The sequence below is a fragment of the Microtus pennsylvanicus genome, chromosome 4 (genome assembly GCF_037038515.1).
Source record: "Microtus pennsylvanicus isolate mMicPen1 chromosome 4, mMicPen1.hap1, whole genome shotgun sequence".
In the NCBI taxonomy this organism is placed as follows: Eukaryota; Metazoa; Chordata; class Mammalia; order Rodentia; family Cricetidae; genus Microtus; species Microtus pennsylvanicus.
Genome location: NC_134582.1, coordinates 118,353,259 through 118,425,347, shown reverse-complemented (window position 1 = coordinate 118,425,347; position 72,089 = coordinate 118,353,259).

Below are 72,089 nucleotides of genomic sequence, written 5' to 3'. Positions count from 1 at the left end.
TGTCTTCAAAGTATAGTATGCTATGTTTATATTTACAACACAGTGTTTCCGTCATAAATTAAAGTTGTAAGTCAGATGACCAAATGATAACTGAGATTTTAATGCTCAAGCAGATTAAGCATTACAAATATGGTTGTCTATCCCCATGTTTGACTCAACCCATTGCTTCCATTCTACTACAGCCAACACTGCTAATGACGTTTGGGTTAACTATTATTTTTTTATAGTTACCTTAGACTTGCATTTATCAATAATATACTGTTGTTTTGTAGTTTTATTGTGAAGCATATGAAACATATTCTCACTGTATATTGTCTTCTGAGCTTTGGATATCCTAATAAACAGTATGTCCTACGAATTACCTAGTGGCTGAAGAGATGGCTCAGCAGTTATGAGCACTTGTGGTTCTTGCAGAGAATCGAGTTTTGTTTCCCAGCAGCATTATGGTGGCTAACGTTCTGTGACTCTTGTTTCAGGAGATCTCACCCTCTCTTATGGCCTCCCTGAGCACCAGGAATGCACTTCATACACATACATACATACAGGCAAATCACTCATAAACATAAAATTTTTAAAAAATCAAATAAGACCCAATTACTTATGTGTGATTTTTAACTATGTTCTTTATTGTGTATAACTGACTCATAGAAATATGTGTTTAAGCATATTTATGGGACTTTTAATTATGAATATATACCTACATGTATAATAAGTTATTTATACTGTATATTCATATTTAACATTACAAGATGATGTCAAATTGCTTTGTAAAGCTCTTTTGCTGATTTTCATTCTTATAAAGAATGAGAAAGACCTCCATTTCACCCATTTCCACCAATATTTCACATTATCATATTTCTTAAATATTGTCTAGTCAGTGAGTGTGAAATAGAATTTCTTTTGAACCTCATTTTGTATATTCCCAATTGCTACTTGCTTTGAATCTATTTTTGTATTAATGGATGGAGGTCTAACTTTTTCTTGCAAAAATTATTCATCAATTTTTGTTCATGTATCAATGAAATCTTCTATATATCATCATTGTCTTATACATTATCTTTTGCAACTTATTCACAACACCTTTTCTTAATGAACATGAGTTTACCATTCACTTATTTCGTCAATTAACAAATATCAGCTAACTGAATCCAACATCCCAAGCACTTTTCTAGGTAGTTTAGAAGAAGCTTGTAACAAACCAGTCAAAGCTATGCCCTAAATGGGCTTAGATTCTGTTGGCGTTTATCAACAACCATTACAGATGTACAAGACATACTGTGCTAAAGACCCATGAATGAGAGTGAGGAAACTTCAGTAGAGGAATGTATCTGATGTTTACAGACTGCTGTAAGTTTCTCTAATTCCAGGTAGCAGACAGGGAGAGTTCATCCAACAATAGGATATGTTAGAGAGGTCCTAAAGAAGAGTGAGAATGGTTTAAATGATGATTTTAACATGGAAATTATGCCAAACAGAGGGAAAGAGAGTTTCATGGAAAAATAAGGAGAAGAGGTTTTTATTTTATGACAAAAATGGAAAGTAAAGCTAAAGAGAAGAACAAAGGGATGATAGGCTTAGTTAAATAATAGCAAAATAATGGAGCACAGAGACCTCAATAGGAGCCTACGGAAGTTGTTCTCTATGCAGCATGGAAAACTGCCAAGGGTTTAATGGAGAATTAACAAGGTCCTTTGGATGTTATCTGAGTGGTCAATTACCAAGAGGGAAACAGAGAAAGGAGAAAACAAGAGCTCAGACACTACTGGAGGAGAGTTTATGAAGGAAATGGCCATGCTAAAGTAGTGGGGGAGATTCTGATGGCTTCCAAAATAAGGATTTTAGCTTTTGCTGAAATATACATTGAGTTTACTATAACAAAAATAAATCAATCAGAACTTTAGAATTTTGTCATTATTGGATTTCTGTAGCTGCAAATGTAACAGTCTGAAGCTTTATAGGGAGGGAGATTCAATTCCTTTGTTTACTTTTAATAGATGAAACTCACTTAAGGTGGTTTTGGTTCATGGCATGTTTGATAATTTTTAATTACAACTCATACCTTTTGCTTTGAATCTATGACAATATACTAGGTCTACACCAAAGAAATTTTTCTTCAGTGATGATTTTCAGTTTCTACTGAAAGAGACTGAGTAGACCTGCATTAGTACATTACAAGATTGCTTTAGTACATGTGTAGGCTGCCTACCTTGTATCCTGTATATATACTGTACTGGAGGCATCACCATAGCAAACACTGTTTCCAGTGCCTATGAAAGCCACATCTGGGTTGCATGAGTTGGATCTGAGGTTCTAAGTCTAAAGTTCTTTATTATGCATTCATGTTTAATGTGAGAATAAAAGAGATCTAACATTAGACAAAACAACTCTTGACAACAAGAAACAGGATCCAATAGACAAATTCAATTCTCTATTTTTTTGGAACAAATTTGTGAGCCACAATTTATTTGTTAATGATTTATTTGTTTATTTGTCACTTGATTAAATTTTCATCTCCAGTATGATGACATTTTTAATAATGTAATTTGCATTGCATTTATCATTATGAGAAATTCGTTCTTTTTTTTTTTTTTACTACATACATTCAAACTTTTGTCTCAGGCTCTGCTTTCTGCAAGTTTGTCTTACAGTTTCCTAGATTTAGTGCAAGAAGACAGACTCAATTCTTCCACTCATGCTCTCTTCGTCATATTTATAATGTTGCCAGCTACTTCCCGAGCAGATCCTCTAACAGGATTGATGGCAACTGTCTGCTCTTTATTCTAGATTCTAGCTTTGCTTCTTCATGCATTTTTGAAAGGCAAGTTGTTGGGGTTAGACCTCAGGATATTAGAGGTGGTGAAGAGCTACCCCTTTGTAAGTCAAACAACTCACTGACAGACTCTATATCATTAGGGAAGGATTGTTATGTTCATGCATGTATGTGAAGGGTCTGTCCTAAATTTTCTGTATCAATAGTTGTGTGTCTTTGGTAAGTGATTGAAGTTTTTGGTTGTATTTCCTTAATGAATATGATATAGTGATTCTCATCCCTTTGAGTTATTTTGAGAATCAAGTGTGTTTGTATCTGTGGAATGCTTAAAACAGTGTTCTTAACAGTAAAAGATGAATAAGTCCTAGCTGTCCTTGCTATTGTTTTTGGTATTTAATGTGATAGACTCTCTTTAGATATGTCCATTAATCTGTCACTGGGACAATTCCAACAATATGATGAACTTGCTTCATAGTGATCATTCCCAAAGTACACTGAAATAGAGAAGAAACAAATGAGGGGTTTCTATTGAATTTTCTAAAATTTTAATTTTTGCTTTAGGTAATCTGATAGTATTTAATATTTAATTTCTCCTGCTCTCTCATCTCTTTCACTTATCTGGGTTATCATTGAACAAACAAAACCATTCATTTTCTTTGTCCTAATTCTATCGGGTTATTTGAAAAAAAATCATTCTAAGCTAATTAAAGGATCAGAGAAAATCAAGTTTATCTTATTTAGCTTTGCTTTTCATATATGAAGTGATTTTTTTTAGCTTTTAAAGATTTTTTTGGATTCTGTAAATTGTGTGTCTGTGTGTGTCTCTGTGTGTGTAAGAGTAGGTGCACATGAATGCACAGCCCACAGAGCCAAAATTGAAACTGGGTTAACAGTCAGGTGGTACAGGCATATAGCTGTAAACTATCTGATGTAAGTGCTGGCAACCAAACTCAGATCCTCTGGAAGAGCAGAAATTTCTCTTAACCACTGAGCTATTTCCTCCAGTCCATAAAAGGATGCCTTAAACAGAGCTCTGAAATGTTACCATTCAAATTCTCACAACTCAGGGATGTAGATTATAATCTACATCAAATCAAATCAGGAAAGTCACTGGATTGAACCAACCCAAGATGTTTGGGTTTTCTCTTTCTTTCTTTCTTTCTTTCTTTCTTTCTTTCTTTCTTTCTTTCTTCCTTCCTTCCTTCCTTCCTTTCTTTCTTTCTTTCTTTCTTTCGTTTATTTTTTATTTTGAAACTGTGGTGATTTGAGTGAGAATACCCTCTCATAGGACGTTATATTTAATGTTTGGTCCCAAGTTAGTGGAACACTGCTTGGAAATGATTAGGAAATGTCGTATTACTGGAGTAGAATTTGATTTGCTGGAGGCAACTGTATCACTGGGTCTATGCCTTGAGGTTTCAAAATCTTCCACTGGTCCCAGTCTCTCTCTCTCTCTCTCTCTCTCTCTCTCTCTCTCTCTCTCTCTCTCTCTTACCCCCTGTGGTTCAGGATGTAAACCTCTCAGCTGGCTCAACCTTGCTGCTGCTTCCCACATATCACCATGCCTGACCTTCCACCATAATGAAACTAATAACCCTCTAAAACTGTAAGCAATCCTCCTATTACATGCTTTCTTTGTAAAAAAAAAAAACAAAAAACAAAAAAAAAAAACAAAACAACAAAAAAACCCCTTTTTTGGTCATGGTGTCTCTTCATAGCCATAGAATACTACAGCAGTACCTATTGTCATCAAAAACAAAGCTTGTGGAAAATATAAAATCAAATGTTTCAAAATTTACACACCCCAAATAACTATTCTGATAATTTATGTTTTCACAAAATTGTTTGGTAGTATCCAGATACGGCTTTGGTTTGGGCATAATGGAACTTAACATGACCTTTAGCATTTAACCACATTAGAGCAAGCCTGTAATCAAAAGCCTCTAAACTGCTAACAGGTTAATTCCTATAACATAATCAGATAAAATTTATGGCCACAACTTTTTGTTTACTATACCATTGTAATGCTTTATATTAATTTTATGAACCTTAAGAATTTTATTGGAAATTATTTTTTCATTAAGATTAGCAAGTTATTAATTTATTAAAACTTACTTTGAAAGAATGGACACTCAACAAAAGTAGAGTGTCATTTAAACCATGTACTTTAAAACATATTTGAGAATATTCAAATAAGATCTATTTGAGTTTCAGGTTCAAATTTACTTTAGAATTTAAGTGTTTCTCATTAATAATTAATATCAGTAATTACACATGTCACCATTCCAAAAATTAAATTAATAACCTTCAAGATATATAAAGCAGGCTGGAAAGCACACTTCTGTCTGAAATGAAGCATAAAATAATACTTAAGTTGATTTTACCAAATCCCTATGCTTATAGGTACCACTTCTGGTATGAATACAAGAATATTCTTTTTTCTGAAAATTATGCTTTCATTATTATTCTTACTTAGAAAAGTAAGACAGATTTAAGTTAGAAGTAGAGAAAATCATGCTTTGTTAAGCTACTTATTAATTTACTATTTAATTGTTAATACACATTCATATACAGTTATATAGCATTTGCCTTGGTATTAATAATGAAATTTTATTTACTGCTTTACTGAAATATTGAATACTTTATGTGTAGAAATCATGTAACTTTTTTTGTTTTGTTTTGAGGAAGGATCAAGGCACTCCCTACTTTTATTTTTTAAAAAATTTTAAAAAAGCTATCTTTTTCATTTTACATACCAATCCCAGTTCCCACTCCCTCTCCTCCTACCATTTCCTCCACCTTTCCCCACCCCACCCCCCATCTGTTCCTAAGAGAGGGTAAAGCACATTGAAAGGACCAAGGCCCTCCATACTATATATAGGCTGAGCAAGGTAACCATCCAAAGAGAATAGGTTCCAAAAAGCCAGTACAAGCAGTAGGAGTAAATTCTGGTGCCATTGCCTATGGCCCCACAGTCTGCCCCAGTTATTCAACTGTCACCCACATTCAGAAGGTCAAGTTTGGTCCTATGCTGGTTACTTCCCTGTTTGACTGGAGTTGGTGAGCTCCCATTAGTGCAGGTTGTTGCGGGAGGTCCTCCCACTCCTCCAGCCTATCGCCGCTGAGATACCAGCCCCTTGGGGCGTGGTCTCTCTCCCTTTAAAAAAGCGGCCACTTCCCTCTCCTCTCTCTCTTCACTTCCTGCTCCGCCGGTAAACTCTGGATTTGGTTATGGGACAGGTCCAGATATAGCAGATTGTGAAGCTTGGCAATGTCTGAAGGAATACAGGACAGGGAATTGTCACTCAGATGCAAAGCTGTCAAGTGAGTTAGTGACCACAAAGATGAGCTTAAGCTTCTTACTTTTCCACTTATTTCAAGCTCTGCCCAATGTGATTTCTTTCCATTTGCTGCTTCCTCAGAGGACATAATTGAGTACATCCTCCGAGGGTCAGGGGGCTCGTATTTTTCTTTGGGCATGCCTCTCGAGCCGCGCCGCCTTCCTCCGCCGCTGCCGCCGCCTCCTCCTCCCGGTGAGTGCAGCGGGGTCTGCCCTGTGAAACCACCATACCAGTCCCGAGAGAATGTTGAGCACCAAAGACACTCCACCTGGAGCATTTCTTTTTGGCAGAACTGGCCTTGGGGCAAAGAAATGCCCATACCTCAACCACTGACAAAGATACAGAGCATGCATCAATGGATAAAACAGGGCTGTCTTATCCTGCCAAGACAGGGTAAGATAGTTTTGAAAAGTTGCTTGCCTTTGAAAATGGTGTGTCAGTTATGTTAGGCCTTAGCCAAAGTTGGTTGCTTCAACGCTGCTAATGTGACTTTGGGTGATTGCCTAGGTAGCTAGTTGTCTCTGTGATTTGTTGCATGTTTTGGAAGTTGTTTTACTGAACTTCCTAATTACCCAGGTAACATTATTTCCCTTCTCAGATCTTTGATGGGGTTGAAGACTATATAAATGTAGTTACTTTCTCTCATGACTTGGCCAAGTTATTTATTATACAAGATCTAAGCTAGTTAGAATAGGATATTTGTACTTATTGTATATAATTTCATAGTAGGTTTAGAACTCTCTTATTTAAACAGAAGGGGGAGGTGTTGCGGGAGGTCCTCCCACTCCTCCAGCCTATCACCGCTGAGATACCAGCCCCTTGGGGCGTGGTCTCTCTCCCTTTAAAAAAGCGGCCACTTCCCTCTCCTCCCCCACCTTCAGTTCATAGGAACATGCCTCTGTAGCTTTTATTTTGGAGGGTAGAGGGTTGACATGGGGCTTCACAGTGTAGCATAGGTCAACCTGAAACTCACTTTGTAGACCAGGCTGACTTCAGCTTGCAGAGACCCTCCTGCCTCTGCCTCCCAAATCCTTGGCATAGAGGCATGACTCCTTTGTAGCTTGTTCCACCACCAGCTGACTTTCCTTTACAGAATTTCTAACTGAAAAATAAACATGAAAAAGTAGAATACAGACCCCTGTATAACCAAGGTACGGTTTCCAGAACCATCGCCTGTTTGTGTTTGTTTGTTTGTTGACAGGGACTCTCTAGGCCTAGCTGTCCTGGAACTCACTATAGTTGGTCTTGAACTCACGGAGTAGAATCATCAACATTGGGCACTGTAGTTCCATCTGTATGTTAGGGGAGTGAGGGATTTTTGAGACAGGGTCTCACGTAGCCCAGTCAAGTCACAAATTGGTCTTGTTTTATTTGATTTTTATTTGTGTGTATGGGGGAGTGCACATGAGTGCAGGTGATTTCGGTGGCCAGAAGAGGGCACTGGATCCCCTGGAGGTGGAATTACAGGCAGTCTATTACAGTAAGCTACCTGTGGTAGTTTGAATGTCACTGGGCCCCAGAATCTCACAAGGAGTGCCACTATTAGGTGTGGCTTTGTTGGTGTAGTGTTGGAGGAAATGCATCACTGTTGGGGCAGGCTTTAAGGTTTCCTAGGCTCAGGATACTGCCCGGTGTGTCAGTTGACTTCCTGAGGCCTGCATATCAAGATGTAGCCAGCACCATGTCTACCTACACATTGCCATGCTCCCCGCCATGATGGTAATGGACTGAACCTCTGAAGCTGTAAGCAAGCCCCCTCCAATTAAATGTTTTCTTTATAAAAGTTGCTGTGGTCTGAAGGCGTAAGTCACAAACAATGCCACACCAATTTGGGGTTATGATTAATAGGGTGATATTTATTTAAAGGGGAAAAACTTACAGATCACTGTCCCAGGCAACAGCCCTCTACGCGACCAGGAGTCTAGTTGCCGGCGGAGCAGGAAGTGAAGAGAGAGAGGAGAGGGAAGTGGCCGCTTTTTTAAAGGGAGAGAGACCATGCCCCAAGGGGCTGGTATCTCAGCGGCGATAGGCTGGAGGAGTGGGAGGACCTCCCGCAACAGCAGGTAAGCTGTTTCATTGGGTATCCCCATCATGGTCTTGACCTCTTTGCTCATATTTTCATTCACCCCACTCTTCAACTGGACTTTAGGAACCCAGCCCAATGCTCGGCTGTGGGTCTTTGCCCCTGTATCCATCAGTTGCTGGGTGAAGGTTCTATGTGACGTTTAAGATAATCATCAATTTTACTACAGGTTGAGACCAATTTGGACATACTCTCCACTATTTCTTAGGGTCTTAGATGGGATCATCCTTGTGTATTCCTGGGAATTTCTCTAGTGCCAGGTTTCTTACTAGCCCCATAATGGCTCCCTCAATCAAGAAATCTCTTTCTGCTCTCCATCTCTGTTCGTCCCCTATCTAGACTATCCTGATCACCCAAGTTCTCCTCTCCCCTCCCCTTTTCTCCTCCTCCTTTCCTTCCACCCTCCCATCTCTCCCCCCCACTTCCATGCTCCCAGTGATCTCAGGAAATCTTGTCTATTTCCCCTTCTCAGGGGATCAATGTATGTTTCTCTTAGGGTTCTCCTTGTCACTTAGAAATTCAATAACTTTAAGTAGTTCATTTAAATGAGGTGGTAATATTTAATATTACAGTAAACAAACATCGCTGATGTTTCTATCTTTATATTTATATTATAGTTAATGCTTATTTTTCTAGATAATCTTTAATTTGGAAATTTGACTGTTAAACTATCTCTGTGTTTGCAGGTTACAGGATTAAATTTGATCACACAGCAGTCACAACTTACATTAAATTTTTCTTTGCAGATGTTCAGTTATTTATTGTCAACCAAGGTAGAAATATTAGATGAAAAATGCTGGAAATAAATAGCACGACTTTTGCATGATACTTGACCATAAACTCTTCAATACTGTGCAGTTAATTTATAGAACCTAAATGTCTTCGAAAATGATGATCAGGAGGGTAGTACATGCAGGGAGAGTACAATCGGTGGAAGGGTGATTCAAATCCTGGGCAGAATAGATGGGGTGGCATGAGATTCCATTATCCTTTCAGAATGCTTTCCCAGGAATGGATGGAGAAGGCCAGTAGTAGCTTAATGCTATTGGACATCAGTCATTTACTCCCCTCCCTCCAACTTTAATGGGAAATACACCCCAGGAAGACATTTTAGAAAGAAAGACCATATCTATAAAACTTTTGCAGTAGTATATAATTCTTATAATTAATTAAAATTATTTTTATTTCAGGGTGTGTGTATTAGAGAGTGTGTCCATGTGTTTGGGTGAGAACATGTTGCAAGGATGACTGCTTGCTGGTTCCCAGCTCCCCAGCTAGGACCTGAAATAGTCACACAGAAACCATATTATTTAAAAATAATCACTGGTTGGACCATTATCTCTAGCTTTTTATTGGCTAACTCTTACATATTAATTTAACCAATCTCTATTAATCTGTGAATTGCAATGTGGCAATGGCTTATTAGCAAAGTTTTGGCAAGTCTGACTTTGTTGGGTCCATGGCTTCTCTCTCTCTCTCGGCCTTTTTCCTTCCATGCTATAGCTTGGCTATAGGCTAAGCCAGTTCTTTATTCATTAACCAATAAAAGAAACACATAGATAGAAGGACCTCTGCCACCAGGAACATGGAAAACTTCAAGAAATCGTTTCTTTCTTTCCAGGGATTGAATTTAGGCTCCTTTTTTTTCCCAATAGAACAATCTTACATTTCTATAGTATATGTTTTGAACCTTTTATTTTATAGTTATTACTATTATGTTATTATGCCTAGCCTCATAGCATTTATTTTGAAGCTAGGCATAATAACAATATATATATATATATATATATATATATATATATATATATATATATTAGATGGATAGATAGATAGATAGATAGATAGATAGATAGATAGATAGAAAAATAGACAGACAGACAGATAGACAGGATAGACACTGTCTAGACATTCTGATAAACTCTGGTTATCTTGAAATGTATTCCCAGATACAAGAGACTACTATAAAGTTCACAGAGAAATGTCTTATTTTAGCCATAGATTCTCCTTATTTTTGGAAACCCTTTAATTTCTATTTAACAACTGAAATGTATGAAATATCATGAATGTGATCTTATGACTGGGATTTAAGTGAGTAATTCCTACAATCTGATCAGGCAGGCTGACAAGTTAATATGTAACAGTTGTGTCATGAAACGCTGTTATGAGCAGTGGCTTCAAGTTCTTTCAATCAGTGAACCTTGCTGCATCTGTCAACAGAGGTTTCATAGACCCACATAGATTATTCATCCTCAGGCTGCTTTCCCCTGAGACAGCGTTTTGTTTTTACTCAGAGGTGCATATGACACACAGTTTTATTCCTCTTAATACGTACATTTTTCTTTAAACTTTTTCTCTTTAAACATTTCAGACACTGTATTTTTAAAACTTTGATTGAAAGCCTCTTTGTGTGAAGAAATGGACTAGAACTCAATATTAAATTACAGTCAGATAATTCCAAATTCTCAAAGACATTACAGAGTAATGGAGAAATAAGCACATTTATTCAGCTATAATTTAAATTCAGGATATTACATACTGATTGGATCGTTTTCTGTGGAAACCGGTGGTTTGTTCGCTTGAGGTGGATGTGATCCACAGGAGAACAGGTTATGAATGACTGGAAAGTCTCCATGGTAAAGAAAAATTCATTGATTTTTATTAAGTGGGAAAAGTGACAAATCTATCCAGGAAAGGGCAGTCCTGGCTTATATAAGACCTTGAATATTTACACTCATTTTTCAGCAAACTTGGCATGTATCACAGATTTTCCACAATACAATAGTGAATTTTACCAAATGTTAAGATGCAAAGACCAATAATGATATTACTAATTTATCTCCATATTATTGTGGTAGTAAATAGGCTGGGTGTAATTATGGATATTGGGGCTAGGTCAATAATTATGAGGCAATCTTATGTAGAGGACCTTAAAGATTTTTTGAGTCAACAAACAACTAAAAATACAGTTTTAGAGAGAGATTTACATTTAATATTCTCTTTTCTGAGTCACACACAATACCACGGGAGAAGAGATGCCACAAATGAAGACATGAAAAGAAATGAATACTACTAATAGAAAACACAAACTGTCCATTTCAGAGCACTCTGACAGGAAATAATTTTATGCCTCAAATTTCAGACAAAGGCAAGTCTTCATATTTATGTATTTTATTATTTAACAGATCATATTACAGTGACAAATGTAGATGGAAGACTATAGAACATCATTGTAGTGCAGGTGTAGAGAAGTTCTTTGAAAAAGCAGGGAAAGCACAAAACCCTCTTCTCTGTTGCTGTTTCATTCTTCATATAAGGATAAGAGTTATCACTGGGGGAACATGTAGACCTGAATGTACAGTTAAAGAGACAGAATTAGCCTGGACAAAGTAAAACCACACAAAACCAAAGAAACAAACAACAACAAAAACTTCTATCTTCTTAGAATGAAAAAGATGAAGTTCATTCTGACCGTAGGATGCACTAACAGTACTGATACAGATTGGATCCCAAGTGTCCTTCTAAGGCTTACTTGGTAAATGTTCTCCCTTCTGTGCTTCTGTTCTTTTTTTATCTCTTCTCATAGATTTCAAAGCTTTACAAAAAGTGTTTTGCTGCTTCCATTTTAGTTGCTGTGGTAAAATATACTGGCAAAAGCAACTTTAAGAGAGAAAGGGTTTATTCAGTTTACAACACCAAACTGTAGATTATCATCATAGTATAGTCAGGGCAGGAATTTAAGGAGACTTATCACATCCACAGTTAACAACAGAGAGTGAATACGTACACTCGTGCCTAAGATTCAGCTCACTGTCTCCAGTCTCACACAATTCCAGTCTATGGAATGATGCCTCCCATATTTAGGGTGGGGCTTCTTACCTCAATAAAGAAAAAAAAAATTCTCACAGGCATGCTCACAGACCAACTAGGAAACCTTTGAGATTTTCCTCCCAGGTGCTTCCAAATTATTTCAAATCAGCAATTAAAACTAAACATCACAACAGATATTTGTATGCACACATACGTACATGCAAATATACATTATATTTGGTTGAGAGATTATGTAAAGAATCATAGATTTTTGACTTTAGAAAATGTTGAACAGAGCTAACACAATTCAAATATGGTGGTTGCTATAGTAAAGTAAACCAAAGTTCCAGTGACTTTGATTTATAGTTTATGTGTTGTAGTATGAGCAGCGGGGCTCCACTCTGTTGAAGGAGCTGCGGTGGGCTGCGTTCCTGCCCAGCTCTGCACGGCTAGCTTTACCTGAAATAATTACACGGAAACTGTATTCTTTTAAACACTGCCTGGCCCATTAGTTTCAGTTTCTTACTGGCTAGCTCTTACATTTTGATCTAACCCGTTTCTAATAATCTGTGTAGCTCCACGAGCTGGCTTACCAAGAAAGATCTTAACCTGCATCTGTCTGGAGTGGGAGAATCATGGCGACTCCTTGACTCAGCTTCTTTCTCCCAGCATTCTGTTCTGTTTACTCCGCCTACCTAATTTTATGTCCTATTAAAGGGCCAAGGCAGTCTCTTTATTTAACCAATGAAATTAACACAAAACAGAAGACTCTCCCCCATCATTTATGCACGTGATAAGTCTTCTCAATCATTTGTGTATTAAAGGCTTTTGTGAGCAGAGATTATACGGTTGAGATGTACCCAGGCTCTCCTTGTTTCTAAGCCTTTTAGCCTATGAGCTGCTCTTGAACTTCCTCCAGATGTGTCTGCTTTTTTTGGAGTACTAGGTTATAAAATGCTGATGCTCTTAGATACTAACCTCCCAACATCTCACAGTCTCTGAATGAGTCTTTGAGTATAGTCTCATATATATCATATATAAGTATTTTAAAATACACTATATATATACACACACACACGCACACACAGTCATACATCTCACAGTCTCTGAATGAGTCTTTGAGCATAGTACTCATATATATCATATATAAGTACTTGAAAGTACATTATATATGCACATACACGCATACACAGTCATGTATATATATGACTTGTGTGCGTGTGTGTGCATGTATGAGGCAGCATTCATGTCACAAGTGGAAGTCAAAGGACAACTGGTAGGACTTGGCTCTGTGCTGCAGGAGCAGAGGAGAACTCATCTGCACCCAAGTCCCAGCCTTAGTGTTAACACTAGCTTATACTCTCACAAGTAGTAAATAAGGTCCCCACCCTCCTCCTTATCAATTGTCGTTTTCTTCATTATCCATTCTGATGAGAGTGAGACGAAATAGCAAAGTCATTTTAGCATTTTTCTGATTACTAAAAATATTGAACTTGTTAAAAGAATGTCTATTGGCCATTTCCATTTTCAACATATGGTATTGATTTAATATCTCAATGACAAAGTTTTAAAAACACTTGTTTATTTGTGTGTTATTTATTTGTATGCATAAATATGTATATGGGAAAATGCTGAGAACAAAAAAGAACTTCTGGGACTAGGCTCTCTCCTTCCATATGTGGGTTCTGGGGATTGAACTTGAACATGAGGGTCCAAAGCCTATATGGGTTGAGTCATCTCACTGCCTTGGTAAAGTGTTTTATCTCAAACCACTTTCTATCACAAAAGCTCATTGTTCCTACATGTAATAGCACTCGACACCAAAATGCAGCAGGAATAATATTTTGGTCACTATTTCATCCGGATACCATGCTGCCAAAAGCTAATTCATCTGAACTTGCAAAATTATTAACATTTTTATTAATGCTTCAGGACCATCAGTAGCAGTTTTGAAAATAAAACAACAATGTTCACAAGTCCTGCGCATGCACCATGCTACTGTGGAGGCACCTTTGTAGGATCATCATTAATTAAGATAATCACATTTTCTTTTTATCTCTACTCCATGGTTTCTAAGCCATGTTGTCAGGCATACATTACCCATTCCTTATTATGACAAACTTATTTCTTATGAACTTCAAACAACGCCTTCCTTATCTTCAATAGCACATAGCCTATTAGGCAACAGATACCATTTTCCACACTGAATAAGGATAATTCAGAAGGACATTTCTAAATAATGCCGCTTCTGGCTTTATATTCTATCCTATTTCAATGCTTCATTTGCCTGGCATCTACAAAGTGATATAATTCATCTTTAAAGTTAGAATAATTTTCCTCTTCTCTGGAAAAAAACCTCTTTAGATAGATATGTTCTTTTCTGAAAGTCACTTAGCATTTTTTAAAAACCACAGTGTTATTTAAATATACATATATAAATATTGTTCTTCCATTGTATTAGCAATAGTGAAAGTAAGTAGTTAAAATTCAAAAGCATAAAATTATCACAAGACTACCATATTTCAAACTCTTATATTATTATTTTCTCATCTATTACATCCCAGATAAAGTTTCCCCTCCCTCCCCTCCCCCAGTTTCTTCCCCCATCTCCTGCTTTCCAAGATCCACAGCTCCTCCATCTCCCCACAAAAAAGAACAAGTCTCCCAGAGACATCAACCAAAGACAGCATACTATGCTACCAGTTATATACCACACATGAAGGCCCGATGAGGCAACCCAGTAGGAAGGCCTGATGAGGCAACCCAGTAGGAAGAAAAGGGTCCTGTAAGTAGTCAAAATAATCTGTGACCATCCCAATTCCAACTGTTAGGAATTCCACAAGAACACCAAGCTACTCAGGGGACCTAGGTCAGACCCCTACAAGGTTCCCTGATGTCTATGAGCCCCCTTGAGTCCTTGTCGTTGATTCTGTAGACCATATTATCCTGTTGTTCCTGAGTTCGGTCTATTCTTTCTCCTCATCCTACACAGGATTCCAGACTCTGTCTAGTGTTTGGCTGTAGGACTCTGCTCCCATTGCATTAGGTTTCTACCTCTCCCCCCAAATACCATGAATTACAGTCGTTTCTCCCAGTATTTTCACTTTCCCCTAGTTGATCCCTCCTGTTTGCACCCCTACCCCCACTCCCTAGTCCACCAACAAAATCTATGTTCATAAACAGCTTTATTCATAATAGCTAGAAACTGAGTACAATCTAGATGTCCCTCAACCAAACACTGGATAAAGAAAATGTGTTACATTTACACAATGGAGTATTACTCAGATGTAAAAAAAAACAAACCAATGATATTTTGAAATCTGCAGGCAAATGGATGAAACTAGAAAAAAAAATCAGACTGAGTGAGGTAATCCAGACCCAGAAAGACAAACATGGTATGTGGTCACTTGTAAGTCAATATTAGCTATAAAGTTAAAGATAAGCATACTATAATCCACAAATCCAAAGAGGTTAAGTAACAAGGAGGGCAAAGGGGGTACACAAGGCTCTCCCTGGGAATGGGGAAATAGAATACCATATATCAATCTTAATCATAAATTAGTTATACAATTTAAAACTTCATAAAGAACCCATCTAATTCATGCATTCATATTCTCTCTCTTTGTGTCCTCCCCTCTCTCTTCTTTATGTGGGGTTTTGCTGTCTCCTTTACTTTTGTTTTAGTAAGACAAAGCCTCTCATGTAACTGTGACTGGCCCAGAACTCATAATGTAATCCAGGCTCACCTTTAACTTGGAAAAGACTTTCATGCCTCTCTTCCCTAAATTCTGGAATCACAGACATGAACTACCATGTCTGCCCAGCTAGAACCATCTGAGTTTAGATGGTTTAATATCATGGCATGACTCTTAATCTGCAGAACATTCCTCATAACTTGTAATACAAAGAAGAATAGCACCCACCAGGCTGTGGGAGCGTACTGTAATCTAGACAGATACTTAAAAATGATTAGTATCCTTTAAGCTATGAAGTGTGCACTTGCCATATCCCACATGGGAAACTCTTCACTTTAAGTTTCTGGAAAGTATGTGTTTGATGGGTTGGGTCTTGTACAATCATAGAGCTTATTGACAGGGAAACTTTTTGAACAAGGAAAATCCTGTCATCTCTGGAGCTTAGAACTCTTTCATTAACAGACAGAAATATTCCTTGTAGTTTGCTTACTAGATTTATCACTCTAAAAATGATTTATTCTACTATTTAATATTTTTAAAGATTTATTTTATTTTTATTCATGTAATGCATGTGTATGTGTGCATGTATGCACATGACTGAAGAAAATGGCAGATCCTCTGAAACTGGACCTATAGACAGTTGTGAACTACCTTATGGGTTCTGGTAACTGAACTCATTTTCTTTGCAAGAACAGAAAGCTCTCTTAGCCATTTCTTTATTTATTTACATCTCTCTTTCCCCTCCACATGTGTGTGAGAACTCATTTGTGCGTGTGTGTGTGTGTGTTTGTCCATTAGGTGCCCCCAGATGGGTGTCAGATTCCCTGGAACTGGAGTTATAGGTGGTTGTGAGCCACTTGATATGACAGCTAGGAATTGTCATAGAGTCTTCTACAAGGGCAGCATTCACTCTTAGCAGCCATCTCTCCATGCCCAGAATTGACCTTCATGAACTTGAGATTTGTCAAAGGCTTATTACCTATTTGGACTTTTGTTTTTGTTGGCAATACAGTTTCTCCCAAATTTAGAAAACCTCGGATCTATTTAAATCTAGTCAATATCCCATACTAAAGATCATTTAGAATATGATTTTTGATCATGTTTTACTTCTTAGCCTTCAGCGCCAGTGATGTTATCTTTACATATCTTTACATTATTTCAAACATCATGTAGGAAAACTACAGCCTTAACTAAGATCTAGTACTTTTGTTCTTTTGAGCAATTTTCTTGGATATCTGGTGCTTCGCATTTTTGTAATGTCAGGTTTCTGGTGACTTTCGTCTCCTTTGACATACTAGCTAGCTATTGCTCAGAATACTTTTTAATTATACATTGAAAGAGAAACCAAAAAATAACCAATATATAAGAACTCTGGCTGTTTCTCACTACAGGCTTATGATTCCAGGCTCCAAGGTGTTTTATTTTTTCTAGTTTATGAAGGGGGTAGTATTACTGAATGTCTCACTATGGTATATATACCTTGCTCGAGAATTAGATCTTTGACAGTCTGCTGCCATGTTTTTTTCGTTGACAACCTTTATCCTAATACAACTTTAAATATTAAAGTAATGATTAATATATTCATAGAGAAATATGCAAATCCAAAGAAATCCAAGTACTTAAATTTAAATTTTCCTTCAACAGAATTTGAAAACTAAAGCTGTAGTGTGTGATTGACAGTCGGCTCGGATGCCATTAGACGCTGTGTTCCTGCCATCTTGCTAAGCAGTTCCAGGGCTGCTGTGCATGGCCATCAATTAGGTAAAGCTTTAAGGGAGAAATTTATTTTCAGCTCTGACTAAGCGCAGTTGTCATCTCCATTTGACTACAAGGATTGAGAACATGTTGATAGCCACATGGGATTCAGGTGATAGAGAAAGAGAGTCTCTGAGGAAAATTAACTCTGTTACTACAGAAGTCTTTCTCCGGAAGCACTGGGAATATTTTCCCAAATAAAATACAATCACACTTAGAAGAAGCAGAAAGGCATATATGGATTGCCGCTCCAATGTCTGTCCCACCGGAAATTGGGGTGTGAGCACGCCCATTCCTAATATTATGATGTTATCTGGAAATGGGGAAAAATGATTCAGTCATGAGTATAGCACACTGCTGAAAGAGATAAATTCTATAATGGTAGGGACACAAGGGACCCCATTCACCATTCTTCTACCATGTAATACATGCTAAAAGTCTAAGAGAGTCTCCAGCAAGGAGAGCCGCTACCCACCCCTTAAGCACAGTCTTGCAATTCCCACAATTGATTCTGTTAAGTCTTACTCAGTGTGAGAAATTCTGTTACAGCAAACCAAACTGACTAACACAGATTTGCTTAACTTATTTTGTTTTGTTTTCATTTTTTGTTGTCTTAGGTCCATCAAAGTTTCTTAATATTAAATTTAGTTAATGCATTTGCACATTATTTTAATGAGAGAATTCCCATTTTTTTTTTAAAATTTTAAGATCTTATGTACAATATAATAATGGGGCTCAAAAGGTAAAGGTAGTTGCCACCGATTTGATGACATGAGTTCAATCGCTGGAACTTACATGATAGAAGAAGAACTACTTCCCCTCTCACTTCCACATGACACGCCTCTGCAAAGTTGTAATTTAAAAATTAGTTAGTCCTAACTTTAGTTGTAAGTGGGTATTAATTGGATAAATAAATGCTAAGCCTTTATAGCCATGTCCAGTATACAATACATGCTCAATAAATTTTAGTTACTATAATGATCAAAATGTTGGTACCTCAGTATTAAAGATTTTTGTATTGTACATGAGGAAAGAAATCAAAGGTGGAAGGTTCCTGTTACAGAGAGAAACTAGAAGAGAAAGGACAGATGCTGGAGAGATATTAAAATGCTGTGCAATTAGGAGTCCTTCGTCTAAATATATTTGCAGCATTATGAAGTTAGTCTTTTTATAGCAACATTTTTCAAGCAATTTGCATAACATTGACTATAATTATCACTGCTATTACTATTACAATTACTATTATAGTTTGGTTTCTTCCCAAGCTGAATTAGTATCTGCTAAAGTGGGAGACTGACAGTTCCCATTACCAAACCTGCAGCATGTCAGCAAAGGCTTTTAGGGATTGTTGACACCCATATCGATTGGGGCCTCTAGGTGTGCCATGTGTTACTTTTTCTATTATTAATACAGCAAAGTTTTTTTATGCATAGTGTAATAATAAAACCTGGAATGAAATTCTGTCGAAAAGAGCCTTCTTCAATAACGTTGGTACATTACCCCTGCTCTTCTGCTATGACAATATTTGATGGAGGAAGGTCATTGGCTAAGTAATAAAGAAACTACTTCGCCTCATAGGTTAAAACATAGGTGGGAGGAGTAAACAGAACAGAATGCTGGGAGGAAGAGGAAGTGACGTAAGACGCCTCCGACAGATGCCATAGCTCAGCTCTCGGGGGCACACGCCATGAAGCAAGCTGCCAAGTCAGACATGCTGGATATTTCCCGGTAAGACTGATGCTACACAGATTATAAGAGATGGGTTGATCGGGATATGAGAATTAGCCTGTAAGGGCTAGAGTTAATGGGCCAAGCAGTGTTTAAAAGAATACAGTGTCCATGTAATTATTTCGGGGCATAAGCTAGCAGGCGGCCGGGGTGCTGGGGACACAGCCCTGCCGCTCCTATCACTAAAAATATTGTAGTGATTTCTCATTGCTGTGTTAAAAGTCCCCTGACAGAAGCCACTAAAAGAGGTGGCGTCAGTTCCAGAGGGGTATAGTCCACCATGGCCACAGAGACATGGTGGCAGGCAGGGAAACAAGAAACTCTCTGTCATTTTATAGCCATATTCAGGATATACAAAGAGTAATATAAAGTGGTGCCAGGTTAGAAAATTTCAGGGCTCTGAGACCCACCTTCTCCCACAAGGCTCTTTTCCCAATAGCTTCTACAACTCACCGAATAGGACCAAAGAACTGATTTTTTTAAAGTTATGTTTGATGTGAATTTTTTCGTTAGTTTCAAATTGGCACAAGTGACTTATGAATATAGTATGTGACAATTACATGAGCAAACCATGTTTCATGAAATCTACATTAAGGAGGATCATGAGAGGATTTCTTCTGAGCGACAAGTTAACTTGAATGAGTAGTGCGGCAAGTAGCTACGGTGCAAAAACAATCACCTGTCAGTGTTCAGCTGCCCACAGCGAAGCGTGCTTCGTGTAAATCTGTTATTTCTTCTTTTAACACTTTTTCACAATATCATGTCTCTTCTACTACATTTTCCCCTATGTATACATTGAGAAAAATGGGCCAAATTTGTTAATTAGGGGATTTGGGAAGGTAGCTCAGTGGGAGAATCCATGCTTAGTACCCACAAAGGTTTAATACTCATCATTACATTTTTTTTGTTATTGAAAATGCGTCATTTAATTTACAATTCAATAGCATTTAGGAATATGTTATTTTACTAACCTGAAGATTTATTTGTAATTTGAGAGACTCAAAGCATCAAAAAATCAAATTGACAAACTAGTTTTGTCTCTGAGTGGTATCTTTTCTATTCTAAATGTTGCCAATCAGTTGTATATTAAAATGCCTTCCTTATTTCAGTCAGGTTTACTTTTTTTCTTGTCTGAAGATCTTTTTGTCCTCATTCTTTTTCGTTTTGTTTTGTTTGTTTGTTTGTTTTTGTTTTTGTTTTTCGGGACAGAGTTTCTCTGTAGCTTTGGAGCCTGTCCTGGAACTATCTCTTGTAGACCAGACTGGCCTCGAACTCACAAAGTTCTGCCTACCTCTGCCTCCCGAGTGCTGGGATTAAAGGCATCCGCCACCACTGCCAGGCTTTTGTCCTCATTCAAACCACATTCCTAACTCTACTGACTTAGGAAAAATTGCATTCGGTTCTATCTAAATAGATTTTATCAGAATTTTAGGTAGTTGTTTTGGTCTCACAACCTAACATCTCATAGATTTTTGTTCATTTATGAGGAAAAAATAGCTTTGAGGAAGTTCAAATCTAGACTATTGAATGTGATGGAGACAATAAGCCTATGTGTAGATTTGAGCAGGGAAAGGTCTAAGCATATGGTGTACTTCATATGTGTAGGTGGAAGTGTGTTATCTATTGTGTGAGAGTTTGTCTAGGATTTGAAATTATTCTAAGAGCAATGGGCAGCCTATGACATAAGATAGGAATAGGGATCTTACCTTTGGGCTTTCATTTGTGTCCAATGGGTTGAATCACGAACTGAGCCCGTTCAACTTGCAGAGATTTCTACGTGAATCACAAAGCTGTCACTTAATCTTCAGGGACTCAAGAAATAAGAAGCAGACAAGCAGAAGACTCTGGAGAGAAAGCTGCTGGCTATGCAGAAATGAAGTCATGAAACTGTTGGTTTGGTGATGCCTGCGCTATGCAGAAAGGAAATGATGTCACGAGACAGCTTCTGTGGAGGTCTGAGACTCACTATAAAGGGTTTACATATTTGTGAAACACATTCATGAACTACCTCTCATGTGGATATGCTCATGAGACATTTTGAAATTTGCATGTTACAAGCAAACAGTATCACAAGGAAAATTAGTATTAGTTGAGGGGAGGTCTCTTTTTTACATAATGATTCCATTCATACTTAGAATGAGCTAGTAAATGGTATATCAAAAATGATTTGGTTTCCCTATTAGAAAAATTAAAACTTCAGAGCCTTGTTCCTCTGGTTCAAATCTTTGCAGTCTTTTCTTGTCTTTCTCTTGCCCTTGAGAGAACTGCAATTGCAACAGCATCAACTCTTCTAGGAAATTGGCTCTTCTTTGATTTCACACTCTCCTGGCTTACTCTCCAGTTAGTGTGATAGCTGGTTAAATGTTTCCTCCTATCCCAGCTTTTTGTTTCCTAATTCCCATTTGCGCAGAATTGTAAAAGTAAAGCAGCCTCAGCAATATTTGGAAATCTTTTATAATAAGCACTATTAATGCAATGAAAGTGAAAACTGAAATGTTCTTATTTCAAGTGGGTATTTATACTTTTTTTTGTTATTTGGTACAAGACGCTGATGCCAGAATGCAGACAATAAAATTACAAAGAAGTTGTTATTATGACTCATTGAATATTTAATGAGTTATAGAAATGAAACTGTCAAGCACTAGAGCTGGGATGAGAAGTTGTTTGGAGGAAAATGATAAAGCTGGGAACGTGAAAGATGGACATTCTGTGGAACTTGGAAGAGGTTCCCAGAATGCCCTGAGGTGCTGAGTGTTCGCAGTCTTATAAGGGAGTGCTGCAATCCCTTGGGTTTCTTCAGTTGTGGGAATTGACCTCATAGGAAAAGATAAGAAATTCTTATCTCTTCAGTCTTTTATTTAATTTTTTATTTGTGGTACTGATGATTGGGTATAGGAAATTTTATGTGAAGACGGACACTCAGCTAATGAGCTATACCTCCAGCCTCTCCTTTTTGTTGTTTTTTTTTAACTTGGTGATAAGGTCTTGAGGCAGGCAAACATATGGAATAGATTAGTTGCTGGGTTCTGGCTTTGTGGGAGCCTAGCCAGTTTGGATGTTCACCTTCCTAGACATGGACGGAGGGGGGAGGACCTTGGACTTTCCACAGGGCAGGGAACCCTGACTGCTCTTTGGACTGGAGAGGGAGGGGGAGAGGAGTTGGGGGAGGGAGAGAAGGGTGGGAGGAGGGGGAGGGAAATGGGAGGCTGGGGGGAGGCAGAAACTTTTTTCTTTTTTTTTTCCTTTTCTCAATAATAATATAAAAAAACACCTCCTCTCATGTAATAGTGTACTTGGTAGCCTGGCTCCTTCACCTACATGTACTACATGTACCTACATGTACTATGGACATAAACTCTTCTCCAAACAGTGCACCTCTCAACCTCTGAAGCTAGCCACACCCTCATCTGTATCGGGCTACACATAAACCTTTCTCAGAACAACAGTAGAAGCTTCTCTGCCAAATGAAAATCAACTTAGGCAGTTCCTACCCAAGTCCATTTCCAATGTATCCATGTATGAAGAATAGAAAGGCCAATCCACCCTGGATTGCATTTGGCTTCATGGGCACTTAGTTAAAACTATGGTCTCAGGTAAACTTTTAGGGAAAATTTTTTCTAAATGCCATCTTATGCCAATACATGATTTGGTGTAGACTTAAGATGATATGTATTGTGAAAAGGAACATGAACAGCACAGAAATGATTTTATGGTCTCATCTGTGAACCAAATAGAGAACTGCTCATGTTATACTACTTAGCAAGCCAATGCCTCCTCTTGAACTCCACTGAAGAAAGCATCTGGGCCCCTTAGGGCTTTCTCATCCCTGTGGCTGGTGCTTCCTTAAGGTGTGTTTGTCACTGATTTGTGCCGTTTGCTTTACTTTTGTTTTGTTTTGTTTGTTTTTCAAGACAGGGTTTCTCTGTGGCTTTGGAGCCTGTCCTGGAACTAGCTCTGTAGACCAGGCTTGTCTCGAACTCACAGAGATCCGCCTGCCTCTGCCTCCCGAGTGCTGGGATTAAAGGCGATAAGACTTGTTTCCTACTTCTGAAAGTCGGTGTGTGAGCCCTCATTTGTGTTTTAGAGCTGAGAACTGAATCCAGAGCCTTACATGTGCTGGCTTTTCAGACAAGTGTTCTACCACTGAGCTAAATCCCCAACCCTGTGAGGCTTCACTTTTAGTTCTTTGAATAAGAGGTCTAGCAGGCAGCAGTATTAGCCGCACACCAACCACCGTACCAAGTTCACTATTCTGCTCCAGCTGATTCGAATCCATTTGCAATTAGGTTGAGTCAGGCTTTGAATTTGCATTCTTCTTCATGGTCAGATGAATTTGCAAGGTTCTTCAGCAGCTGAAGTAACAACAAACTTCCCCCATCCTGTGCAGTTCCTTACAACTTCCCTTGACTTATTTGTGGGTTTGGGTTTAGGGCTATACTTGAGTCAAGTTTCCCACTTGTGAATCAAATTCCCCACTGAGTATGCCATCAAGAAGACAAGAGGAACTATGGGAACCAGTGAGCATGCTAAAGAGCTTCTCTTCCTTTCAGAATCTAGTGTCTTCCACATGAGACAGCAGAGAAGAACTCACCTTCCCTTTTCATGCCTGCAGAGGACGTCAGAAATGAGCTGGTGTTTCCAGGAGGGAAGAGGGAGAGAGCTTACATGTGCTTTAAAGGATCCTAGAGTACTAATACAGGACCCGTGTCTTACTGAAAGGTTACAAAGAAGCCAAGTGCTTGACCTAAGATGTATTCATCAACCAGGAAGGAAGGAAGAAGGAAGCCCAAAACTCATTTGCAAGCAAGTGATATCCTGGTTCTGCCTGTGTCCCAAGGACTTTAATTTCTTAAGACATACCTTGTCTCAGATTAGCTCAAATTTTGATGTGTTTGCATTTCAACCTTCAGAGCTTAATAGTTTAAATATTTAAACTTTATTTACCAACCATATTGCAATTTCAAGGCACATCAGTTAAAGTTTTGCCTTTTTGGCAATTTTCACAAGCCAAGTTAAATCTTCACAAAGATAATAAAATTCCCACCCACCATGTGTATTTGTGTGTGTGCCTCTGTGTGTGTTCCTGTGCATGCGCCTGTGTGTGTGCCTCTGTGTGTGTTCCTGTGCATGCGCCTGTGTGTGTGCCTCTGTGTGTGTTCCTGTGCATGCGCCTGTGTGTGTGCCTCTGTGTGTGTTCCTGTGCATGCGCCTGTGTGTGTGCCTCTGTGTGTGTGCCTATGCATGCGCCTATGTGTGTGCCTCTGTGTGTGTTCCTGTGCATGCGCCTATGTGTGTGCCTTTGTGTGTATTCCTCCCAGTGTATACCTGTGTTATGTGTGTGTATGTGTGCCTGTTAGTGTATACCTGTGTGTGCTTCTGTGTGTGTGCCTGTGCATGCGCCTGTGTGTGTGCCTCTGTGTGTGTGCCTATGCATGCGCCTGTGTGTGTGCCTTTGTGTGTATTCCTCTTAGTGTATACCTGTGTTGTGTGTGTGTATGTGTGCCTGTTTAGTGTATACCTGTGTGTGCCTCTGTGTGTGTGCCTTTGTGTGTATTCCTCCTAGTATATACCTGTGTTGTGTGTGTGTATGTGTGACTGTTAGTGTATACCTGTGTGTGCTTCTGTGTGTGTGCCTTTGTGTGTATTCCTCTTAGTGTATACCTGTGTTGTGTGTGTGTATGTGTGCCTGTTTAGTGTATACCTGTGTGTGCCTCTGTGTGTGTGCCTTTGTGTGTATTCCTCCTAGTATATACCTGTGTTGTGTGTGTGTATGTGTGACTGTTAGTGTATACCTGTGTGTGCTTCTGTGTGTGTGCCTTTGTGTGTATTCCTCCTAGTATATACCTGTGTTGTGTGTGTGTATGTGTGACTGTTAGTGTATACCTGTGTGTGCTTCTGTGTGTGTGCCTTTGTGTGTATTCCTCCTAGTATATACCTGTGTTGTGTGTGTGTATGTGTGACTGTTAGTGTATACCTGTGTGTGCTTCTGTGTGTGTGCCTTTGTGTGTATTCCTCCTAGTATATACCTGTGTTGTGTGTGTGTATGTGTGACTGTTAGTGTATACCTGTGTGTGCTTCTGTGTGTGTGCCTTTGTGTGTATTCCTCCTAGTATATACCTGTGTTGTGTGTGTGTATGTGTGACTGTTAGTGTATACCTGTGTGTGCTTCTGTGTGTGTGCATGTGCATGCATGTGCCTGTGTGTGTACCTGTGCATTTGCTTCTCTCTCTCTCTCTCTCTCTCTCTCTCTCTCTCTCTCTCTCTCTCTCTGTGTGTGTGTGTGTGTGTGTTGGTCAGAGAACTACTGGTGGGAATCAATTTGTCAATTTTCTCCCCAAAATCCAACTCAGGCTTTTATGTTTGTGGCAAGCATCTTTACCTACTGAGCTTTTTTTTTCCTTGCCCAGAATTGATAGATTTTTGGGGGCTTCAAGCTGGCAACTGGATGCTTAATACCCCAAACAACAAATGACTTCATCTATACACAATCCGTTAGCTAAGACTGGTCACATGGCACTTACCAACCAGAAAAAAAAAACTGTTACGAGACATAACAAAGTCTCTTTTCGGGCAAGCAGAACTGTCTAGATTCTTGATGAATGTTATTAGCAAGAATATAGACATGCATACATTCATGGTTCTGTCCAAAATAATAATAATAATACCAGGTCATCTTGACGATTTTAGTAAAGGTCTGACCAAAGAGGAGTTCCAGCAATTTGTCCTTGGTACAGTGTAAGGTGATAGAGGAAGGAAGGGTAGATATTTGTAATATTAATAATGTAAAGGTATTTGAGATTGTATTTCATTAGAGGGAGAAAGCCTGCTTTGGGATCAGTTTTATCATGAAGAACATCACTCAGTGCATTGTGGGGATATGAAGAAGAGACTCACTGCACTGTATCCTTTGGTGAAATGATATGAGGTAAGATGACAGATCAGTTTGCTATTTCTCATGAAAAAAGATTAAGTCTATGATCTATTCCTGTTGGATTATCAAAAAATGTGATATTCTCAAAAATTATGTCTTTGTGATGGAAGCATTACTTCCAAAGAAATGTAACCCAGGACCAAGCAGAACTTATGATAAAGAACTCTTCTTTTTGGAAGAGCATGCATGGCTTAGAGGTATATACATGTGTGCGTGCAGTGTTCCCGCTGGGTACTTGTCCCCTGTGCCCTCAGAGACTCTGTAGTTCTGCAAGTTCTCTGCAGCTCCATTTTAAAATCACTGGATTCTTTTTAAAATACAAGATAAAACTGATGCCAAGAAATATTACGTAATTTTCTCAAGGCCAGACAGATAATTAGTAGCTGATCTAGGACTATTGATTTCCAGCCCAGGGATATACCCCCTTCCAAATATTTATAGTGAAGAAAGGAGTTGCTCCTTTATTTTCTATTATTATCACACTCAAGCAAAACCTTGTTTTTCTCTCCGCTCCTTTACAGTTAAGTAGGGATTTGCAGTTAAACTTCAAGTCTTGCAAAAAATCCAAACCTTTAGTAGTTTCTTGACCTTCATCGGACATTCTCTTAAGCAGATATTGGTGTTTTCAAACTTCATCAGCTCTCCTCCATCTGCTGCTTTGATGGAGTTGGAGAGGGAATGGCTTTGCACATTTTCTGACAGTCTTTTCTTTTACCATTTGTGGTACATTCTGCTCCTCTAATCATATGCCTCCCTATTGGCACACACCTTCTTGTCTTACCAAGTCAAAGGTATTTCTCAATCAAAGTTATTACACTCATCTTGTTTATTTCTATTTGGGGACCCTTTTGTGATTAGAGCACTTATCTTCTGCCCATAGTACCTCCTGTTTCATGCATTATCTAAAGTTCTAGGTGGACATAGTAGTGGACCCCATTATGTTCTGCAGATCATAATTCTTTACCCTTCCAAGAGTTTATTTTCAACTTTTGTCCTCCACTAAAAATTTTAAAACATTTACAATACAGAGTCATCATTGATCTTCTCCAAAAAATATTCTTTTACAGATTTCTTTAACTTTTGAAATGAGCTTTAACTATTTAATTGGTTGTCCATGAACTGACTCCACCAGCAGCACTTGAGAGGCTGAAAAATACTCTGAACTTGAGGGATGAGAATTTATGGTCTATAACTGTAAATTTTGTTTTCCTGATTGCAATCCTGATCTGTGTCTTCTTTTATGAGATTTTGATTTCTCAGGCATAAGGTAGCATAACCTCACAAATGGCAGAATGACTGAAGATTGTTCATAGTGTTTGAGAACAAGTTAGAATCTAGACTAGGAAGCCATTGTTCTTGCTGCAGAAGAGCTAAATTACTTTGATTTGGTGACTCACTAGAGGTCAGTTCTAAATCACTGTACACTGTGGTATGGAAAATCCTTGCAGTCTCAGTGGTGAATGAAAACTACAATGGGAAGCATCTTTAATCACCTTTGAGATCTCCAAGGACTTTTCATTTGTTTCTCTGAAAGAATTGCTGAGTCATTCTCAAATGTACATATAAACACATAATATATTTCTGCAATGGTGGAGCATGAAAAGACACTAGATGGCAGACCACCTACTAACCTCAATGGTTGTTAAGAATTTATCACCCCTGTAAAGGATTCACAATGTTCTTGGCTAATAGAAGACCTAAGAGTCAGGGGTACTCATGTATTTTCAATATCAGATTGATCTATGAATTGCAGTAAATATTTAATCAACTTTTATACACTCTTCTACTTGGTATTCATCTGTACATGCAGGTTAAGTTAAAAATGATTCGGGATAACTTAACTAATTTATTTTATAAATCTTAATTTTTAATAAATTCAATATTGTATTCAAAATGAATTATCCAGCTTGGTATCTTAATATGTACATGTGAATGGAAAATTCCTTTTTATTGATCTTGTTGAGCTATACATTTTTCTCAACTCCCCTCCCCTTCAACCTTCTCCCATAGTCCCCATGATCCCAATTTACTCAGGAGATCTTGGTTTTTTTTTCTACTTCCCATGTATGACTCTCTTAGTCTCCTCATTGTTGTATAGGTACGTTCTCTAGGATTGTAAATTGTAGGCTGGTTTTCTTTGCTTTATGTCTAAAAGTCACTTATGAGTGAGTACATATGATATTCATCTTTCTGGGTCTGGGTTACCTCACTCAATATGATGTTTTCTAGATCTGTCCATTTGCCTGAAAATTCCAAGTTGTCATTATTTTTTTTCCACTGCATAAATGTGCCACATTTTTCTATCCATTCTTCAGTTGAGGATCATTTAGGTTGCTTCCAGGTTCTGGCTATGACAAGTAGTGCTCCTATGAACATAGTTGAGCATACACGTCCTTGTGATATGACTGATGAACCTTTGAGTATATATACAAAAGTGGTATTGCTGGGTCTTGAGGTAGGTTGTTTCCTAATTTTTTGAGAAATCGCCACACTGACATCCAAAGGGGTTGTACCAGTTTGCACTCTGACCATCAATGCAGGAGTGTTTCTTTTACCCCACATCTTTCCAGCATAAGCTGTCTCCAGTGTTTCTGATCTTGGCCATTCTTATAGGTATAAGATGGAATCTCAGAGTTGATTTGATTTGCATTCCTCTGATGGCTAAGGATGTTAAACATTTTCTTAAATGTCTTTCATCCATTTTAGATTCCTCTGTTAAGAGTTCTCTGTTTAGGTCTATACCCAATTTTTAATGAATTATTTGTTCTTTTGATAAATAATTTTTTGGGTCATTGTATATTTTGGAGATCAGCCCTCTGTCTGATGTGGGGTTGGTGAAGATCTTTTCCCATTCTGTAGGCTGACATTTTGTCTTGTTCACAGTGCTCTTTGCTTTACAGAAACTTTTCAGTTTCAGGAGGTCCCATTTATTAATGGTTTCTCTCAGTGTCTGTGCTACTGGGATCATATTTAGGTAGTGGTCTCCTGTGCCAATGCATTCATGTGTACTTCTCACTTTCTCTTCTATACGGTTCAGTGTGGTTGGCTTTATGTTGAGGTCTTTAATCCATTTGGGCTTATGTTTTGTTCATAGGGATAGATATGGATCTAATTTCATTCTTCTACATGTTGATAACCAGCTATGCAAAACATTTATTGAAGATGGTTTCCTTTTTCCATTTTATATTTTTTCCTTCTTTGTCAAAAATCAAATGTTTGTAGTTGTTTGGATTAATATCTGCATCTTTGATTTGGTTCCATTGGTTCTCCTGTCTTTTATGCCAATGTCAGACTGTTTTCAGTACTCTAGATCTGCAGTAGAATTTAAAGTCAGGGACTGATATACCACCAGAAGTTCCTTTATTATATAATATTGTTTTGGCTATCCTGTTTTTTTTCTTTTCCATATGACATTGAGTACTGTTTAAAGTCTGTGAAGAATTTTGCTGGGCATTGCATTGAATCTGTAGATTGCTTTTGGTAAGACTGCCATTTTTACTATGTTAAATCTATCTACCAAAGTGTGTGGGAGATCTTTCCATTTTGGGGTGTCTTATTCAATTTCTTTCTTCAAAGATTTAAAGTTTGTGTCACATAGGTCTTCCACTTGTTTGGTGAATGAAAATTCTTAGCCATCCATGTTTCTCCCTAGATTCTTTATTTAAGGGATTGGGAAAGCATCACATTTATTTATTTTCAAATAAAAAGTCATTGGTAGGTGGGGACATGATTTAGTCACTGAAGTGCTTGCTGTTCAAACTTGAGTGTGCAAGGCAGAGGTTTATAACCCTATAGTCAGGGGAAGTTTGTATGAACACAGGTGGATGCCTGGAGTTTGCTGATCCAGTCAAACTGCTGAAATCCGAGTTCATTGAGAATTTCCATCACAAAAGGAAAATAAAAAAATAAGGGGAAGGGGGTGCTGTGGAACAATCTTTTTGTACACTGTACATATTCATTGTTCTAATTGGTTTAATAAAGGGATAAAAGGCCAATATATAGGCAGGTAGATGTTAGGTAGGATGTGTGGACAAAAAGAGAGCATGGGGATGAAGGGGTGCTAGAGTCACAAGGAGACACAGAGGAAGCAGAAGATGAGTATGCCACGCTAATGAGAGGTACCATCACAAGGTAGAACATATATAAGAAGTATAGTTTAATTTAAGTTGTAAGAAATAGTTAGCAACAATCCTAAACTCTTGGATGAGCATTTGTGATTAGTAAAAATTCTCTCCGCAGTTATTTGGGAGCTGACTGACAGGACAGAGAAAATCCATCTACAAATGGCATCCAACATGAGGCCATGTATATCCACATAAAACCTGAGAAAACTTAAGAAAAGGTTCCAAACACACAAAATGGAGATAAATGTGTCTTCCTTGTCTCTTAGTCTCATGCAAGCCACAGTACAGAGGCAGGTCTCATGGTAGCTGCCATCTGTCAATCACCTTCTGCTAGTACTATGAACCAAACTGTGCCATACCAGCAGCTAACATAGCAGTTTAAAATTTGTATTGTGTGATCAGAGAACAATGCATATGGCCAACAAACACAGATGCAGATGGAGAAAAGAGAAAGGATATTGAGAATCATAGGGAAAAAGTAGCTTAAAAATAATAGTCTTTAAAGAAAGAATAAAGTAATATAAATGGGAAAGCTATGAGAAGATGAAAAATACATGGGGAGTCTGGATCCTGTATGTTATTGTGTTGTCCTTGAACTTTTTGAGTGCTGATGGAAAAAGGATAGCTGCTGAGAGACAGTGAAAGTTGCTGGATTAAATCATCCTATATATTTTTAAAATGCCTTGACTTCAAAAATGGAAATCAAAAGGTGTGTCGCTTTGGGGAAGAGGTTATGTTTTGTTCCCACAGGAAATGATAGGTTACAGATTTGCTCAGGGTTGAAAAGATCAGGTTCTCTGCTTCTCAGAAATGTCTCTCAGATATACTAGGCCTATAGGCCAAAGATGGATGCCCCAACTTTACAAACAACTTTGAGTGATTATTTGGGCAGCCAGATGTCCCTGCCATTAGGTAATATTAGATCCTTCCGTGGTCTTTCATGGAATTAAAGACCAAAGAGTTAGACTTACAGTTTTATTTAGGTATAATGAAAAGTAAATTAGATATAAAACTTACACTCACAAAAATTAGATAGATAACAGAGATTTTTTTCCTCTAAATTCAACAAATACAAATAGAATGGATATTTAACTGCAATTCTTACTTGATAACTTTTTTATTGTATATAATCCTATTATGTTAACACTAAAACTTTCCTTTTTAATTAGATAAAAAAGGGGAAATTCTGTGGAACAACCTTTTTATAGACTGATTATTTACTGCTTTAATAAATGGCTAAATTTTAGGCCAATAGTTAAGCAGGTAGAGGTTCAGTGGGGCTTATGGACAAAAAAAAGAGAGTGTGGGGAAGAATGGAGGGCAGAGTCACCAGGAGATGCAGAGGAAGCAGGAGATGAACTTGCAGTACTAAAAAGGATGCAGCCACGTGTTAGAGTGTAGATAAGAAATATGTATTAATTTAAGTTGTAAGAGCTAGTTAGTAACAAGCTTATTAACTGATTATTTATAATTAGTAAAAAACCATAACAAAATCAACTTAAGAAAGATTTGTTTTATAATCTATTATTCATAGAAGTCAGCACAGAAGTCAAGTGAGGAACATGAAATCAGGAACTAAAGCAGAGTTCATAGAGAAATACTGTTTGTTTTTCCCAATGATTTGCTATGGCTTCTTTCTTCCTTCCTTCCTTTCTTTTTGTTTTGTTTTTGTTTTTTGAGAGATGGTTTCTCTATTGCTTTGGAGAAACTAGATTTTATATGTCAGGGTGGCCTCAAACTCACAGAGATGAAACTGCTACTCCTTCGGGACTACTGGAATTAAAGGCATGTGCCACCACCACTCACAAGGCTCCTTTCTTATGTATCCCAGGATTAGCTGCCTAAAAGTCATCCACCCACAATAGACTGGATCCTCTCAGATAAACCACTAATTAAGAAAATGTACTATATACTTTCTAACAAATCTTATGAAGTCATTTTCTCAACTGAAAGTCCCTCTTCATAGATGACTCTAACCTTTGTCAAATTAGTGTTAAACTAGGCAGCACAACTGTTGATAATTTTTCTCAGCAGTCTACGATGGATCTTCTGGCACCATGAAGGTTAGCCACTTAGTGGAAGCTTCCAGTTAAGCTCCAGTGTAATTTATCTGTGTGCTTTGAGTAAATTATGTGTTGTCTTAGGCAATAGGGTCTTACCATCACATTCCTGTTGGTCATGAAGAACAATAGGAACACCCTATACTATTTGGGTGCCTACTGACATCTCTCCCTGAGGGTCTATTAACAATTATCAGTTGTTAGGGGAGGTTTTCCTGTGATTTTCTTCAGAAATATAGCCACTGATTAACTAATATTGCTCCAGTGAATAACTTCCCACTCATGTCTGTAATAGAACCCTAATCAAACTCAATGGACCGAATAAAAAGAAGACATGAAAAAACAAGGGGGTCTTGCTTAGATAAGAAATTCCAGCACGAGACAGAGCATGAAAACAGAGCTGAATGGGGTTGGTAAAAATAACAGAATTTCATAACACAAATGTAGGAAACCGACAAATAATCTTAAAAATTTAAAATATTCATAATATGACACACCATACTTAAGTATCTTGTTTTTCAAACGGAGAAAGGAGATGGATCAATTGAGAAAGTACCCACTACATTATCATAAGGAGGAGAGTTCAATTTCTACACACATAAAAATAAAAGTTGGATATGCCCACTAATAAAACCAGGGCTGGATTCTCTCTCTCTCTCTCTCTCTCTCTCTCTCTCTCTCTCTCTCTCTCTCTCTCTCTCTCGTTCTTTCTCTCTCCCCCTTTCCTCTGAATGCTAAGTAGTGTCACAATGCCCTTGTTTTCTGTAGGCAAAATTATTGAATATTTGCATAGTACCAACAATATGTCAGTTACTGTTCTAGGAGCTGGAAAAATAGTATCAAATAAGATGGCCATCTCCAACTACCCAACACTTAGAATTTGCTGTATCTTGTAAAGCTACAGAAAAAATTCTGGTTAAAACATCATAATTAGCAGAGAGCAATGCACAGCTTTCAATGGTAAGAATATAATTGTCTTGTGTTATATAAGAAAGTAGAATCCTCATTCGTTGAAGTTAATAAATATTTGAACAGTTTATCCATAATATTATTCACAGTTTTTCTATAAAATTATCTACCAATCTATCATTAAAAATTTTTTTTACATGGAAATAAATCAGTTTTACTGAATTAGGTTTACTTCCATTACACACTGCAAAATGAATATTCACTAAGTGTGCTTAGACAAGTTACCAGATAATTACAAGTTTAACTTTTCTAATTATAAGAGACAGGCAAAAAATATAATTTTTAGAAGTTAATAATAAAAAAATATGAAACATCCTAGTGCCTATTCAAGCAGATAGTATGCACCTAATCAATGGCAATATTTACTGGTGAGGCTAACAAAATTGGGAAAATGCTTTGAATCAATGGATTTAAAAGGCTATTGATTGATTTATGAAGGATTCGTCATATCTGATTGACATTATAGACTGCTGAGAGCCCCTCAATTATGTCATTATAATTATTTTAATCGCATTCCTAAATTGACCTAAAGATGTTGATGATGATAATAAAATCACTTGATTTCTCCACCTTCCTTGATGTACCCACAGTTGACTGCTGACTAAGGGAACCCACCGTTTTTATTTTTCCCATTCTTTAGTTTGTCAGTAAATTCCACCACAACTCCGGATTCTTAATTTCTTCCAAGATGGCATGATTTTTCACACTGAAAAGTTATAAACTCAGAGGAATAAATCTGAAAACAGTAACTTCATTTCTGGAATCCAACACTTTCTTTTTTTTTTATTAATTTATTTATTTATTAAAGATTTCTGTCTCTTCCCCGCCACCGCCTCCCATTTCCCTCCCCCTCCCCCAATTAAGTCTCCCCCCAGCCCGAAAAGCAATCAGGGTTCCCTGTCCTGTGGGAAGTCCAAGGAACCCCCACCTCCATCCAGGTCTAGTAAGTTGAGCATCCAAACTGCCTAGGCTCCCACAAAGCCAGTGCGTGCAGTAGGATCAGAAACCCATTGGCATTGTTCTTGAGTTCTCTCCTCATTGTCCGCTATGTTCAGAGAGTCCGGATTTATCCCAGGCTTTTCCAGACCCAGGCCAGCTGGCCTTGGTGAGTTCCCAATAGAACATCCCCATTGTCTCAGTGTGTGGGTGCACCCCTCGCGGTCCTAAGTTCCATGCTCGTGCTCTCTCTCCTTCTGCTCCTGATTTGGACCTTGAGATTTCAGTCCTGTGCTCCAATTTGGGTCTCTGTCTCTGTCTCCTTTCATCGCTTGCTGAAGGTTAATATTGAGGAGGATGCCTATATGTTTTTCTTTGGGTACTCCTTATTTAGCTTCTCTAGGATCACTTTCTAAAAGTTTAGTATCTCCTTAGAATTCTGTCATGATTTTTAGAATCTTCTTGTAGATAAATATGAAGAATTATCGATCATCTATTTGCCTAGCAATCATCTATCACTACCTACCTATCTACAATTCATCTTTCTGACTTTGTATCAATTATCTACCTTTATCAGCCATCTAGCTCTCTGTTGTGTATTACAAATATATCTCTGTATAATCTATCTATCTATCTATCTATCTATCTATCTATCTATCTATCTATCTATCATCAATCTATCAATTTATATTATGTGTCTATTAATCACATATCTGTCTTTTATCCTCTGTATATTTGTAGACATCACACACTTAGAGCCACCTCTCTGTTAGTGAGCTTTTAAAATTATGAGTTAACTCAGATAATTCATCTTATTCCACACTATAGATATTATAGAAAGACTCTTCTCCTCTTTTATCTCTTCTCACAGAGTGTGATGTTTATTTTATAATGCAAAATTTTGATTATTATAAGCCCAACATTGTAGTACATGCCTTTAATCCCAACCTTTGAGAAACAGGCAGATTTAAATCTGTGAATTTAAGACCAACCTGCTCTACATAGTGAGATCTTGTAAAGCTCAATTATGAAGTTGATCGACAGGAATGTTAGGTTATTAGCTTTAAAACATTAATTATATCCAGCAGCACATATTATTTGTAAAAACTCAGTTTCTTTTAGTGTTCTTTTCACACATGTACTGAATTTGCATACAACACCTTCACTCCCATTGCCCTGTATTGTCCTCACTTACTTTCACTGGTACCAAATAGTTACTTTCCAATTTCCTGTTTTTTTTTTAAAATCTATAACCAAATATTTATAAAATGTACCATGTTTGTCTTCCATTGTCTGTCTTATTTCACAAATATTATGATTTCTATTTCCATCCACATAATGCAATTGTATTTTTTCTTAAGGGCTGACTAATACTTTACTGGCTATAAAACCATTTTTTCCTTATTCAGTTATCTCTATGCATCTGACTTGATCACACTAACTGGTCACAATAAATAGTGCTGCAATGAACATGGATGTGTAGTTGTCGCTATTGTTTGCTGACTCTGATTCCAGAAAGCTGACTAGCCACATGTAGAAATATAAAACTAGATCTCATTCTCCCACTTTGTACAAAAGACAGTTAAAACTGATCCTAAATCTTAATGGAGACCTGAAACTTTGAAACTACTAGAGGAAAACACAGAGAATATGTTTCTGGACAAAGACATGCAATGACTTCTTGAATAAGACCCTTAGATCTTATGATAAAAAGTCAGAATTGAGAAATTGGAATTGTGTTGTGTAATGTAACTATGTAACTATGTGTTGCATTTGTTTATGCAGCAGAATATTACTTTTCCTGTGTAAAGGTGTGGTACATTTGTTTATGCTGCATTTGTTTAATGATATAAAGATGTGTTCTTTGCTCGTCTAAGGCACTTGATTGAATTAATAAAAGGCTGAATGTCCAATAGCTAAGCTGCAGAGGGATAGGCAGAACTGGTAGGCAAAGATACTAAGTAAAAGGAGGGTTCTAGGCTAGGGGCAGAGAATGAGAGAAAGAGAGGTAGATTCCTGGAGTCAGCTAGCTTTCCAGATGGAGAAGTAATGAAAGTAGGACATATAGAATTAAAGAAAGGTAAAAAAAAAAAAAAAAAAAAAAAAAAAAAAACAACTCCCAAGGCAAATGTAGATTTAAAAAAAAAACAGGTTAAAGCGAATTATAAGAGCTAGTGGGACAAGCATAAGATAAAACCACGAATTCATAATCAATAATAAGTCTCCATGTCATGATTTTGGAGCTGGATGGTAGCACAGAAAAAGCCTGCTACAGGATTGCACATGTTTTTAAAGCTCTTTTACAGCAAAGGAAACAATTACCAAAGAGAAGACACCATATACAAAATGGCAGAAAATGTTGACCAGCTATTCTTCTGACAAGACCTTAATATCCAGAATATACAGGAGCCCAAGGCGATATCCCCAGTTAGTTCCTTGGGCAGCTGAGGATAGGGAACCTGAAATGACCCTATCCTAGAGCAATACTGACGAATATCTTGCATATCACCATAGAACCTTCATCTGGTGATGGATGGAGATAGAGACAGAGACCCACACTGGAGCACTGGACTGAGCTCCCAAGGTCCCAATGAGGAGCAGAAGGAGGGAGAACATGAGCAAGGAAGTCAGGACCACGAGGGGTGCACCCACCCACTGAGACAGTGGGGCTGATCTATTGGGAGCTCACCAAAGCCAGCTGGACTGTAACTGAAAAAGCATGGGATAAAACCGGACTCTCTGAACATGGCGAACAATGAGGGCTGATGAGAAGCCAAGGACAATGGCATGGGGTTTTGATCCTACTTCATGTTCTGGCTTTGTGTTAACCTAGCCAGTTTGGATGTTCACCTTCCTAGACATGGACGGAGGGGGGAGGACCTTGGACTTTCCACAGGGCAGGGAACCCTGATTGCTCTTTGGACTGGAGAGGGAGAGGGAGAGGAGTGGGCAGAGGGGGAGAAGGATGGGGGGAGGGGGAGAACGTTGGGAGGAGGGGGAGGGAAATCGGAGGCTGGGAGGAGGCGGAAACTTTTTTTTCTTTTTCTCAAGAAAAAATTAAAAAAAAATATCCAGAATATATAAAATCTGAAAAAAAATAAGCAATATTAAAATGGAGACTAGATAAATAGAAAGACAATGGTTAAATAAATGAAACAATTCTCAGAAGTGGAAGTGATCAATACATTCATGAAAATGCTCAATCTCCTTTGTCATTGGCAAAATGTAAATGAGAGTCTAACTCATCCCAGCATGAATCCTACTATCAGGAAAGCAAATAACCTCAAGGGGGTACCGAATCAAACAATCTCCATTTAATGTGCATTCACATCTGTCCTGAACTGTCTTCATCACTTAATGCTTCTGTGCAGTTGATGTATTGCCTTGGAATGGCCAGGTGTGTTATTTGTGTGTCTCCCGGCCCAAGGTGAAGACATGCTTATCACAACATATTACTCAATGCTTGTCATATTCTCAAGTATCAAAGCCCCAACTCTGAAGGCTACTAGAGACTCTTGCCAAACATTTTCTGGAACTCTGAATTCTCAGTCACTTTTAAGAAAAGAATAACTCCAAATTTTAAACATGCAAGAAGCAGCAATATGAAGTCTGGAGGACATGAGTGAGGTTGCTTTAAAAATATAAAAATTTGGACTAGCCTCTAGGAAAATTTTAAATTATGTATTTTTATTCTAGAGTACAAAAAAGCTTATGGAAGGTGAATATTTCTTAGTCTGAATGTCACAATGATGTAACAGATTAAAACAATCTTTTTGAAGAATTAGAAATTTTGGGGGCGGCGGAACGCGGCCGGAACATCGGGCGGCGGAACGCGGCCGGAGGACGCCCAGCGCAGCCGGCGGCGACCTACTGGGACCAGAGCGGCAGCAGAGGACACAGGCTGCTGGCGGCGGGAACCGTCCCAGCAGGAGAAGCAGGCTGCAGGGACCGCGCGCAACACCAAGAACAGATCGCCCCACTACAATTAAACCAAAGAGGTAGGCCTTCGGTTTGGGAGGTCCCTGGCAAAGGAGGAGCCGGGTCCTATTCCTGAAGACCTTTCTGAAGGGTGAGAGGGATCTTGGCCCCCGGCAGGAACCAGGAAACAGAGCAAGGGCATTTTGTAAGAGGAGCCCCTGGCCAGCAGGGGAACCTGAACCAGTTTTAAAAGACCCCTTAGATAGCATCGATAGGAGGAGATGGGCAGGCGCCAAGGAAAGAATTCACCCAATAATCTGAAAAACAACATGAAAACACCAGAACCCAACGATCTTACAACAGAAGGTCTCCAACACCATAACACAGAAGAAGTGGAAAAAATTGACTTTATGAAAGCTGTAGAGTCCCTTAAACAACATGTGAAAAAGGCCCTTATAGAAATGGATGAGAAGTATAACCAAAAATTTGAAGAAATGAGTAAATACGTACACAATACCCTGGGAAACCAAGAAAGAACAATCAAACAGGTAATGGAAACAGTTCAAGAATTGAAAACTGAAATGGAAGCAAGGAAGAAAACACAAACTGAGGACCAGCTGGATATGGAAAATCTAGGTCAACGAGCAGAGCCTACAGAAACAAGCATAATCAATAGAATACAAGAAATAGAAGAAAGAATCTCAGATTCTGAGGACAACATAGAGAAAATAAACGCTCTGATCAAAGAAAACTGCAAAGCCAACAAATTCTCATCACAAAACATTCAGGAAATATGGGACACAATAAAAAGACCAAATCTAAGAATAATAGGAATAGAAGAAGGAGAAGAGTCACAGCTCAAAGGCCCAGAAAATATTTTGAACAAAATTATGGAAGAAAACTTTCCCAACATAAAGAAAGATATTCCTTTGAATATTCAAGAAGCATATAGAACACCAAACAGACTGGATCAAAGGAAAACATCCCCTCGCCATATAATAATCAAAACACAAAATATACAGGTTAAAGAAAGAATACTAAGAGCTGCAAAGGAAAAAGGCCAAGTAACTTATAAAGGTAAACCGATCAGACTTACACCTGATTTCTCTATGGAAACAATGAAAGCCAGAAGGTCCTGGATAGAAGTACTGCAGAAGCTAAGAGACCATGGATGCAAGCCCAGACTACTATACCCAGCCAAGCTTTCGTTCACTATAAATGGAGAAATCAAGACATTCCAGGATAAAAACAAATTTAAACAATATGTGGCCACGAATCCAGCCCTACAGAAAGTAATAGAAGGAAAATCGCAACCCAAGGAATCCAACATTGCCAACACTGCTTACAATAACTCAGGCATCTAGCGACCCTTCACTAGCACAACTCAAAGAAGGGAGACACACAAATTCTACTTCCAAAAACAATAAGAATATCTGGCGTAAACAACCACTGGTCATTAATATCACTTAATATTAATGGTCTCAATTCACCTATAAAAAGGCACAGGCTAAGAGATTGGATACGAAAACAGGATCCAACATTCTGCTGTTTGCAAGAAACACATCTCAACCACAAAGACAGGCATCTACTCAGAGTAAAGGGCTGGGAAAAGATCTTTCAAGCGAATGGTCATAAGAAAAAAACAGGTGTGGCCATATTAATTTCTAACAAAACTGACTTCAAACTAAAATCAATCCGAAGAGATCGAGATGGACACTTTATACACATAACAGGAACAATTTGTCAGGATGAAGTCTCAATCCTGAATATTTACGCCCCTAATATAAAAGCACCCACGTATGTAAAAGAAATATTACTAAAACTCAAGGCAGACATCAAACCACACACACTAGTAGTAGGAGACTTCAATACACCTCTCTCAGCAATGGACAGGTCAATCAGACAGAAACCTAATAGAGAAGTAAGAGAACTACTGGAGGTAATGAAGCAAATGGACTTAACAGACATCTATAGAACATTCCACCCAAATAGGAAAGAATATACCTTCTTCTCTGCAGCCCATGGAACCTTCTCGAAAATTGACCACATACTCGGAAACAAAGGAAACCTCCACAGATACAAAAAGATATCAGTGTCCACCTGTGTCTTATCAGATCACCACGGATTAAAGTTAGAATTCAACAACAATCCTACCTCCAGAAAGCCAACAAACTCATGGAAACTGAACAGTCAACTACTGAACCACACCTGGGTCAAAGAAGAAATCAAGAAAGAAATTAAAGTCTTCCTTGAATTTAATGAAAATAAAAGGACAACATACTCAAACCTATGGGACACTATGAAAGCAGTGCTAAGAGGAAAGTTCATAGCACTAAGTGCCCACTTAAAGAAAACAGAGAAAGCATACATCGGAGACTTAACAGCACACCTGAAAGCTTTAGAAAAAAAAGAAGCAGATGTGCCCAGGAGGAGTAGAAGACTGGAAATAATCAAACTGAGGGCGGAAATCAACAAAATAGAAACGCAGAAAACAGTCCAAAGAATCAATGAAACAAAAAGTTGGTTCTTGGAGAAAATCAACAAGATCGACAAACCCCTATCCAAACTAATTAAACGACAGAGAGAGAACACACAAATAAATAAGATCAGAAATGAAAAGGGGGACATAACCACAGACACAGAGGAAATTCAGAGACTCATTAGATCTTACTACAAAAGCCTGTATGCCACAAAACTAGAAAATGCAAAAGAAATGGACATTTTTTTAGATAAGTACCACATACCAAAGCTAAACCAAGACCAGGTGAACGATCTAAATAGACCTGTTAGTCGCGAAGAGCTAGAAACCGTTATCAAAAATCTACCTTCCAAAAAAAGCCCAGGACCAGATGGTTTCAATGCAGAATTCTACCAGAACTTCCAAGAAGAGCTAATACCTATACTCCTTAATGTATTTCACAATATAGAAACAGAAGAGTCATTGCCAAATTCCTTTTATGAAGCTACAGTTACCCTGATACCAAAACCACACAAAGACCCAACCAAGAAAGAAAATTACAGGCCGATCTCACTCATGAATATCGATGCAAAAATTCTCAATAAAATACTGGCAAACCGAATCCAAGAACACATTAGAAAAATTATCCATTATGATCAAGTAGGCTTCATCCCAGAGATGCAGGGCTGGTTCAACATACGCAAATCTATCAATGTAATCCACCATATAAATAAACTGAAAGAAAAAAACCATATGATCATTTCATTAGATGCTGAAAAAGCATTTGACAAAATTCAACACCCCTTTATGATAAAAGTCTTGGAGAGATTAGGGATACAAGGATCATACCTAAATATAATAAAAGCTATTTACAGCAAGCCGTCAGCTAACATTAAATTAAATGGAGAAAAACTCAAAGCCATCCCACTAAAATCAGGAACACGACAAGGCTGTCCACTCTCTCCATACCTCTTCAATATAGTGCTTGAAGTTCTAGCAATAGCAATAAGACAACATAAAGGGATCAAGGGGATTCGTATCGGAAAAGAAGAAGTTAAGCTCTCGTTATTTGCAGATGATATGATAGTATACATAAGCGACCCCAAAAACTCTACCAAAGAACTCCTACAGCTGATAAACACCTTTAGTAATGTGGCAGGATACAAGATCAACTCCAAAAAATCAGTGGCCTTCCTATACACTAAGGATAAGGAAACAGAGAGGGAAATTAGAGAAGCATCACCTTTCACGATAGTCACAAATAGCATAAAATATCTTGGGGTAACTCTGACCAAGGATGTGAAAGATCTATTTGACAAGAACTTTAAGTCTTTGAAGAAAGAAATTGAAGAGGACACCAGAAAATGGAAAGATCTTCCTTGCTCCTGGATTGGGAGGATCAACATAGTAAAAATGGCAATTCTACCAAAAGCAATCTATAGATTCAATGCAATCCCCATCAAAATCCCATCAAAATTCTTCACAGATCTGGAGAAGACAATAATCAACTTTATATGGAAAAACAAAAAACCCAGGATAGCCAAAACAATCTTATACAACAAAGGATCATCTGGAGGCATTACCATCCCTGACTTCAAACTCTACTACAGAGCTACAGTATTGAAAACAGCTTGGTATTGGCATAAAAACAGAGAAGTCGACCAATGGAATCGAATAGAAGACCCTGACATTAACCCACAAACCTATGAACACCTGATTTTCGATAAAGGAGCTAAAAGTATACAATGGAAAAAAGAGAGCATCTTCAACAAATTGTGCTGGCAAAACTGGATGTCAACCTGTAGAAGAATGAAAATAGATCCATATCTATCACCATGCACAAAACTCAAGTCCAAATGGATTAAAGACCTCAATATCAGTTTGAACACAGTGAACCTGATAGAAGAGAAAGTGGGAAGTACTCTACAACACATGGGCACAGGAGACCACTTCTTACGTATAACCCCAGCAGCACAGACATTAAGGACCTCATTGAATAAATGGGACCTCCTGAGATTGAGAAGCTTCTGTAAAGCAAAGGACACTGTCACTAAGACACAAAGGCAACCCACCAACTGGGAGAAGATCTTCACCAACCCCGCAACTGACAAAGGTCTGATCTCCAAAATATATAAAGAACTCAAGAAACTAGACCATAAAAGGCTAATCAACCCAATTATAAAATGGGGCATTGAGCTGAACAGAGAATTCTCAACAGAAGAACTTCAAATGGCCAAAAGACACTTAAGGTCATGCTCAACTTCCTTAGCGATCAGGGAAATGCAAATCAAGACAACTTTAAGATACCATCTTACACCTGTCAGAATGGCTAAAATCAAAAATACCAATGATAGCCTTTGTTGGAGAGGTTGTGGAGAAAGGGGTACACTCATCCATTGCTGGTGGGAATGCAAACTTGTGCAACCACTTTGGAAGGCAGTATGGCGGTTTCTCAGGAAATTCGGGATCAACTTACCCCTGGACCCAGCAATACCACTCTTGGGAATATACCCAAGAGAGGCCTTATCATACAACAAAAGTATATGCTCTACAATGTTCATAGCAGCATTGTTTGTGATAGCCAGAACCTGGAAACAACCTAGATGCCCTTCAATGGAAGAATGGATGAAGAAAGTATGGAATTTATACATATTAGAGTACTACTCAGCAATAAAAAACAAGGACTTCATGAATTTTGCATACAAATGGATGGAAATAGAAAACACTATCCTGAGTGAGGTAAGCCAGACCCAAAAAGAGGAACATGGGATGTACTCACTCATATTTGGTTTCTAGCCATAAACCAAGGACATTGAGCTTATAATTAGTGATCCTAGAGAAGCTAAATAAGGAGAACCCAAAGAAAAACATATAGGCATCCTCCTCAATATTAACCTTCAGCAAGCGATGAAAGGAGACAGAGACAGAGACCCAAATTGGAACACAGGACTGAAATCTCAAGGTCCAAATCAGGAGCAGAAAGAGAGAGGGCACGAGCATGGAACTCAGGACCGCGAGGGGTGCACCCACACATTGAGACAATGGGGATGTTCTATTGGGAACTCACCAAGGCCAGCTGGCCTGGGTCTGAAAAAGCCTGGGATAAAACCGGACTCTCTGAACATAGCGGACAATGAGGACTACTGAGAACTCAAGAACAATGGCAATGGGTTTCTGATCCTACTGCACGCACTGGCTTTGTGGGAGCCTAGGCAGTTTGGATGCTCAACTTACTAGACCTGGATGGAGGTGGGGGTTCCTTGGACTTCCCACAGGACAGGGAACCCTGATTGCTTTTCGGGCTGGGGGGAGACTTAATTGGGGGAGGGGGAGGGAAATGGGAGGCAGTGGCGGGGAAGAGACAGAAATCTTTAATAAATAAATAAATTTAAAAAAAAAAGAAATTTTGAAAAACCATTTAAAACACTTTTATATTCAAAACCAATCCTAAAATGGCTGAGTTCCTTCTGTAATATAAGAGAGTAGAAAATTATAGCCCTAACAATCTTTTTAATGAAGGACATCCTTGAAAGTCATTGTACATTTTAGGGAACTCTGTCTCTCTATATTGATAAAACAAAATCATTTGCAATGAGCTTTATATAAAGGATATAAGTGATTTTGTCCATAGTCCTGTGTGTTTGTATGTATATGTATGTATAAATTTACATATCTACATGCACAAATATGAAGAACTAAGTTTTTGTGGGATATCATTCTCTTCAATTCACCACAGAGTCTTGAGGCAGAGTTTCCCATTGATACTGAATCTCACTAATTGGCTAGATTGGCTGGCCAATGAACACTGGGGACCTGCCTTTTATCCTCCTAGTATTAGGATGACAGGATCCATTCTTATACCTGGCTGTGTACATGGGTCCTGAGGGCCTAAACTTATGCCCCCAAGCAGGTTTAAAAAAAAAAAACTTTTCCAACAGAGCAATCTGCCCCATTCAAGACTGTTTTCCCCTGAACTCTAATTCAAGCTTCCTTTCTAATGATTAAAAATTATATATATATATATGGGTTCTTTATTTATGTCACTGCACCATATGCATGCCTGGTACTTCTAGATGACAGAGAAAAGCATTAAATCCTTGGAACTAGAGTTAAAGACAGTGTGGGCCACCATATGGTGCGGGAAATAGGATCTGGGTCCTATGGGAGAGCAGCATGTACTCCTAACCACTGAAATCACCTCTTCAGCCCCCTTTGTTAGGATTTTTGATTGACCTATAATGTCAGAGATAATTCTGATTGATTTCTGGTTATTTCAGCTTCCCTGTACTGAGGCCCAGCTCTTCAGACAAAGACTGCACCTCGTAGAATCGAGTGTCAGAAAGTCATCCTTTATGACTGAGGAGGAGGAAGGGTGGAGGAAGAACTGGTTTCCCAGACCTCTGTAGTTACAGAAATTATTTATCATATCTGCTACCAGTCATTTTTTTTCTTTTTGGTTCTTTGTTCAATATCAAATAAAACCTTACTGCTAGAGATGGCTCGCTCCATTTAGAGGATTTTTCAGTATACTAAAGGGAAATGTGGTGGCTTTCACTACTAAGTTATATGTGATCCTTTCTCCTTACTTCTCCTCTAGATATGAAATAAAATTAGAGTAATGGACATAATTAACTGAGTCTCATCTGAGAAGCATAATTTATTACCAGGTTGAAACCCCTTGAACTAGAATGCTAAGCGATTTGTGGAGATTATTACACAGCACTTTCCACATTTCTGCTGACCTAGTTTCTGTCTAAAAAGAAGGGAAGGAACTAAATGAAATAAAAATGAGCCATACTTATTTCCCTGATCAAATTGGCTTTATCAGGATTATTTTCAGACCATCTTAAAATGATCATATCCCAAGCTCATCAGCTATGTCAAAGTAATGGAGATGTTACTACTCTTGGACCTTCAGAGATTGTTAAGAAAGCTGCAGATCAGATGCCTCTACTAGTTGTATGCTTGGCCAGATAGTTAGTTTAGTAGTATAGCTAGTATTTTGTTTTGTTTTGTTTTCAAGGAGGTTTTATTTAGATTGAGAAGTGAAATCAAGAAAAATATTATCAATTACAATAACTTTATAGAACATAACATCCATACCTTTCTCTCTACTGAAATAAACTTAAGTAAAAATGGTTGCAATTGTTAAGTGATAAGAAACATTACTCTGTGTGTGTATGTGTGTGTTATATGTGTGTGCATGTATGGAGGTGAGTTGTCAATGTCAAGTGTTTCCATCAATTTTCTCAATTTTATTTTTAAACAGAGTTTCTTACTGGACCATCGCCTTGCTATGTAGTCAAAACTGGGTGGTAAGCAAGCCCCAGGAAGACTGCTATCTCCACCTTCCTTAATGAGGGGTTACAAATATGTATAGTAGCACATGGCTTTGACGTGGTTGTCAGTGATCAGAACTCGGATCTTCATGCTTATGCAGCAAGCACTTTAGCAACTGACCTTTGGGTAACGACAATTATTTAAGTGACATATATGGAGGAAATGGATGGTGATAATCTAAAAGTGTACTCTAGCCACACTGATTTCAGAAAATAAATGTCATATGAGAAGGACATGGGGAAGGATGATGGATGTTTCATTCTAATGTCGCACTTTATGTCTCTGTGTAGTCCTGACTGGAAATATGTGAGACTGAATGTGACATTTGCTGAAGTTTTTGGTCATATGGATGATTTCATAAATTCTGAATTGAGAATGTTCTTTTTCTATTCTAGATATGTTATGCCTGCTAATTTCGGTTCATGTGAGAAATAGACAAGCATGTTTATTTTAATTCACACAGAGAATTATTTGTATTCCATCTCAACTATTACATGGAAACGTCTGAAATTAAAATCTGAAAGTTGAAGTCTCTCCTTCACTGTTAGCATAATTTGTTCTAACCATATCACTAACTTGAATGCATTGGCAAACATTCCTGTGTTTTCTTCAGAGGAGGGCTATGACAGGAAAAGGCCACAGTGATAATTCCTTGGGATATCTTTAAATGTATTTTTCAATCACTACTGATATTTACTCTTCTTGAAAAAGAAAAGAGTAAATAATTTAACAAATGTAGCTTTTATTTATTGTTCATCACAGAATGTAATGTCCTGATGTTAGTCAGAGGGAAATGAGAGAAATAGATTCACCACATGTCTGAGTGTCTAAATGTGCTCACAATTCTATTTCTTCCAGCTTTGACCTACTTTGGAAGTGAAGATAATTCTTTGCTTAACTCTCCTCATTCAGATCAATAGTAAACTGATAAGCAGATGGCTGAGAGGCCCTAAATATGCGCCTGGCTGCTGACAATTTAAGATCTCCTTCGTGACTGGCTGCATCAAACCATGCTAGGAATCTGATAGTCTCTGGCATATTGCATCTTAAGAACCAAAGGGAAATATTTATTTTGAATCACATGGAGAGCACATTGCAGATGGAGCATCCTAATAAACCATTTATGGGGATTATTATTATTATTTTCAAATGTTTTGCAGAAAAAATCACCACAGCCTTGCCATGACCCCTTCCTTTTCTGCAGGATGCAGGAGTGATGTGTAAATGAGATAGATGTTATTTAATGACAGAACTTTAAAGTTATCTTCTTCAGTCATTCTTTGAAGGATCTATTTATCTAGAGAATTCCACTTGCTATTTGTGACTTTTGTGTTAAGAATGACCAAAGGACAGTCTTCTGCCTGTGCAGTGAGATTATATTTTAATTTTTAAATTTTTTTCTAATATATATATTTATTTATTTTATTTATGTGCAGGAGTGCTTCTGAAACATGTATGTAAGTGCACAATGCATATGTGTTGCTAGTAGAGGCCAATAGAGTACATGAGATTTCCTGGGACATGTTTTATATATATTTGTAAACCACCTTGTGCCTTCTGGGAACTGAACCTCAGTCCTCTGAAAGAGCAGCAAACGCTCTGAGTCTATGAGTTGTCTATCCAAGCTCATATTTTTCTTAGTCTGTCCCTTAGATAACATTCCATTTACCAAATATTCACAGAAACATACATTCTTTATGCCTTGTTTGACGTACCTTGTCAAAATTGAACTATTGTCTTATTCTACTGGTCTAGGCTTTAAAGACTTGTTACATTGTAATGAAAAAGCTAACAACTTTGTTTTCTAGATAGTTCCAGGAAGAAATAAACTGCATTTATATCTTAGATTACCTATATGGATATTTGACGTTAGCCACGAATTTAAAGTATTTTCTTAGATAAAACTGTATTTGTTTCATGTTTTCGTTACTTTGTAACTTCTGTGAAATAAACATGGGGATAGCAGTTTAAGAACGGAAGGGAAGATTTGGGTACACACTATGAGAATATAGTCTACAAGGGTAGAGAAAGGGTGGGGCCAGCAAGGGCTTGAAGCACCTGACTGCACTAGGTCCACAGTCTTTTTCCTCTCTGTTCTCTCTCCCTCTCTCTCTCTCTCCCTTTCCCTCCCCCTCTCCCTATCCCTCCCCCTCTCCCCTCTCCCCTCTCTCCCTCTCTCCTCTTTAATTGTAGTTTGGAACCCAAGCCTATGTGTTTATGTCTCCCAGATTCAGGGTGGGTCTCTCCTTCTCAGTTAGAACTTTCTGGAAATTCCCTCACAGACACACTTAGAGGTGATTTTCTTATGTCCTTCTAATCTAATCTTGTTGATAATGAAAATTAGCCATGACTGTTGTTCAACTATTAGCAACCTACTTTGATGGTTTGATCCTCACAACTTTCATTTAATGACCAATTTGAAAAGATCCTGATAGCAACTGTTCTTTACTTACATATGTTATTATTCTCTTCCTAAGTATCTTCATAAGTGAGAATAATGTGGCCCAGAAACAGCAAATGGTTTGCTATTCCTGACATGTTTTTAGTTGTGTGTGTAAAAGAGGAGCTGAGGTGCAACTAGAAAAACTACTCCCCTCAAAAAAATGATTTTTAGACTTTTCTTTTGTAATACTTTATTCTGGGCCCACCTCTAAGCTTGAACGGTAGTTTAGTTGTTTTTGTGTGATTTTACACATACACCCACCCACCCACCCACCACCATCACTAAACATAATTCTCAAGTTGTTTGTTTGTATGTTTGTTTTGTTGTTATTGCAGTTCAAAGCCTAATCGAAAGACTTATTTATGATTTTTGTATATTTTGATCATATTCTTTTCTCCTCCCCAACTCCTACTACATTCTTTCCACATCTCTACCTATCCAACTTCATGCTCTTTCTCTCTCCAAAACTTTTATTTTATACTAAAATAAAAAAGAGTAAAATGAGTATGAATTCCTGAGAGAAATTTTACCCATGGATCTTGAAATTCATGCACATATTATTGTCTTTTATTTCAGTGGGAACTAAAAGTTTCAGTTACTAAATAGATTTTAAAATTGTTTTTCTGTAATATCATCATTATTTTTCCCTATTGTATGTGATAGACCCCATAGAAACGTTTAGTTTCCACTGGAAACTTTCCCCTATAGTCTGACCAGGACACACTACTTCTTTTTTAAAACTTTTGATTCTTATCCCATTATTGGTGGAAAGGACATAGTCTATTATATTCACTAGGAATACTGACTAGTTAAAGGTAGTGTAATAATCTGTCTTCCCTCATAGAAGTTGTCAAATAAGGGGTATCTTTGTTGTTATTTTATCATTGGTTAATGATATGTGAGCTTCTCCCTTAAGAATTGATACAACAATGTGAGCAAATTCCACTTAAAGCCTTCATTAGTCAACAGAAAACTCACTAGTCCGACAAAGCAATATGCCATGAGAAGGAAAATGGGCTTTGGTGAATTAGTCTTATTACATAAGAGCTACTGTAACAACAAAAGAATTGGTTCATATCAGAATAAAAACCATAATACTACATAAAAATAAGATGGAACGATTCTTTCTCAGAAACGAATTTCAAGTTAAACCTCCAGGCTGTGTAATTTAACATATGACATAACTGTGACCAAACTGTTCTTCATTGGTGACATATCCTTTCTTTTCATGGGCTTCTCGGAATTTTTTCTAATAATCAGAAATCTTTACATGAAGATTGCAGCAATTATAGTTGATTATATTCTTTCTATTTTAGAATATTTCTTATTCAAAATAATTAGAGATTTTATTTCCTTGAACTGGACATAACAAAGAAAAATTACTGACTTTGATTTTCAGAATTTGGGTCATATACTAGAGCGTAAAAGGTTTGTTCAAACAATATCAATCTAGTGTGTTTGAATATTAGTACATGTGAGTAAGGAGGAGGGGACACACTCTAAATCCACAAACCTTCCTTTGCATTTCCTGTTATATACAGAAGAAATGCATTTCATAGAGTGGTTTCTTTTCTTTTCTCTCCAGACAGGTCTAGGCCAGCATCATACTCATTGAAGCCAAGAATAAACACAAACTTCTCATTTCTTCCTACTTTCTCTATAATACTGATATTACAGGAGTGTACTACCACATGTGGTTTAGGCAGTGCTGGGATCAAAATCAGGACCTTGTGTATGCTAGGTAAGCACTGTACCAAAAGAGATATGTCCTCGGACATGGTTTTACTTTTTATTCCATTCAAATTCAGATAATATTTTCCTCTAGAGGTCAGCATGCTCTTTTGGGCCAGCCTGTTATACACTGTACACTGTAGTCAAAGTAATCTTGGGTGTAAAGTCACTCTTTAAAAGTGGGTAACATCTCTCCTTTCTTCTTTCCCCGTGTTTTAACATTTGGTCAACAAATGCTTTTAGAATGAGTATATGTATGTATATGTGTATAAACATGTACATGTATATATGCTTGTGTGCTTTATATGTATAGTTGTATATATATGTATGTATCTCTATGTGAATATAGTAAGATATCAAGTATAAACTGTTATAAGGTTATCTTCTTTTCTAGATGTCAAAATAAATTCTCTTGACTGATTTTATATGATTCTTTGAAAACAGAACCAGGTGAGGGTATGGATAGAAATGATGCACTTACAGGTACACTTTAAAAGTCAGAAAATCAAAATTAAGAAAACTGATTCTCCTCTCAGCACCCACCAATTGCTAATAGCTCCTCCCCTAGGGATTGGACTTAGATCCCACCTCTGCAGTGAGTAGAGTGATTCAGAAGCCGGAGAATCAGGAGTCTGGGGTGGGGTTGCCTTTAATCAAAGCACATTGTATACATGTACAAAATTCTCAAACAATAAACAAAAACATAATTATAATGTTACAGTTATTTCCTGTGTGAATCTGATAGTCTGTTTAATCATTCTATTCTCCTTTCCCTGTCAGTTAAACGTCATAAAACAAGTAAGCCACAAATCAGTGCCACTGTGCAGATTGACTGTGTAAATGTAGCGTGCTGTGATTATTTCATCCTCTTTACCCTGCTCCTTCAACAGAACTGGAAATTTAAAGTCTGTCACACGTGCGGCTTCGGCACCATCCCACATTCCCATTGATGAGGACAATGTTCTTACTTCTTAACATTCTTCATGAACCTGTCTCCATCCCTGCATAGCAGAGTTCAACAATGCTAAGAGCTAAGGCTGGTTCTAAGGATGTTTATCTGTCCAGTTCCACTTGAAGTTATGATAAAAAAGATGCAAATAAAATGAATTATCCTGTATGTAATATCATACATCCTGTATGTAATATACAACACAATGAACACCACATGGGCGTGCGCGCACACACACACATACACACTCACACACCACACACACCACTACTACCACCACCAGTTATAATAAAATCAATGTTTTATGTATTACTAAATGAGTCTTTAATGCTCTGTGTTCTTCCACTTGTAAGTCAAATCAGTTTCAATTTAATTATTCATTTCTTCAGTTAATGGGAATTTTAAAGAATCTGAAAGAGAATGAAAAGTCTCCCCCTGCTATGCTGTGTTGAATTTCGGGCATATTTCTGAAACTGACTATTCTTAAAAGACCCTGCTCTTTTGTTCCTTTGACCTTCAAATGCCCCTCTTATCATTCTAATTCGTCTTAAAAATACTTTTTTAAGTATTACTTTTAAATTAATACCTTTTCCATGCCTGTCCCCCCAAATGCCTGTTTTTGTGGTTCAATAGCAAATAATGACCTCTCAAAGATCACTTTTAGTCAGAATTCCACTGTTTTCTTTTGTTCTTTAAAAATGATAATTTTTCATAAGATCTATACCTTAAAAACATAACGTCACACCAAACCCTCGTCGATGTTACTTCCTTCTGTCTATGTTGCCATGCATGCGTAGTTAATGAGGACAATTAATCTTTGCATTAGTGTAATCTTTTCAAGGAGGTTTGCAAAATTGCACGGAGCTACCACCTATAAAACAATTAAGCACAATGGCCTTTCTCCCTCTCCCACTGTGTAGAAAATATTAAGAAATGTTAAGAGAGAATTAGCCCTTGAGCTCCTTTACCTCCTCAGAGAGGACAAATTTACAGGACAAAAATATTGTCACTGAAAAGTGTCTCAATACAAAAACATTCCCATCTTCTACACGGTGTCTCCTCTTATCACTTCTGAACAGACCTTGGGATTTGAAAGGGTTTAGAAATTTGCTTAACTTCCCATTTCCTGACATAATGAGGAAATCAATGGGTCTTGCCTTTTGAATTGCTTGTGAGTCCAGAATAATTCAAGAGGGGTGTGCAATGATAAGTAGAAAGGAAACTTCAGGGATTCGTTTATCAATCCTCTATCAGTGATCATTGATGGATAAGGCCTTACTAATGTGTTATGGGGGGGATCCATATTCTGCATCTATTGGAACAGACTGTAGCCTTTTGTTAGAGTTCATTTTTTAACTGTGAGTGATATTCCAGAGAACACAGAAGTTCCGCCCCCATTTAACAAGGACTATGTGAGCGTGAGGGGAACTCGATTTGTTACAGTAAAACACTCAGGCTCATCAACGTTTAAATCATCAATTACTTACGTAAATACTCTAAGGAGACAAGCCGCCTGTTGGGAAATCAATGGGTCTGTTAGTATAATTACCACAGGTGCACTCTTGAGTAAAGGTCCCTGCTTCATGGGTTGCATGAGTCCTGTCCGTCTATGATATTCTTCCAGGATTACTATAGCACAAATATCAATAGGCTTTGGGTTTCTTAACCCCCAGAGCATGTTTCAGTGTAACATGAAGCAGAATAAACGCAATTCAATGAGACTAACTTATCATTGACTTTTTAAAATGTTTATGTGCAGTTACACCTGCCCTTTGTGTTGGTTTTAAAAATGCATGGCAAGTTACTTAGATGACTTCTTACCATATTGCCTAATTATGTTTGGACGGCATAGTACTCAAACCATGATATTTTAGATAGCATGGTATAACTTTAAAAAAAAAAGTAATTCTCCTGTTACCTTTGCCATGGAGGAGGTGGTGATCAAAGATACAGGCAAAGCATGGGAAAGGTATATCAAAATAAAAAGTGAAAGTTAAGAATGTGTGTGTCTCTGCCATCCCACTGCCAAATACCATTCTTTCTAGCTTCTAGTATTTCCCATATTTACTGTCTACCATCTCTAAGTGCACAACATAGACATTGCCTTTCTAATATTTATTATCTGCTGTCTCTAAGTGCACAACATAGACACTGATTTTATAAGCAGCCAATTTAAATAGTTTTTAAAACTTCAGTAGCTTTACACAAACCTCACATTTGCTTTTTCTTCTTTTATTTTTGAGATTATATAAAATTACATCATTTCTCCTTTTCCTTCCTTTCTCTAAACCATTCCATATATACCCCTCTTACTCTTTTCCATATCCATGGCATCTTTTCCATTAACTGTTGTTAAACACATCTGTGTATATGCATATGCTTATATATTCACAAATATAACTTGCTCAGTCTATATAATGCTATTTTTAATTTATGTTTTCAAGGCTGTCCAATTGACATTGGATAACAAATTGGTGTGCTTTTCTTGGGGAAAAATATTGCTTCCTCTCTCATCATTCCTTAGTTTTCCATAGTTTTTCATTTTTTAAAAAGCCTTTATTTTAGGTGTCTGAATGCTTTGCCTGCCACTAGGTATGTGCAGCCTATGGTTGCCTTGTGCTTGCAAAGGCCAGAAGACAACACTGGGTTCCTAAAGACGAGTTACTAAGACACCAAGTGCAGTCCATAGATTGTCCTCTAATATGCAAGACCCCACCCAAAAAACTTCTGGGTGAAAGGTTTGTTTTATAATTTCTGTAGAATTATTTTTATACCATGTTGCTTGTATCTGTATGTATGTCTATGTGTTTGTCTTGAGGAAGAGAAAGGTTTTTCAAATGGCAGCTAGAGGTTTCTTATGGAAGAAAAGCATTGTACCACTGAGAGACATTCTGAGCCTGGGATACCATGTACTCGGAATTATACATTTGGCAACCGTTTATAAACATATTCATTTACTGTGTATTGCACTGTCAACATCCACATATCTATTTTCATTGCCAAATAGATCATTTTTTTATTTCTAAATAATAATCCATTTTGCAGATGTGCCAGTTTGCTCATTTATCTTTTGATGGATATCTTGTCTACTTCCAGTTTATGGCAAATTTCTGTAAAGCATTTTATCAGTATTAGCATCCAGACTTCTCGTAGAGATTTTCATATTTTTTGATAAATCTCTATCAATATGATTCATACATGAAAGTATGCCTGCTATTAAAATAAAATTTCAAATAATCTTCCAAAATAGTTGAAATATTTTATATTACATTAGTGATTAATATCAGTACCTGTTCCTCTTTATCTTCATGACGACTGGTACTCTTCACTGGGTGAAGATCTAACCTGAAATTTCCTCCATAGACACAAGTGTTTGAACACCTAGTATAGTTTTCAACCATGTAGGGTAGGGTATGTAATACTATGAATATTAAGAAAAAACTGTCATTATATAGTGCAAGTCAGCCACTGAAAGGCATATTATTGGGTTTGAATCAGCTTATTTATGGAAATCATCAGATGGTTCAAGCTCTATCTGAAAGCGATCTTAAAGCTAAGTGAAAAGGATGAACACACAATCTAAGAACTGTGCATGTCCTCTGGAGACAAAGGCTAGGGTATGGTGGATACCCCCAAGAAGACAATGACCGCAGTCTTACAATTACAAGGATCTGATTCTGCCTATATGTAGGTTACTGTGAAAGTTTTCATTCCTTTAGAACCACAGTTTAGAAGACAGCATTTTACCATGAACACCTGAGAAAACATGGAGATCATAGGATAATAATATAAGACCATGGAATCACCTCCCACATTTAAGGAAATACTCAAATGACATAAAAAAATAGCAAAGTAATAAAAATACTCCAGTCACTTGTTAGCTGGTGAGCAGTTTCACACCCTAGAAACAAGGAAGTAATAAAACGTATGTCAATTTGGTAGGATACAGAAAATCATATGCAATCATTGCTTTTTCTCATACATTTATAAATTTTATAGGTTCTTTTCTAAGTTAAATTGAGTTTTCTGGGAAAAAATTACTGTCTTGAAAATTTTTGCAATAGAATGAAATTAAAACTTTCATTAATATTTTACTACAAAATTCAGATCAGCTCTGTATACTGGAGGGCAGCTTCAGTTTGGCTCAGTTTCCTTGGAGGGACATCCAATTTATCATCTATCCTCTCTCTCTTTCTCTCTTCAGCCTCCCCCTCTCAATTGCTTCCTGCATAGCCCAGTTTGGCATGAACTTAGAGCTGTTCTTCTTCAGATTTACAAGCAAACAAGACTGCAGGGCAAAAGGTGGGAGCATGGGGTGGGGGTGGGGGAAGGGGAGAGGGGGAGAGAGAAGGGAAAAGGGAAAGACTGGAGAGTGTTTAGGGGAGTCAGAGGATGGAGATGGAGGAAGGACAGTTATAGGAGCAGGGAAGAAAATATCTACATTCAGGGAGCCATTTTAGGGTTGGCAAGAGATTTGGCTCTAGAGGGGATCTCAGGTGTCCACAGGGATGTCCCCAGCTACGTCCTTGGGCAGAAGAGTAGAAGGTGCCTGAACTGGCCTTGCCCCACTATCACACTGATGATTATCTTGAATATCATCATTGAGTCTTTGTCTGACCACAGATGGAGATAAAGACAAAGTCCCTCATCAGAGCAACAGACTGAGCTCCCAAGGTCCAGATGAAGAGCAGAATGAGGGAGAAGATGAGCAAGGAAGTCTGGACTGCGAGAGGTTGGTCTACCCACTGAAACAGTGTGCCTGTTCTAATGGGAGCTCACCAAATCCAGCTGGACTGGGACTGAATAAGCATGCGATCAAACCGGACTCTCTAAATGTGACTGAATATGGAGGCTGACTGAGAAGCCATTGATAAAGGCACTGGGACTTGTTTCTACTGCATGTACTGGCTTTTTGGGACCCTAGTCTATTTGTCTATTTGGATGCAAAGCTTCATAGGCCTGGATGTGGGGGGGAGGGGCTTGGACTTCCCACAGAGCAGGGTTCCCTGCCTTCTCTTAAGGAGGGAGGGGAGGAAGGAGGGTGAGTGGGGGAGCAGGAGGGGAATGGGAGGAGGGGAGGAAGTGTAAATTTTTTCAATGGAAAAATAAAAAAATAACAAGTAATCAGATGCTTAGATATATGACCCCTCAACTCAGAGTTTATAAATGTTTGTTAAGTATTATAATTGTTTATTATATAGGCTAAGGGAATCTGAGGAAATCAAATATCCTCCTAAAATAATTAGTGCTAGGACCCTGTCATGTTTGTAGAGAGCGTGCATGTTTCCTTAGTTTACCTTATGGTGAAAGGGACCCACTAAGAGCCAGTACTTAAGGCCTGGATTCTGAAGGCTCTTCCATTTTTGCTCATTTTTTTCCAATGATGTTTGTCTTGGAAGTCAAAATATTTCGGGAGTAGACATCAGTCATGCTTCTATCCTTTATCATCCCCATTATCCTTATCTGCTTTGGGGAACGAAAGTGGTTTGCAGCTGAGTAACTCAACTATTACTCTATTATTATTAATGGGTTTTGCTTGTGAAATTGAGATATTAAACATTTACTGCAGGAATGAAGGGTAGATTTGAAGGGGTCCATGAGAAGGTTTGAAAAGGAAGTAAATGAGTATCTGACTTATCAGAGAACATAGGAGGCTGGACTGTACCAAGGACTTCTTTAAGCTCTGTACTGAGTAATTGGAAGATGAATGACTTATTTAATAGGGTCACATGTTCGCCAAGGACTCAGAAAATTAGTGTTATTCAATCAGTACTTTTCTGAGAAAGTAGTCATTTTATAATTTTAACTCACTTGCCAAGTTTTTGACTCAGTGTTTCCTCAGAAGGGTTATGCATACAGTACAACAGAAAATATATTTTGGTAAAAAGGGGGAAACTGAAACAGAGGCATTTTCAATCAGAGTGCCAAGGATCATTTTCTAAGATGCTCAGTAAACACACATGCATTTTGAAAAAGAAAAGAAAATTTCTTTGCTGCCCTTGCATTTTCTTGCATAGATATAACCTGCGTGGGCACTGACAAGCTTGTAATAAGAAATATTGCTAAGATTATGCATCACAATGTCCAACACTAAGTTACTTGTTTTCTTAATTGTGGCCATATACTTTTCTTAAGAAATAAAAGGAGAATGTATTTTCCCCCAAATTTAAGTGGAGACAGACTATCAGACATACTGAAACCACTAAAATGTTAAAGTACAGGTTAGAGGCTTCAGAAAACCAATTATGATAATTTTCTCTCCAGTAGCTTTTGAACTGGTTAGAATTCATAAGCAAAATGAGAGAATATATATCAACCAAAGATTAAGAGTTCCTGTTGAATAACTGTTTTACTTTGGAAATGAGAGGCAGGATTTTTCATTTATACAGGATTTTCAGCATCATTATTAAAATATTCTCAAGTGAAAAAATAGAAAAGTAACAAATGATAACATTTAAAATATTTCATTACTGATATTGTTCTTAGAAGTATACAGCATTCTGTTTCATCTGTTCTTTTCATCTTAATCTGAATAAGAACAAACAATGCTATGCTACCACATTTCCATTTGGTCTGTCTAAGATTACTTCTCTATTGCACACTATGATACAAGACATAGCTGAAGAATTAGGTTATAGAAGGAAAACTATTAATAGATAAGGAAAATAGACAGCCAGTGGTATACTACATTCAAGAGATGCACTCAATGAGAGAAAGTTATTAGTATGTGTGTTTGTCTCCCTATGGATCCATGCATTTTCTGTTATGTGGCATCAGGTAAAGCTTAATAATATCAATATGTGAGACTGTCTAGGTATCAAAAAACAACAAGGAAGACTCAATGGGCTGCAGTCTACTGTTTCTAATGTTTCCATATGGTGCAGGAGCCACTCCAGAGCTGTACTTAAGAGCAAGGGGATAACCTGGTATGTTAGCACAGTGACATAGTCCACATACAGTATATTCTACAGCCAATTATCATCACACAACATTCGGCACTTTTAAGAGTATCTTATGGCATCCAGATTCCCAAACTTAGGAAGTCACTGTACGGTGCTTAGAAATTCGCACAAGCAAACATTTTTACTGGCCAGAATTCATTTCCCTCAGAGAAATCTGATCTCTATTACAAAACTGCCTTTAAAACATCTTTTTGAAAAGTCATCTACCCAGAAAAAGTCTACTTTGATCCCATTAAAAAATACTAATATTTATAGGATTACCCAAATATCTTCTGAATCTGCCCGAGGCTCCTTCATTTTCTTTCTTGGTACTGTACACAAGACCTGTGAGCATTCTCAGTACATTAGACAGGAGATAAGAAGCAGAGTGGATTGTCATGGATTTACTTTCATGGGACGTTTTCCGGTGATCAAATTGCAAAATAGAGAGTTTTTCACATGTATATAAATATAAAGACAGGTCTCCACAATTTAAAATTAACATCAGGCAAATTTAGCATATATGTATGAAAGAAAAGCCTGTAAAGCTTGGAAAATACTGTAGAACGTTATTGTTTATAACTGAGGAAGTATGCCAATTCCTAAAGCAGATGCAAGGCCCTTTATTTATGTCTGTTGATAAATAAAGTTTTCAATTTGAGTGTCATTTATCACCTGAACAGTTTCCTTTGAGTTTTGTAATTAGTCTGTTGACTATATAACTTCAGAGTTCCCAAATCTTTCATTCTGAGGCTGATTTTTCTACATTTTGCTTCTTTTTTTAAAAAAAAATGGTTGGAGGTCTGTTTCTCTAAAGTATTTGCTCTTGTTCCTACGAAGTAAAAAATGAAGTCTTGCAAAATAAGGTCATAATTTGTGGTCAAGAGATAGTTCATTTCTGAAGTGGTTGCCTTGCAAGCACTGGACCTCTATTTGATTCCAAGGACCTTTTATGTGAATTAGTACCTTTCAATAACCCTACTGTGAGGTAGAAACAGGTAGATACCTAGAATTCACTGGTCAGATAAGTTCTTAAGCAGTGAGAGACTATGTCTCAAGAAAAAGGGTCCTGCCTTGACTTCCCTGCAATGATGAACTGTAATCTGAAACTATGAGCCAAACAAGCCCATTCTCCCTTAAGTGCTTTCAGTAGGGTGATTGATCACAACAGCAGAAAGAAAACTTACACAAGCACTAAATCATGAGTGTACAAATGGACAAACGGGTATGCATTTCCACAATATCAAGCCTGGCATTTCCCCTGCTAGACAATCTGGGGTGATTTTTCTCTTTCGACCTGTGAACTATTGTATAACTTCTGTGGAGAAGGGTTTGAAGCGATTACGCATGTGATGACATATTTGTAGCTGTAGAAAGAAGAGTGGTTGTGCCATGAATAACAGGGAGAACTAAGACCTAACGTACAATGTAAATGGCCAAGGGAACGTAAACAGTTAAATACAAACGTGCCTGTGGCTGATGGAGTGCAGTGGGTTTTGAATGCCATGTCAAATGGGAGTTTGCTCTCGTGGAAATTGGAGGGCACCATAGCAAATGCTGGCTGCAAATCTCATCTTCAAATTAGACACACAGACTACTGCTCACTGTGCACTTTTATAAGCAATGCATTCCACTGTGACTTAGTCTGAGAACACCTCTTTTACGAGGCATTCAGGAACAATAATGAAAATTAAATCATCGAGCAGCACCATTGTGTGAGCTTGAAGGCAGAGTATTTCTGTGGAAAATAAAGATCTAATTTTTTTTTCCTTGCCAAGTGCAACTTCGATAAGTTCATCTGGAAGTCCACTATTTGTGTTAGACACACAATGTACACGCAGAGACTTAAAAGATGTTGTGTTTGTACAAGGTAGAATTTGTTGTTCGGTGTTAGTAAAATACATTTCTCATCTCCAGGACTATGTACTTGTGTAGACATTGTGTTCAATAATGAAAGGAACCATGGCAATCCTCACATTCAGTGTGCAAAGGGAAACAAAGACATTGCTTTAGCTAACGCTGCTTCTCCAACTTCCCAACTCTGATGTCCTTACCCTCTGGGTTCTCTGTGTGAATAGCATATGTATTTTTAAATTGACAATTATCATTTTAATCTCCATTAGGGGCTTAAAACCTTTGCTTGCACGGAGTCAGTATGATCTTTAAGCAAAGGTCCATTTATTAAATCTTTTATTAGGCTTTTCATTATGTATGCTTGTAAAGATCTTGATAGAGATGTTAAGTAATGAAATTTTGCAAGTTCCTGAAATCTTCATAAATCTCCGTGAATTGACTCTTTATGAGAAGCTTGCTTTCATTTTCTCTGATTTTTATTCATATGCAACCAAAATGTTAATGTACTTTAATTAGAGCTAATATGATTTATCTCTTCACTCATTATATAAGTTAATTTTCTCCTAAAGAAGTCCTGTTTTCAAATTCTCTCCAGCAGTGTAGAATTAAAGTAATTATAGTTTGGCTCAGGAAATTAGTTATGAAGTTTCATGAATGCTAAAATAAATCGGAGTTTTCACAGAATAGATTAGTCCATATGTTTTGCAGAAGGAGCAGGGAATGGGATGATTGTTGGTGCTCTGTTCCAGCAGAGAACTTGGCCACTGTGCAAACAAGGAGGAGTCTAAAAGTTTCAACATTTCAAGATCTAAGGCAGAAAGAACGACTGTCTCTTTTACGATGAACTCTGGTGGATCAATCCATGTATAAAGTGCACATTTAGAGTCTCAAATAGACAGCAACATCTATTTTTATAGTTATACAACAACTGTTTTTATAATTTTTGGATTTTTTGTGTAATAAATAAAAATGATTAAAAAATAATCAAAGTACTTTTAGAATCATATGTCTGTTGTTGTTGCAGGTACAGAGGTTCAGAATTGTTTGTTTCATTGTTGCTGTTATGTGTATGTGTTTGTGTGAATTTGCTTACAGAATCATGCATGTGTGTGTCAATGGACTGCATACATATTCATGTCTGTGTATATGAGTGTGTGTGTGACTGTGTATTTGCATCATAGTCTATGTGTGTATCTATGTGTGTGTGTTTTCATGTGAAAGGCTGAAGTCAATGTTTTGTGTCTTCCTCAGTTACTTTCTACATTGTTTTCTGAGACAGGGTCTCTTGCTAGGACCTAGAACTTCTGATTCACTAGGTAATCTAGCCAGCAAGCACCAAGCATCCTACTCTAGTCCTTGCCTCCACAGAGCTGGGATTACAAGTCGCTGTTGTCATGCTACAACCTTAGCTTTTATGTGACTGCTGAGTACTGACTTCAGGTCCTCCTGGTCATACTACAGCAAGCACTTCACTGAATGAGCCACTTCCCCGTCTCCTGTTTATCTTTTCACAAATGTAAACATGCTATCATTTAAAACAAGCTTCTTCCCAAGAAATGTTTTCTTTGATATCATTATAATCAAAATTACATTTGCAGCCACAGTGGCTTTTTACTACACATGAAAGGCAACCTCTATTACACCATATTCTAGGTGTTAAAACTCATCCTCACATAATAGATCTCTTTGCTTCTGAAACTAAGCATTTGCGTAATTATTTTAATTACACAATATCTTGAAAAAAATTACCTTGCGAATTATTAAAAGAAAAATAAAATGTTTTTGAAAAATATCCCTTTTTCGAAATGTAGCTCTTTTTTGAGCACATAAAGTCTGTGAAGACAGAAGGTTTATGTGAAAAAAAATCATTTGATAATTGAGATGTAAAGGGGAAAAGATGAAAATCCAGGGACTATGCAGGAAAATTAACCAGCATACTTAAAATAATGTAAGCAGACTCTTGTCTATTTTTATGCCTGTATATAAAGCAATGCATTTGATTTTAATTTTTGCGTACAAAAGATGATTTAAAATGACTTAATCATTTGTTATTCTTTCGTCATAGATTGTAGTCACTCCCTGATGTGTTTTCTGTGAGATAGTGCAGTGATTTCCCACCTTGATATTTTCATCACTGTGTTAATAGAATGCTGCTTCTGTAGTCGCAGGGGCTGTCTGTGGTTGTGAGCTCATGTGTTTTGGTCACATGGTCACTACTTTCCACAAATCATGAATACTCTAGTGATTAATAATATAATAGTTGTCTCATACCATGTTACTTATGTAGACTTGTTTATTCATATTTCTTCATCTACAAGTTTGTGAATGGGAAATTCTAGCTAGAATGAACCATTCCCTAATGTAGAATAATTTATGTATCCATAAAATTACAGTACTCACATGTAATCCGTGTAAAAAACATATTGAGGTTTTTTTACATGTGGTTCACAGCAGTTTTAAATAATTAAGTTTTTTATGACTTCAGTGTATACTTCCCCTAAATCTGAATCAGAATACCAAAGACTTATTTATACTAATGTATTTTTGTATATTTATCTTTGCACTTTCGCACCTCTGTCTGCTCCCCCACTTGTCCTGTTCCACTTTCACAAGTCCTCAGTCTCCTCACAGATGCTCCTTTGGCTTTGCTATCAAGTATGTGCTTTGGGTACGTATGTATGCATGTGTTTGTGTGCCAACAAGCATGCCTATTTGGAGGGCAGACATCTTGGGACGAGGCTATGTAAAAACAGACCACAAACCCAGCCAACTCTCTGGCTTCTGGGCTGCATTGCTTCCATTACTCCTAGATTCCTTTAGGAAGAGGACTCACACAAGATGTAGGCTCAGTTTACAGCTGTTGATCTGACTTCCATTCCCTGTGACTAGTAAGAGGCGGAGTGTAGGGCTCAGCAATGGGAGAGATACGGACTTTAGCTAACTAAAACAGTGTTTATTTTCAGGTAACATCAGTTAGGTGTCTCTTCTGTTTTGTTTTTTTCTAACATGAACTGTCCAGACGCTGAAGCTTTCCATGCCTACCCTCTCTAACTTCCAGAATTGTCCTAACAAGTCCCCAAGCACAATAGTAACTTCATGGGCTTCAGTGAACCCTTGGCCCACGCTGGCTTTTCAGCCCCCAAACAGACCTAATAGTAGTTTTAACAGGATCCAGTTCCAAGAGCTTTCTGCTCTGACTACCATTCACATCCTTCCGAGAATATCGTCAACATGTTTTAGAATTTGTCTTTGCTCGTTGGTTTTCTTTGAACTGTGGAAAAGCTGACAACAATGGTCAGCTAATTGTTAAGATAAATTGTTATAAATTATAATTTTCCCTGAAAACATTTTTTAAAAGCACGTTAACTGATAAGGCACAATGGGACAGAGAAAGAAAAGGGAAGGTTGCTAAGGAAACAGTAAGTTTTTCAGTGAGCATCAGAGTGAACAGGCAGATAAATGCAAGAAAAGCAACTATGCAATTAAGTTCACTCCCCTTCAAACTTGATAGCACATAGGTGCTACAATAGCAATGGGGCTTATTTTCTTATCAGTCTCAGGCCTGGATGAAACAATGAGTGAGATCAGACTTAATGTGACCCCTCCCAGGCAAAGCTGCAGAATTCTCAAACTAGATGTTGGCCAGTCTCCATAGTAAAATGTGCACTTAAAAATATGTCTCAGTTATCCTGATTTTCTTCTAGCTTTGTGCCTACAACTAGGATTCTTTGGATTTTCTCTTCTGCCTTGACTTTTGTTTTGGTATTTTGGTTTTCTGTTTAATTTTTGACAATGTTTCTTGTTCTCCAGTTCATTTTCAATCTCAATATGATCTTTCTGCCTCAGTATCTCCAAGTTACAGGGATGAAAAGCACGCGGAATCACTCCTAGTGTATGTGGTGCTAGGATGGATTCCAGGACTTTGTGCATGCTGGGCAAGCATTCTGTCAACAGAACTATAGCTTCAGCTCCTCTTCTAACTATCCATCTAAGCTCTGAAAGCTTCAGAGTGTGGAAAAAAGGAGTTGCTCTCCATTTATGAGCTACCTGGTCTTGCCTTAAAACTTACTTCATTATAAAGACTGGTGTTTTCATTGTTAGACAATATTTAAATAAATAAAATATTTCTCTGCCTAAGAACTAGCTGGATGACTTCCTGATATATAACGAACATCCCCCATTCTTTACAAAAACAAACCTTGTTTGTTCTAATTTTTTTTAGTGTGCAACTAGTGAAGGAAAAATTGCATTTGATAAAATTGATAAAATTGATCTGATAAATTCAAGTCATTATGATGACTTATGGGTCAGTGGAAAAGAGTAAGTGATGAATTGAGAAATAACAAAAAATATAGATCAAGAAAAACAAAGAGAAAACAATAGAAAAAAAGCTGTTGGGAAGGGAAATAGTAAAAAAAAAAATGAGTATGAAGCAGAGAAGGCACCAAAAGTAGCATGCACACATACCACTCTAATGAACAAATAAACACATAAACAAATTAATAACAAATTATGATTTTTCGAAAGTAGAGAAGTCACGGATGAAGGGAGAAGTGAAGCCTGGTAACCAGGTGAATGGGGAAAGTCAAATGACACATGAGGAAGGACACTTGTATATCTGATTGGCTCTAGGGTCCTTGACAGTTCCAGAAAATGGAGCAATAAACTTGTGGTTGATATTTATAGATATTCTTTTCTATCACATGAAAAATAATTTTTGTTTATTTGTTTACCTTAAGTGCAGAAAGTTCCGGTATGTCCTCAAGAGTTGGTCTGTTGGGTCCAGGGCCTCTTTCTTTCCCACCAGTTACTGTTTTTGTCTGCCTAACTACCCTGGGTACTGGTCAGACTCTGACACCCATGTGTTGTTCCCCTTGTAATCTGTGCTTTCAGTCTCTGTTACTACCTCACAGTAGCTCCCCACTCCAAGCAAGACCCCCGAACCACTGACATCTCACTTGCTCTGCAAGATGCTAGGTCTCTGATATCTCTCCTTTTATTTTCTTGCTTTCTCATTGGATCTCATGACTTTGTACTGTTCAAACAAGGTAGCTGAACTTTTAGTCCTATAATGTTATGGCATTGACCACTTTATATTCATCTTCATAGATTTTGTTGTAGAATTTATATTTTCATCCCTGTCCCTGTAACATTTACATCCAATTTCTCTACAAAAAAGTCTATGGTTTTTAAAAATATTTTTTCATTATAATTAATACAGATCACAGAAAATAAGGTAGATAATTCCTCAGCTATAGATTATGGCAAGAAATCCACAGAAGTTTGAGAAGAAGGCTTTTCATCTGTTCATTCATTCATTCATTATTATTATTTATTCATTCATTTAGTTATCTTTTGGTTTCTCATGACAGGGCTTCTCTGTGTAACAGCCCTAGCTGTCTTGGAACTGACTCTGGTAGACCAGGGTGACCCCAAACTCAAAGAGATCCACCTGCCTCTGCCTTCCGAGTATTGAGATTAAAGGCATGTACCACCATCGCTTGTACAGAAGACTTATTTATTAAGGGACAAAATTGGGAACACACATACTCACAAATACAGTGGAAAGTGACATTGTTGCCTCTTTATCTAGAAAGAAATGATGGAGAAGGCACCAGGTTACCAAATGGTAATCAGGACTCCTTCCACAACCAGCGTGCAATTGTCCCCCCAACCTCAGTTCTTATCTGGTCACTATCAGAGAAAACCATGACCATAGCAAGTTACAGCCAAATGTCATGTGCTAAATGGATAGCGCTTCCACAACAACAGGTTCTTAATGGTATATGCTAGTGCAAACTGATAATCAAATAATGTTAAGGGTTTAAATTAAGAGAGGACCATCGTGTTTATGTCATTTAAGGGCTTAATGGAATTATTCATCAATAGTTTCAAGACTTTACCAATATTAGATTACCAACTACCTAAGAAAATGCTTGAGAAATACTTAGATCACATGAACAATAAAAAAAAATCTGTAAGGCCAGAAAGATGGTTAAGTTGAGTAAAAGTACTTGATGGGTAAGTCTGGTATCTTAGTCATTGTTCCATTTCGGTGCAGAGACACCATGACCAAGGCAACTCTTATAAAAGAAAGCCTTTAATTGGGGCTTACTTGGAGTTTAAGTGTAGTGCATTATTATCATGGCACTGCAAGGAAGCCATATGACAGGCAGGCAGATATGGTGCTGGAGAAGGAGCTGAGAGTTCTACATTCAGATCTGTAGGCACCAAGAAGAGAGAGACACGGAGCCCAATGTGGGCTTTTGAGATACCAAGTCCCATCCTTAGTGACATTCTTCCTCCAAAAAGGCCACACCTCTTAGTCCTTCTCAGGTAGTTCCACTCTTTGATGACTAAGCACTGAAATTTTTGAGCCTATGGGAACATTACTATACAAGCCACCACAGTTGGCAAGGTAATTTCAGCTCACGGGATGAAAAGCAAGAACTGATTCCCCAAAGCTGTCGTCTGCTCCACACAAGCTCTCTGTTTTATGTTTCCTACATGCATGCATAATAATGAATAAAATGGTGTTAATAAAAAATGCTAAATTTAGCAGCAACGTTTAAAAGGGCAGATATATTGTTGAAATCTAGTTGGTTGAAATACAGAGATTGTGATTTTATAAAGTAACTATAAAAAATAAAGGATTACACTCTATTGGGGTACACTGTCTATATGTTCTAGGTGATGCAAATAAAATTCTCATTTCTTCTTTCCAGAAGAGAGAAACTATAGAAATACACCTACTAGTCTTTTTTGTCAAAGCGCTAGGTGAAGTTATGGGTGACATAAGGATGTACAGGAAGATATTGATGATGGAAAAACAGGTCAGAGGTAAGCGCTGGGACACGATGTCATAGTTAAAGCAATAGAGCAGACAAGAAATGACAAGCATCTATACAGGAAAAACTCAATCAGCATAGTGTCAAGAGAGTCATAACAAGAAAGAGAGGTTGGAAAACTCCCAGCAAAGTGGAAAAGCTGTAAAAAGCAAAGACCAAGGACTATTCAGTCAAGATTTTTAAAAAAAGAAAGAAACCTCACTGATGACTATGGTTAGTGTACTAGCAAAATTAAGAGTGAAAATCAATCTAATTGAGCTGGAATCAGATAAAATTGAACACAGAGCAATGAGATGACTATTTTTTTGTATCTATAATTGAAGTCTATAATCATATGGAAAGAACAGGTAGATTTTCAGATTGTAGCAATAGTAATACACAGAACTCTTCTCTATTCAGACCAATCTCCTCTCTCTGTCTCTCTGTTTCTCTGTCTCTCTGTCTCTGTCTCTGTCTGTCTGTCTGTCTCTCTCTCATACACACACACAAACACACACGCACACACACACACACACTACCCTGGACTTTATAAATGTGAAGAATATAAATTTTTGAGCACTTTGGAAGAGGGATCTGAGATATCTGGATGTACACAGGTGTGTCAGTCTCAGAAAGTGAGAGACATAATTCTCGTTTCAACTGAATTGGAAAAGATCAGTTGGAAAACAAAATTTGACCCAACTGTGTGTAGAACAGAAAAGAGTTAGTCTCATCTCAGTCTCAGCAGGTTTCAATTTAAATGTATTTCCTTGGATCTCAACACTGATTCCATTTCTGGCAGGCATAATGAAGACACTATCACCCAAAGCATCAGGTCTTTTATGTTTTCCACCACTTCTCTTCTATAAAAAGGAAACAAAATATTCATCAACTTAACAGAGATTTAACAAATTCTGATTATTTTTCTTCTGGCATCTTCTGCATCCCTCATTCTTTCATTCTACCTTCTACATTTCAGTCATCCATTTTCTCACTTTAAAAAACAAAAGACATAAATCTCCACATCCTGGTCAAATTTGTAGAGGGAAAGAACATTTGTTTGTTTATTTAGAAAATGAATTTATGAGCATTTCCTCTTTATTCTTTGAAATAAAAACAAGAAGCAAAACATTCTTTTTGCTGGGATTATTACTAAAAACAGAAAAAAGAAACAGTACTATATATGCTTGTTGATTCTAATACACTGAGCTAAGTAGCAAGATCTTCTATTTATGGCACATTTAGAGTGATATAATATATATATATATGTATATAAATATAATTTGATACTTTCAGTTTTGTTATTTCAGTTAAGGAAATCTTCATATGATAACCTCAGGGGATCAGACTCACATCTCATAAATGTTATTGAACATATTCATTTAAAAATGAATTGCATATATATCAAAAGAAATATGAACAATATCTAACCTGTTCATTTTTGTGTTATCTATAAAGCCATGACAAAGTGTCATAAGCTTCCTAGAAGGAAGTATGCCTTATTTTGGGATATAGTAACAGTAGACCTTGACTGATTAAAGGCCAGAGCTAAATTAAGAGTCCTAGCAAACTAATTACATCTTATTTAGGTTTGGCATGTTTGTAACTACTGTAAGCCAGAAACTTTTAAGTTTCTTTGCCTTTATCCTGAAATGAAGTGACTTTGTATATAGTCAAGGTTCTCTAGCATAACAGAACTTATAAAATGAATCTGTTCATCGATCTATTTATCTATCTATCAAAACATATATAGAGGATTTATAAGAAACAATTATTTAATTATATAAATACATTATAATAAATATTATTTACATATAATTATAAATATAAAGTGGATTTATTGGAATGACGTATAGGCAAAAGCACTGATGACAACTTATGCTGGAGAAGATGTGGGGTAAAGGGAACACTCCTGCATTGCTGATCAGAGTGCAAACTGGTACAACCTCTTTGGATATCAGTATGGCAATTTCTCAGAAAAATAGGAAACAACCTTTCTCAAGACCCAGCAATACCACTTTTGGATATATACTCAAAGTTTGTTCAATTGTACCACAAGGATATGTATTCAACTATGTTCATAACAGCATTGTTTATCATAGCCAGAACCTGGAAACAACCTAAATGCCTCTTGACCAAAGAATGGATAAGAAAAATGTGACACATTTACACAATGGAATACTGCACAGCAGAAAAAATAATGACATCTTGAAATTTGCAGGCAAATGAAACAGATTTAGAAAACATCTTATTGAGTGAGATAACCCAGACCGAGAAAGACAATTATCACATGAACTCACTCATAAGTGGCTTTTAGACATAAAGCAAAGAAAACCAGCCTACAATTCACAATCCTAAAGAACCTAGAGAACAATGAGGACCCTAAGAGAGACATAACATGAATCTAATCCACACAGGAAGTAGAAAAAGACAAGACCTCCTGAATAAAGTGGGAGCATGGGGACCATGGGAGATCATTGAAGGGGAGGGAGAGGAAGCTAGTGGAGCAGAGAAAAATGAATTTCTCAATAAAATAAATTTAAAAAAGATTTTGAAACCAAAAAAAAAAGGAAAAAGAAAAAAGTCGTCACTGATTCTAGTCCAAGCGCACTAGCAAAATCAAGAGTAAAAATCAGTCTGATGGAGTTGGAATCAGAGAGATTGGAAGGCAGAGTGGCAGAGTGATAAGATGATGCTTTTCTCTATGTACAAAGAAAAACTGTGATCATTTGGAAAGGAGAATTTTTTATTGTAACAATAGTAACATATAGAAGTATACATGTATAAACTATTAAGGGTTTCCCATTTCTTGTGTGATGAACTCCTTTTTCTTGAGTACAGACTAATATGCAATGCTCTGACATTGAAAGAAGATTGTTGGGAGTGGAAAAACGTTCCAGTGGCTAAGAGAACTTTCTGTGCTATATCTGGATCCTAGCACCCATGTAAAAGTTTGTCATGGTAGTCAGTGTATAAGCCTAAGTCCAGGTTCAGAGACAGTCCTGCCTCAAGTGAAGAAAGCTAAAGAGTCATGAGGCAATAACACAATGTCCTCCAGTGACCTCAGCACGTGTGTACATGGGAGCATGTGCCACACAGAGCACACATCTCCAACACACACACACACACACACACACACGAAGTAAAGAATCAATATGTTATAGGTGAATGCATTTGCATAAAGTAAGGAGAGACATACAAACCTTTAAGTTATTCAAACTCCAAACTCTCCTAAAAAAGGAGGAAAAGGGCTTTGTTTTCTCCATTAGGAACTTATTTTGAGAATGTGAACCTGATTTTCATAATACATTTATAAATTTGTCCCCATACCTATTGGAACAATAGCACAAAATGTTTTAGAATTGCCTCTAATCATTGGAGTTGGCAGAAGATGGAGAAGCGTAATGGCACAGGGCAGCGATTATCTGCCTTCTAGAAATGTGGATAGAATCAGAAAAAGGGTTTAATTGAGCAGAATTCAAGTCTGAGGTAATTTAGAGCCAGAGTTTCTCAGTGCATGTAATGTTTAAATCCTCAGGCTTTATGATACATCTAGAAGGAGCTCATTCAGCATCAGCAGAGATGCCACCCAGGTGTATCTGCCTTCAGAAGCTATTCTATTGTGAATGACAACTAATTTTTCAAAGAGCATCAATTTTTGTGATCCTGAATTATTACACTATAGTTAATAAATGTGTTTAAATAAATCTCATGGCTAGGTCTAGCTGGGCATGAAAGACAAACAGTTTCAAGGAATAATTTGAGGCTCTTCCTGGACGTAAAATCATCTTATCTAGCTCCCTGTTTGAACAAATTTCTTTACATTCATTGCTGATGATTTCCTTGGAAATATAAAATCTTATAAACTCAGTCCTTTTCTACTTGGAATGCGTTCTTAACACCCTATTTCATGCCTTGGGAGAGGGTTCAGGGCATAAAATATCCTCAATTAAAAATGCAGAAAAGAATGTTTCCAGTGTTTTGCAAGCTCCTTATTCAAACATAAATCCTCCACCTCTAAGGGACATTTTGTCAGACATTGCAATGCACCACACAGCAGCTTCCAGACTGAAGATGAGAGATAAGATAATGGTATGGAGGTAAGACACAACTTACCGCATAAAACCAACCTGCATGGCTAGTATAGGTCAATGGATATAATGCATGTGGTCCATAACACACGTGGATTGGTTCTGGAATCCTGACTGGGACAATGAGGGAACACATTTACAGAACACTTGGAATCAAGTATGCTGGTCTTTCTCTGATGGAATGACACCTATTATATGATAATCTCAAAGTTCAGTGAGTTTACTGTGTTTGGCAAGAGAAGGAGGGCTTGTATAGTAACTGGAGGGCTCAGTTTGGGAGTAATCTCAGGTTGCTGACATCCTGGAGGAGGAAGTAGCAGTTGTTCATTTTTTTTTCATACTCTGGTCAATCACTGGTAAACATTTATATTTGAACCAGATAAAGGCTTTTCCGTGTTACTGAGCCTCATCTGGAGGAAAGGTTTGACAAATCCAAAGGTCATAGACCTTCATCATGATCAATAATGTACATCTATTCAGGACTTTCTCTACACATTATTTGCTCACTCAAGAATTTCTTAGCTTACTAAACGTGTGTGTGAACTTTTGAAATGGAGCTTACCTTGGAACACTATTAGTGAGACTAGTTTAAAGGAATAAGCCCAAACAATGACTGAACAGTTGGATGCTCTTACCTAAAAATTGTTAAGACGATATATTGGTGATAAAATGCCAAAAAAACTAGGTTCAGACGCAATACTACTATGTATGAAGTAAGCAAGAGACATTAGATGTGATACTTTTCTTATTGTTTTCTACTTGCCTCAGAAGATAACTGAAGACTAGCATTATAACTCTGGGTATTGTGTATTAAAATAATTTATCAAGACCACACACACATAAAAATGTATACACAATATATCTTTATGTACTTCACTATCCTCAAGTTCATTTGGCTTTATAACTTTTTAATTACTGGCCGGTCTATCAATAAATTATTCAATATATCATCTGTCCTTATTCTGTTACCTATTTGTCAATCATTTATTTACTATTTGTAATTTATAATCTAACAAGCTCTCTCTCTCTCTCTCTCTCTCTCTCTCTCTCTCTCTCTCTCTCTCTCATCAGCCATATACCAATAATCTACCTGGACAACTATCATCTCTATGCCCGTCTGTCTGTCTACATGCCATATATTATCTCTCATCTGTAGATTTATCTATCTGTCTGACACTCAATCTGTCTATCTATTGTCCATCCATTCATTAATTGTCCATCTATCCATTTAATTGCCCATCCATCCATCCATTCATCCACTCTCTCCTACAGCTTTACCAAGAACATAGATATTTTATAATAAATTACAGTTCTTAATACAAATATCATGTTGAAAAT